The following is a 72,089-nucleotide window of genomic DNA, read 5'->3' as shown; positions in this document are numbered from 1 at the left end:
CTGTCCCCTGAAAGCATAGACTGCCTATCTTTCATAAAGATGAACAAGTTGTGGATATCCAATGACTTTGCTACCTCAGTCCCATACTGCGCAGACTAAGCGATGGTGTAGGGCCATGGTTCTGGGAGCAAAAGGCCTCCACCTGTCTGTCATCTTCCTATCTCTGGTGAAGGTAGAAATGTTGATTCAGGCCTAATTACAAGGCCAGTCCCAAGCATTCATATTGCGACATTGGACTATTAATAGTCTGTGCCAATTGTTGCCACTTTACTTGTTGCCTGACCTTAATTTTTGCAAATGTGAAGACTCTAAGTAGGGTCTCAAAATTGTCTTTCATGCCAGGGTTGTGAGAGCAAGAGGTCTACGCTTGTAACTTATGCATCTCTTGATTTTTTAAAATAAAAATGCCAGGCCACATCCTGTGTGTAAATCAATGCAGTCAGGCAGTGCTTAACTTAATATGCATTGAAGAACGCAGTCACACAGCTGCAAAGTTGTGGACAACTAGCCAGGCCCAGTTTGATCAATGGTTATCTTCACTCAACCTGGAGCCAGGGAAGGCAATGTGCGATAACCGTGCAAACCTGGTGGCGGCACTACTCCTGGGCGACATCACACATGCATTGCATAGATCAACCTGGTTGTACCAAAATTTCTATGGCACTATTGCATTCTGGATGTGCTGCTGCAGAAGGCAGGTTCACTGCGTGCTCAGTTTTTAAAAATAAAATGCCGGCCCACATACTGTGTGTTGCATGGATCATAATTCCCTGCTGTGCAAACACACTATGGGGAAATGGGTGGAGGAGCAATTTATGCCACTGTCTTGCTGTCTGCCTGAATAGGTTTTAAATGTTAAGACTACAAGATTGGTCTCCAACTTGTGTCTCGTCTGTACTGGCAGGGGTGTGGGAGCACCAGCCCTATACCTGTCTCCCCTCCACCTCTATATTTCTTATGTCAATAGTCTAGGAAGCTAATGGCCATGCCAAAACAGTGGGCCTGCACTGAAAAACAAATTTTTGCTGTTTTGAAAGCTTTTTGACCCCCCCCCCAAGGTGTTTTCTCTGCCTTACATTTGGCCTCTCATTGAATCCACTGGGGTTAAAAAATGTACGGAGTTCGGTTTGGCAAACGTAGCGTTTGTCCGGTAAGGCTCGGCAAACCGAACTTTGAAAGGTTTCTTATGTCTCATAGCATCTGGACATTGCCACAGGCCCTGGTATAAGGGTGCAGCATTTTTTGGGTGATTTATGAGACATTATGGAGCCTTTTAGCACCTGGACAACGCCACAAGCCTTGGCATAAGGGGGTATCACATTGAAGGACTTATGGGAGAATCTGGAACCTGTAGGAAGAGACCACATTTATCCACTGATAGAAGTTAATATTCTTTCCTGATGAACCCCATAAATTTCAGGGGAAAACGTGTCGAGGCATTGAGGCATTTTTCCCTCTGGGATTAGTTGGGAGAATAAAAAACCATAACAAGAAATACCATGTGCCACCCTGGTTTTAAAGGGCCCAAAGGTAATTAGACAATTATTCATTAATTCTGTTGTATCCCCTCTCTTTTTCAAAACTAGCCAAGTTACAGCTGACAGTTGAGGATTGCAGCCTGCAGCTGCTGCTTTAACTGTGCTTTTTATGAAAATTGGGGGACCTTAAGCCATTTTTTTTCTTAAATTATTCATTAATTCTGCTAAAAAAAAAACAACCTGTACAAGCTATTTAGCTTTCTAGATCTCTCACTATCAACCTGCAGTTAGGTCTATTTATTTGTACACAGACACAAATTTAATGTTTTTACCTGTTTACTGAAACATGTTTAAGTTATAGTTGTCTAATAGACATAGACATAAAGTCCTGACTTTTAGCTTTCATTTGTGGGTAACCAAATTAAAATTTCATGAAGGGTTTAGGAGTTTCAGCCAGGGCCGCCATCAGGGCATTACTCCTGGAACTCTTGTAGCGGGCCCGGTGAGCAGCAGGCAGGAGGGGGGCCTGGGCCCCCCTCCTGCCTGCTGCTCATTTCACTACTACTACTCACTGCACGGCCGGGCCAGCCCTGCGAAATGTAGTGTGACATATCTGGCCTGGACATGCTGACACTACATTTCGCAGGGCTGGCCGTGCAGTGAGCTGAGCAGTAGGCAGGAGGGGGGCCCGGACACGCTGACTGCCTGGGCCCCTCCCCTTTCATTCCTCCCCTTTGTCTGTTAGCGTGCGTGTCAATAAAGTTTATTAGATGTGAATCCCCGCCCATGGTGATGATGATGACGCTATGACACAGGTCACAAGGCTGGATGGTTCTAGGCTGTAACCTCCCACCATGGATCACGTGATCGGCAAACCAGGAAGTCCTGCGTTCCAGTAGCTGTTCAACCAGGGTGGCGTGCGTTCCACTCAGACTCCATGTATCCGGTAAGGACATTATAATTTAAGGTACTTTCACACTTGCGTTCAGCGCAGTCCGTCACTATGGCGAATAGCGCAGTCCATTAACGCACTGCACTATTCTCCATAGTCTTGTATGGACGACATACTGTAACGCAAGTGTCAGCGTTGCATCTGCTGGACGACGCAGCGTCATTTTGACGCTGCTTCGGGTGGAAGGAACACAGCATGTAACTTTTTTTGAGCGGCGGAAAACTTTATTTTTCACTGCGCGTGTTCATTTTTTTTTTTTTTTTTTAAATCACAGAAACTTTATTTTGTTTCTCGGTGGCCGAACGTTCAGCTGAGCGCCCGGCCGCCGGCATGTGAGAGGTCTCAGCTGAGCGCCAAGCCGCTAGAATGTAAGAGCGCTCAGCTGAGCGCCCGGCCGCCGGCATGTGAGAGCGATCAGCTGGGCGTCCGGCCGCCGGGTGATCAGCTGATCGTTCACAATAGTCTGCTGCCGATAAAACTGTAAAGAAGATAAAAAAAAAATAAAAAAAAAAAAAGCTTTCTGTTGTTTTGTACGATCCGTTGCATCCGTTGTGCCATTATATGAAATGCATCCGTTGCATCCGTCACACAACGCAATGCAACGGATGCCGTTCAACGCAAGTGTGAAACTAGCCTTATGCAGACCGGACTGTTGGAAAACATGTTAAGACCGATTTGGCTGTGTGTATCATGTGAGTGGTGAAATGTACTGAGTAGGTTATCTGTATTGAACATATTGGACCATTCCGGGTTTTTTCCGGTGCCACTTTAGAATTTGCATGTTGATCAGAGGAAGGAGAGCAGGTGGGGAGGGAGACTTGGGCCCTATTTATAACCCCAGTATATCATATACACCTATTGATACCAGGCTGAATAGGGAGGAGCTCTGTGTTTGAGCCACTGGTGTTAGTATAGGTGCTGTATCTTTCTCCCCTGATGAGCAGGTGAAGCGAAATGCGTCGGGAGGCACCTGGTTTGAAGACAAGGGTCAGTTCCAACAGGGCCAGTTGTGGACTGCCCTTGTAAGGGCGGGAGCTTGTGGGGAGTAGAAGGGTCAGCTTAGTCCCTAACAGGGTCAGTGACTGGACCTCCACCCCCGCTTTGCCGGTATTTGGATCGAAGAATACAGGAGAAGTTCGATCCACCATCTGAGATGAGAAGATCGGGGTGAGATCTTTCCACTTTTGAGTGGTTTTCTTTAATATCTTTCACTGATATGTATTGTATTGTATTAATGGGTATTGCTACCATCTAGAAAGTATATTTTCAGGGCACTAATCATGTTCCAGGGTGGTTGTGGTTGGCACCTGGTGTGCCTATACACTGTAATATGGTGTGTGGTTACTCTAGAGACAGACACTGATTCATCCATTGATGTTTAAAGTGCCTATGGGTATTTAACCCCTTAACGACCGCGGGCCGTAAAATTACGTCCTTGCGGTCATAATGTTACTGCTCGCGGTCTGCCGGCAGCATTATGCTGCGATCAGCACACATCTCAGCTGATTTTCACAGCTGAGATGTGTGCCTGCTAGGCATGAGCAGAATCGTTATCTGCTCGTGCCGTTTAACCCCTTATATGGCGCTGTCAATATGTGACAGCGGTATTATAAGCGCGATCACGGTAAACATTTACTTACCGCCCGATACCGGAAGTCACGTGACGCGATCACGTGACTCCCGATAGTTGTCATGGTAGCACAGGGTCATGTGATGACTCCTGTACTACACCTGACTTGCTTTCACTTTCGCTGTGCCAGCGGCACAGCAAAAGAGAAAGAGAACGTATCTGCTGTTTACAGCCTTGCAGCTGGGATCAGCAGATACTGCAGAGCGATCGGATTGCTGATCGCAATAGCCCCCTAAGGGGACTAGTAAAATAAAAAAAAAAAACTTAAAAAAAAGTTTTAAAACATTAAAAAAAACCAAAAAAACCTAAAAGTTCAAATAACCCCCCATTCGCCCCATTGAAAATTAAAGGGTTAAAAAAATAAAAAATATACACACATTTGGTATCGCCGCATTCAGAAACGCCCGATCTATCAAAATATAAAATCAATTAATCTGATCAGTATACGTCGTAGCGGCAAAAAAATTCCAAACGCCAAAACGATGTTTTTTTGTCGCCACAACTTTTGCGCAAAATGCAATAAGAGGCGGTCAAAACGTAACATCTGCGCAAAAATGGTACCGTTAAAAACGTCAGCTCGAGACGCAAAAAATAAGCCATCATTGAGCCATAGATCCCGAAAAATGAGAACGCTACGGGTCACGGAATATGGCGTAAAACGTGCGCCACTTTTTTCGGACAAACTTCCAATTTTTTTTTTAACCCCTTATATAAAAGTAAACCTATACATGTTTGGTGTCTACGAACTCGCACTGACCTGAGGCATCAAACCCACACATCAGTTGTACCATATAGTGAACACAGTGAATAAAATATCTCAAAAACCATAGTGCTATCGCACTTTTTTTGCAATTTTTCTGCATTTGGAATTTTTTTTGCTGTTTTCTAGTACACTATATGGTAAAACTGATGATTTCTTTTAAAAGTACAGCTCGTTCCACAAAAAATGAGCCCTCACATGACCATATTGACTGAAAAATAAAAAAGTTACGTCTCTCAGAAAAAGAATGGGGAAAAAAAAAACGGAAATCGAAAAATCTGCCGGTCGTGAAGGGGTTAAAAACGAATAGTAACAACACACTATATACATTAATATAAACTTAGGAATGACTGATCCAATTGAACGAGCATAGTGCCTATATTTGTACATCTTATTTAGATCTCATCGTTCTCTTGCTCTTTGTTGTTTTAGAGCGGATAGACAATCCCCTCTTTCTTTGAAATTGGTAGTGCCGTCATAATTGAATTATTTGGATGGCTGAACCAATTTCAGGATTTTAAATGGGTGTTGGATCACTGTGTGTATTTCTATTTTAGAAGGACCCCAATTAAAGGTTACGTTTTAAATAAATCACATGTTCCTTTTTCGGAGTTAATATACATGTTGGAATTTGTTCTACTAAACCTACTGGTTGTGAATAAGTGCTTTTCTCCCCCAGAAATCATTTTTCCCAACGGATGATTACAGGACATCTGGACTCAGCCTAAAGGCTACTTTACACGCTGCGATATCGGTACCGATATCGCTAGCGTGGGCACCCGCCCCCATCTGTTGCGCGACACGGGCAAATCGCTGCCCGTGCCGCACAACATCGCCCAGACCCGTCACACATACTTACCTGCCCGGCGACGTCGCTGTGACCGGCGAACCGCCTCCTTTCTAAGGGGGCGGTCCGTGCGGCGTCACAGCGACGTCACTGACGGACGCCCAATAGAACCGGAGGGGCGGAGATGAGCGGGACGTAACATCTCGCCCACCTCCTTCCTTCCACATAGTGGCCGGGAGGCAGGTAAGGAGAGCTTCCTCTTTCCTGCGGTGTCACATGGAGCGATGTGTGCTGCCACAGGAACGAGGAACAACCTCGTTACTGCTGCAGTAACGATATTTGAGAATGGACCCCCATGTCACCGATGAGCGATTTTGCACGTTTTTGCAACGATGCAAAATCGCTCATCGGTGTCACACGCAACGGCATCGCTAATGCGGCCGGATGTGCGTCACCAATTCCGTGACCCCAACGAGTTCGCATTAGCGATGTCGTAGCGTGTAAACTCCCTTAATTCTGCCTTATGTGGCATTTCTTGTTCACAACCCTCCTCAGTTCTCATAAAGAACAACCATCTGTTTAAATCTCAGCTTAAAACGCCATGCATGGCCGGGCACCGATCTCCTGACCTGCTCCTCATATATGCTCTGAGGCTGCTGAGGTCAGGTCAGGAGACCCATGGCCAGTCCATGCACTGTCCAAGTGTAGACCGGTTTTCACCGACTGCTGAATGAGCCTTAAAGTGAATCTGTCAGCAGGTCCTTTCTCCCCCATCCGAGATCAGCACAATGTAGAGACAGAGACCACGATTCCAGCGATGTGTCACCCACTGTGCTGCTTGCTGTCATTGTGATAAAATCTGCTGCAGATCTAGCAGTTATACAGAGCTCATGAATATGCTCGACTACCTGTAGCATGCCAAGTAGTCCTGTAATGATAATCTCCTGCTGATTAACCAGTGATGTTATCAAAACTAAACCAAGCAGCCCAATAAGTAACAATTGCCGGAACCAGGACCTACTCCCCCACGCCCAGCTGTGCCCGGATTAGGTGTTAAAAACCTGGTGACAGATTCCCTTCAAAGGGGTTTACAGGTCTAAATCCACAAGTCTGCATTATCACAATTTGGTTTCAATTAGTTTAAAAACCTGTATGTGACACATTACCTTTAAGAAAAAAAAATAGATATACTAAAAATAAATATATACTAAAAAATAGTTTTAAAAAGAAAAAAAAAAAGTTAGAATAGAGTGGGGCCCTGCCAAAAGAGTCTACCTTGTCATGGTGGCAGGCTTACAAAAATCTGATAGCCAAAACAAAATCTGATGTCTGTGTGTGTGATACGGTGTTCATTGTGAAGGGTTAATGTGTGATTGGTGAGGCTGTAGTGCAGAAGTGAAGTTTTTCCAAGAGTGGCAATGAGACTATGAAAGATTCGTGAGGTGGAGGCGGAGCTGGGGTGGAGGTGGAGCTGGGGTGGAGGTGGAGCTGGGGTGGAGGTGGAGCTGGGGTAGAGGCGGAGCTGCGGTGGAGGCAGAGCTGGGGCGGAGCCTCAAGGGGGCCCCGAAATTTTGCCAGTATGGGGCCCTGAAATTCCTAGTGGCAGCCCTGGTTTCAGCTCCTTTACATGTGCCACCCTGGTTTTAAAGCGCCCAAAACTAATTAGACAATTGACTCAAAGGCTGTTTCATGGGCAGGTGTGGGCAATTCCTTTCTCATTTAATTCTCAATTAAGCACATAAAAGGCCTGGAATTTATTTTTGGTGTGGTGCTTGCATTCTGAAGTGTTTGCTGAAAAGTAAACATGCGGTCAAAGGAGCTCTACATGGTTGAAACAAGCCATCTTCATCTGCGAAAACAGAAAAATAAATCTGGGAAATTGCTACAATATTAGGAGTGGCTAGATCTATAGTTTGGTACAGAAAGAAAGAACTGGTGAACTCAACAATGTGAAAATACCTGGACACCCATGTTAGACAATGGTGGATGATCACACAATAATTACCATGGTGAAGAGAAACCCCTTCACCACATCCAACCAAGAGAACAACAATCTCCAAGATGTAGGTATATCAATATCCAAATCTACCATAAAGAGAAGACTGCATGAAAGAAAATACAGAGGGTTCACTGCATGGTGCAAGGCACTCATAAGCTTCAAAAATAAAGACTTCTATAGGAAATCGGGGATCATCGCCGCGTTTGTCACCATTCAATCCAAACGGTTATTATTCCAAGTCATTTATTTAAGGAGCATGAACAAAGTCTACGCGTTTCAGGGGTCTCTGCCCCCTTCCTCAGGACAATATAATAGATTATTATATTGTCCTGAGGAAGGGGGCAGAGACCCCTGAAACGCGTAGACTTTGTTCATGCTTCTTAAATAAATGACTTGGGATAATAACTGTTTGTATTGAATGGTCGCAAGCGCGGCGATGATCCCCAATTTCCTATAGAAGTCTCTGTTTCCATTTTACAGGTCCTCAACTGTCTCCACCCGCGTCTATGCTTCATTAGGTGTTGTGACTTTTCACAACATCTATAGGTGAGTGCACCCTATATTCCTTTCACTGTTTTTATCAGTTAAGACCCTATGCACCTGTATTTCCTCCACAGTCTTTGAAGCTTCAAAAATAAGAAGGCTAGATTGGACTTTGCTAAAAAAAAAAAATCTTAAAAAACCAGCACAGTTTTAGAAGAGCATTCTTTGGACAGATGAAACCAAGATCAACCGCAAATAGAAGGTTGAAAGCAGACATATAGTAAACACCATCCTGATGCAACCTCGGCCACCAAAAATCGATGAAAAAGGAGGTCCGATGTTGCTTTACTACCTGGATGACCCGTAGGTACGGTATTTTGTTGTTTCCCAATTATTTTGCGGTGCAAATTAAGTGGCACAAATAACCTCCTTGAAGGGCAAGATGCCGGGTCATCCCCCTGAGCCTCCAACACCTCCCCCTCTAGGTCTGTTCACAAGGCCAAGACGACCACCCCCTTCTTCAAAATGGTACAGGGTTCACATTATCGCTACCACCAGGGAAGCTACGGGATAATTCAACTGCTTTTATGTTTTTACTCCCTGGATGGTAAGCGACAGTAAAATTAAAGCTGATAAAAAACAAAAACCATCAAGCTTGCCTAGGATTGAAACATATGGCAGACTTGACATATGACAGGTTTTTATGGTCTGTGATTACAATAATGGGATGGACTGCCTTCTCCAGCCAATGATGCCATTACTCAAAAGCTAACTTAATCACCAAAAGATATCTATTGCCAACATCATATTTTCTCTCGGCCAAAGACAATTTCTTAGAAAAGACAGCACATGGACGGCATTCACCAGGAGTCGGACCTTGTGACAACACAGCTCCAACCCCTACCTCCGATGGATCAGCATCTATGATAAAAGGCTGTGAAAAATCAGGCTGAATGGGTATAGGTGCTGTAGAAAAACATATCTTTAAAAAGCCAAATGTCTGCTGGGCACAGTCTGACCATTTAGAGAAATCCGACTCCTTTTTTAACATGTAAGTGAAAGACTTTACAATTAGCGAATAATTCTGAATAAATTTCTTGTAGAAACTCATAAACCTTTGCCTTGTAATGACTTCAGGTTATCTGGATGATCCCAGTCAAATATTACACAGATCTTCTCTGGATCCATCCGAAAACTCGAAACTAACAATAGGTACCTACCACAAAAATTGGACCTCTTGGACAGCAAAAACACACTTCTCCAGTCTGGCATACAGTTTCTCTTTAGAGCTGTAATAACTGTTATTAACTGATGTGTCTCTATATCGGGTGAGCAAATGAACATATCATCCAAATAAACCACCACAAACCTGCCCACCAAATGGAAAAACATATCATTCACAAAATGCTGAAAAACGGCTGTGTCATTAGGGAGGCCAAAACGTATGACTAGACTCTCAAAGTGCCCCTCAGGTGTATTGAAAGCCATTTTTCTTTCAAGTCCTCTGCTTCTAACCAAATTGTAAGCCACCCTTAAGTACAACATAACCATTTAGCTCTGATTGAACAGATCCAAAATCAGAAGAAGACAATATGGGCCTCAGACAATAATCTGATTCAATTCTTGAAAATCCAAACAAAGGACCCAATCCTTTTTCTTAAAAAAGAAGAACCCTGCTGCCACAGGAAAAGTGGAGGGTCTGATATGTCCTTTCTCCAGACTCTCAGCAATGTAATATTTCATTGCTTGTCTCTCTGGGCTAGAAAGATTTTGCACTCTGAACTTGGGTGGTTTTGTTCCAGGAAGCAGATTAATGGGACAGTCATATACATGATGGGGAGGCAAATCCTGACATCTCCTTTCTGAAAATAGTAGAGTAGAGATGAGCACACCTTTCAAAGTTCAGTTCGTCGATCTTTACCAAGTCTCCCAGTGTTTGCTGAACAGTTCGGCAAACAGTTTGACGAACATACCAAGCTCATTGAATTCAATGGGAGGCCAAACTTAAGTGTTGTAAAATGGTTTAGATGGGATGTAAAACAAAGAAAGAAAAAAAAAGAAAGTAAATAGGGTGTTACACGCAGCTGGTGAAAGCACCCGTCCCTATCGTTTGTGCGTCACTGGTAAATCGCTGCCTGTGGCGCACAATATCGTTAGGAGCCGTCACATGGACTTACCTGCTTAGCGACGTCACTGTTGCCGGCGAACCACCTCCTTTCTAAGGGGGTGGTTCGTGCGCCGTCACAGCGGCATCACTAAGCGGCCGCCTAATAGAAGCGGAGGGGCGGAGATGAGCGTCCGGAACATCCCGCCCACCTCCTTCCTTCCGCATTGCCGGCGGCTGCAGGTAAGCTGCAGTTCGTCGTTCCCGAGGTGTCACACGTATCGATGTGTGCTGCCTCGGGAACGACAAACAACCTGCATCCTCAAGAATCAACGATTTTATGAAAATGAAAGACGTGTCAACGATGGACGATTTTGTGAATATTTTCCATCGTTAACGGTCATTCGTGCGTGTCACACGCAATGACATCGCTAACGATGCCGGATGTGCGTCACAGAATCCGTGACCCCCGCGATATATCATTAGATACGTCGTTGCGTGTAACGGGGCCTTATGTAAAGCAGGACATATTTACCGAGTCTCCCGCAGCTGTACTTCCGGGGTTACTGATTATCTCTCATCCATATTCACTGCTTTCCTTGCCCACCAGCATCTCTAGATGCAGTCAGACCCTGCCCCAAGACAGCATCTGTGATTGGTAGTAATCACAGACCTGGTATGCGGGTTTATCGTGGTATAAAAGAAATAAATAATTAAAATTGGCATAGGGTCCCCTCATCTATTGCTACTGTGCCGCCCCCATGTCAGTAGCAGCCGGGCTGCTCGGATCCGGATCCGTGGTATGGCTCAAGGGGTCTCCGGACCCGGGGGTCTTGCGGACACTTTGAATAAAAAGGGGAATTTGGTTGCCTGTGGGATTTTCTATATTGTCCGTGATGCCACCCACGGTGTGTGATAAGATAGGGTACCACTGCTGCTGTTATTGAGCACCCGGGGGCGTTGGGATGGCAGCTAGTTGTTTTTAACCCTCCATGGCTAGGAGTGGATGCCCTGGGGCCCAGTGTCACTGTGCTGAGGATGGTGGCTGCAGGAGCCGGACTGGGGGATGTTAGTGTACTCACAGGCAAAGAAATCACACAAGTCCAGTGGTAAACAAAGGTGCCAGTGGCTGGCTGCCACGGCCAGGTGTATTCTGGTCCCTCACCCAGGGTAATGGTCTGTGTCACTTTCCTCTGCACTGTTTTTCGTTCTCTTTGGACTTCCCGGTGTGGAACATGGGAGTCCACTCCCAGAACTACGGGTAGGAGCCTTGGGATCTAACGGGCCCTGGCAGATACCCTATCACCCGCGGTGGGCTGCCGGTCTGCAATTTTGGGAATTTGGGTGGTACAGGACCTGTAATCCTGTCCTCAACTGGTAAATTAACAAAGCCAGTGGTTCCGGTCCTTGCTTCAGGGTCCAGATACCCCCTCTGTGCACGGTTTCCGGGTTGGTTCTCTGGTGTCGGTACCGGTGGGCTCCTACCCTGTCCCGGTCCACCTCGGATCTCCGGCAGCCATCTTCCCGTCTCCTCACAGACACGGACCACCATCTGCCACCTAGCCAGCACGCCGGGGCTCCAATCCCAATGCCTTTCCTCTCTGGCTTGCACTTGAACTTCACTTTCTCCTCTCCTCTCTCTGCTCAGCTTAACTACTCCTTTCCAATCCAACTCAAAACTCAACTGAAACTGAAAACAACTACTCTTTTTCCCGCCCCAGGTTCTCTAGACCCCTAGGTGGGCGTTTTCCTTTCACCTTGTCCCGCCCACTGGTGTGCCTTTCCTACCCTGGGGAGGTGACTAGATTTTGTTGGCTCGGTGTAACCCTGTGAGGGAAGGTGGTATGTGGGGATCTATTTTGTGTGTGACCACCTGATGGCGCCAGGGCGTCACACTACCAACACAAATAAAGATTTTCAGCTCTGCTACATCTGAACTGACAGCGAGCGGCCATAGAACATGACCGCCCCCTGTAACTTCAGGCAGAGACTGAGCTGCTTCGATCAGCGATGATTTCACCAAATCTGCATTTCTTGGCAAAAGAAAATTGTTTTCTGCCAGAAGATGCAGGTCTATGTACTTAGTGAGACTTCATTGAATTCACCTGAGATCAGGTTACCTTCGACCACAGATGAGGGGCCGTAGAAACCGTCAGTTATGGCTGCAACTAACCTGCGGGACATCACTGCTGTTGGCTGAGGCTCAGTCTCTGCGTGAAGTTACGACATGTGGTGATGTTCTATGGCTGTGCAGGTTGTCTTCAGGTCTAGCAGACCTGGAATTGTCATGGGACCTTGTGTGGATTACGTCAGACCTGGGTTTTTTGTGGGTTAATAAAGTGGTGAAAGAGGGTGTGTTTTTTATTCCAAATAAAGTATTTTTTGGTGTCTGTGTTTACTTACAGATTAGTAATGGGGTCTCATAGATGCCTCCCATTACTAATCAAGGGCTTAGTGGTAGTTAAAAGCTACCATTTACCCCTTATTATCTCAATTGCCACCACACCAAGGCAATCGTGAAAAGTTGTATAAAATGCCGAGATTTTTGCATCTAATGGATGCAACAATTCGGGGCGGCTGCAGGCAGCTACTTTTTAGGCTGAGGGGCCCAATAAGCATGGGTCTCCCCAGCCTGAGAATACCAGCTACCAGCTGTTACAACTTATCTTGGCTGGATATGAAAATTGGGGGGCCGCAATGACCTAGAAGAAGGCCTTTTTAGCCAAAAACATAGTCATGGATGAACAGCTACATAGATTACAGCTTCGTATATGTTATTTTAAGAGATTGCTGTTGGTAGATGCAGTTTCTCCTATCTTAGTACACAGCCAAGATAAGCGCACGGCTGAAGGCTGCAGCCTGTAGTCGTGGGCTTTATGATGGGGGGACCCTACACCATTTTATTTTATTTATTTATTTTATACCACGATAAAGACGTGCAGACAGGGTTTTTGATTCCAACTAATCACAGACGCTGTCTGGGGCGAGGTATGACTGCAGCCAATCAGAGACGCTGGTGGGTAAGGAAAGCAGTGAATATTGATGAAGAATAATCCTCAGCCCCGGAAGTACAGCCATGGAAGCAGTTACAGTCTCAGAGAGACTGTAAGTATATCATGCTTTAACCCTTTTGGGTCTTTCGTCTTTTTCTTTTTTTTTTAAAGTGATTTCCCTGGCCAATCACAGCATGCTAATACTTAATATAGCTGTAATGGGGCCAGGAGTTGGTTTACTGCAAATGAACATTTACTGAACATTGCCAATTTTTGAGCTCAAACGATCTGGCCAAGGCATGTACAGATTCTGAAATTAGCAAACGCAAACCGAAAAGGTTTGCTCATCTCTATTCCAGAGCAAGCGGCAATGAGTCAATGGCATAGATGGAGATGGGATTAGTTAGCAGGTAAAACAATGAGTCCTTACAAACTGAGCATCCACTATGCTGACTCCTGCTCTACTGTCCAAAATCACAGAAATTGTCTCACCCCTGCTCTCTAACGATACCTCTGGTGTCAAGACAACTCATCCTTTTTTTACCACAAGAAAAACCCTCTTTTTTTTGCGTTCCTCAGCGGAAACATGCTAAGTAGTGGCTTCTTTTAGCTGCATGAACGCCTCCAAACCCATGAGTGGTGGTTCACCCTTAGATCGCCTCCCTGGCAATGGGGTGCTGCCTAAAGAAAGGGTCTCCAGGGAAAGCAGTCTAAGTATTCTATCCCAGAGGCATCTATCCACATATATGGCTAAGAACATGGCAGCATCCAGGAACTCAAGGGTCTCATAGATCACCAAAAATCCTTCAACCTTTCTGACAGTCCCTAACAAAATTGGCTTCTAAGAGTTGTGTCATTCCATCTGGTGCTGGTGATCCATCTGCGAAATTCTAAACAATAAATTTCCACTGACCGATCCCCATGCTGGAGACAACATAGCCTGGACTCAGCCAAGTAGACTTGACCCAGGTGATCATAAATGACACCTAAGGCCTCAAAAAAGGCAACCAGAGCAATTTGGCAAAGAGAAAGCCCAGGATTGCGGATCCCCCTGCAACAGAGAGATCACAATTCCCACCTGCTGCTCCCATCCCTGGAGGAGTAAGGGGGGCTTTACACATTGCGACATAGCTTCTGAAATATCGTCGGGCTCACAACGTTAGTGACGCACATCCGGCGCCGGTAACGTCATCGCAACCTGTAAATCCTAGATGCGCCGATAAACAATCGCAAAAGCGTCGAAAATCGGTGATCTGTGTAGCGTCGGTCATTTTCATAATGTCGGGTCGACCGCAGGTATGATGTTGTTTGTCACTCCTGCGGCAGCACACATCGCTGTGTGTAAACCCGCAGGAGCGACAAACATCTCCTTACCTGCATCCCGATGGCAATGCGTAAGGGAGAAGGTGGGCGGGATGTTATGTCCCGCTCATCTCCTCCCCTCCGCTTCTATTGGCCGGCCGATTAGTGACGTCGCGATGACGTTGCTGTGACGCCGAACGCACCTTCCCCTTGAAGGAGGGATAGTTCGGCAGTCACAGCGACGTCGCCGAGCAGGTATGTGCGTGTGAAGCTGCCGTAGCGATAATGTTCAGTACAGCAGCAATCACCACATATCGCATGTGCGACGGGGGCGGGAACTATTGCGCTCGGCATCGCTAGCCGATGCTAGCGATGTCGCAACATGTAAAGTACCCGTAAGGCCAGAGCCTAAAGTACAATTTACAGCCCTCTTTGAACACCAAACATTTGTCTCTTTACCCCCTGAAAACCTGACTGTGAGAGCAATCTTGGACACTGTGAAGCGTGATCACCAAACAATCAAGCATTTCATGGCAAACAGCCAACAGGGTCGAAAGAAGCGTGTTAAGCAAAAAAGGCGCAAAATAATTGCCCATGAATTGAGGAAAATCAAGCGTGAAGGGGCCAAGATGCCATTTGCCACCAGTTTGGGCATATTTCAGAGCTGCAAAGTTACTGGAGTATACAAAAGCAGAAGGTGTGCAATACTCAAGGACATGGCCAAGGTAAGGAAGGCTGAAAAACGACCACCTTTGAACAAGAAACATAAGCTAAAACATCAAGACTGGGCCAAGAAATATCTTAAGACTGATTTTTCAAAGGTTTTATGGACCGATGAAATGAGAGTGACTCTTGATGGGTCAGATGGATGGGCCAGAGGCTGGATCAGTAAAGGGCAGATGTGTCGACATGGACTCTGCCTATGCCTAGCATGGGTTGACTTTCCTAAAATTAAGCCAGACATGAAGACAGGTTGTTTATAGATGGGGGATAATCCCCCCCATCTACAAGACTCTTGGGAGTTTAGTATTGAAGTTTTTGTTGACTCATGTAATTGTTTTGGCCACTGAAGGCCAGATACCCATTGTATTACGATGTGTTTGCTGGATGCGATTTAACTTAGTTGTCTCTCCCTCGTCTCTGCCGTTGACCATTATCACTGGGATATTCTGTATACAGCTTGAAATTCATCCAATAAGAGAAGCAACCTTGTACAACCAATCCGATAAGGGCACAGCATATCCTAAGGGAAGGCTATGGCTATAAAAGGGGATTTCTTGGAGTCACCAGGGTTGATGAATGTTGCATGATCCAGTCTCAGCTCTTAGGCATTAGAACCAGGATGCCTTGTGGACTCGGTCTAGGGACTTTGGCTCTGACTAGAGGATCACTTGGCTACATGGCTTCAATCTAGGGACTCCGATTCAGATTGGAGACCATACCCACAGTCTAGGGACTCCGGCTGCCAGGATTCTATCATATCATCATACCATACTATGATATGATAGAATCTGGAAGCCCTGGAAGCCCTGGAAGCTCTGAGGTACAGACATTCTAAATCCCTGGTGAGCCAGTGGAAGGGTGAGACTCTGCTGCCTGTTACATTTGTGTGTGTTTTGCTGGTTATGTATTATGGGCTGTTAATTGTTTGGGGATCCAATAAAGTCTTAATATTGTGATTCCCTCATCCTGTGTTGTCTGAGTAGTGTTCCGCCCACGGTTAAGGAGGTCGGGCGTTCAGTTGGGATGAGCCCTGGGCCATGCTGTCTTTCTAAAGGCGGCTGGGCCAGCGGACGAGAGCACCCACTGACCCCCGTGTCTCCACAATTGGTGGCAGCAGTGGGATACTACTCAGTCTGGTTCCAGGGGAGCTGCAGAGGACAGGTGTTCACAGACACCGTCCAGGGCTCAACAACCAGGGAGGCACATAAGCATACCCAGCAGGCCATAGGGGAGGCATTCAGGTTTCGGACACTGCCATGTCCACCCCACTAGCTTAGCCATGGGACAATCACTGGAGATGAGTTACAGCCGCAGCAGTAAATTGATGCTACAGGTTCTGTGCCAGATGCAAAAGACTGACTACAGGAACTCTGACAGTCGGTCAGACCTGATTCGGAAATTAGTCCGTTGGGATGCCCAGGATGATGCAGAGGGCGATGAGGACCCAGCCGATATTGACCCAGAGGATTTAAACTATGTGCCACATCATGGATCTAGTGACAATCGGGAATAAACTTGGTCCCAAGTATCCCGAGCCAAAGAGTTGTTGGCCGCATTGGGGCCTAAATCCTCAAGAGAAAAGAGGGCTTGTGTTCTGGAATTTGTTTATGGGGTTCCAGCTGTCATACTGCTAACAGTGACGCGCTCTCTAGCGCCCCTCTTATAGTCAGGCCAATTATGGAATTGCCCGACAATAAGCAAGGAGGCCTCTATTCTACTGTGCCGATGCTTGAAGGGCTCCCGGTGAGAGTAGGGTATATATTCCCCCGACCTCCACGGACGGAATATATAAAATCCTCCCCAAATCTCACTGGCCGCCCCACAATGATCCTTGGCACAAACTTGCTGCCACCAACCGATTTACGGTAACTATTAACCGAGCACCCAGACGTGGGATTCAATAAGTTGATGTAGGGCTCATGGATGGTCTCCCCACTTCTGTTATTTCGGGGACTAACCAGGAGGAAATTGAAGTGGGGTTCATGGATGGCCCCACCAAGCCTGTTGTTTCGGGTACCACCCAGAGGGAAGTGGAAGTGAGGCTTGTGGATTAACTGCTCACACCATTTATTTTGGAGTATGACCTAGGACCAGGACTATTCAGACAGTTTGTAACAGCCATCACCCACTTCCAAGCCAAGCAGGACCCTGACATGGATCTTTCTAACATCTTTTCCAAGGATAATTCACATTCCCAGCTTCCATCATCCACTTCTGAGCGAACAACTATGTGTAAGCCTAACCAGACTGTGGCTATTCACTGGGGGCAGATTGATATTAAGAAATTTATGCAAGCCCAACTCATGGACCCAACCTTAGTGCTTGTCCGCAATATGGATTCTCAACCTGGGGGAGGTAATCAGGGGGAGGTGTATATATGCGAGCCTCTGTTGCTGACCTCACCATTAAAAAGGACAATGCTGTCAAGAGGAGAAGGGTGATCAGAAGCCCATCCTGTCTGGCTAATATTAAGAAGGGGGAGGAATGTGACGACATAGACTCTCAGTGCCTAGCATGGGTTAACTTTCTTAAAATTCAGCCAGACATGAAGACAGTTTGTTTATTGATATAGAAGGGTTAATAGTTTCTATATTTCTTCATTAAAGATATTTTATTGTTATTAGTAAGTATATCTGGTGGTAGTTCATAGTCATTATGGAGCCTTCGGAATAAGAGACATGCTCAAGGATTATTTTGTCTCTAAATGTTCTTCTTATCTTCTTCTTATCTCATATGCATGACTCTACATTTTTGCTTTGCTAAAACTTAAAGGTCATATGAGCAACTTGTAAAGTCCAGCTTAGAAGCCTTATTTGCAATATCACATTGATCTGTAAATGGTATAAATAAAGTGTACTTTGGTTAAATAAACAGAAAAATTGATCATGCCCACATGGATGCTGGTCTTTTTCTCCGAGCGCTCGATCTTGATTAGGTCTGAAGAGGCCTAATTGAGAAGACCTCACTGGTGATCCCATAAGCTGACTTGTGACAAAACAGAACAGCTACAACAGTTTTTGGTGCCCAACGTGGAGCCGTGGCCAACCAGCCTATTCGGAAGAAGTTTTGGGGACTCTTGAGACAGTGAAATTTCAGCTGCAGCAAGGTGAGAAGCTTTATTCTTACACTTCATTTCACTCTCTCTGATTTTCCGAATATTCTGGGTAAGGCTGTACACACGGTTCAAGAACTCTGGCATCACCAGTGAGTATTGTTTTTTTTCATGCATGTCTGAATGAGAGTTGAAATATAGAGTAATAAGATAATCTGTTGTCCGTCCATTAACTGATTGCATAGATTGCATAGCACGGAATTTGGGACAGTCTCTGTATAATTGTATTTGCTGTGTTGCTGTGTTTTGTGTTTTGCTTTGGCCATCTTTGCATCTTTGATGGGCAATACACTGGTCTAGGGATATGTGTTCATAAGTGGTTTCATATTAATGCCTAGATAAAGTAGGCAGGCAATAGGTTGTTGTATATTGATGAGAAGCCTCTGAATAACAAAGTGACAAGTAATTGAGATAAGAGACTTGGTGAAATAATATGTATGTATAAGTCTAATGGTTATAGGTCATACTGTGGACTGTGAAAAGATGTTCCGGTTGTGAAATGTCACAGGGCATAGCCATATAGAGTATTTGAGTGGATACCTGACATATGTATGTTTTCCCATCAGTGTCAAGAGCGGTTTAGATAATTTTATTTGCATGTGAGGTTAACTGATCCTTGGAAGGTGTATTGTTACATATGCTTCTGGAATCAATGAATGTAGAGTAGGACAAGTGGTCCTGGGATCTGTCCTTATAGTGAGATATTGTGTGTTTCTTCCCCTCAAAATGGGGATGAAGGTTTTATAGTAAAATAGAATATTAGTGCTGTGAAGGTATATAAGTAGTCTCAATTTTCTGCAGGGATTGTGTATTATACCAGTGGGTATTAGGATTGTGTTTTGGGAAGCTGAATCCGGACGAGATAACACTCTTGCTAAACAAACTGTGCGCTGGCTGACATTCTTTTGGGAGGGGTCAAGTGAACAGCTGCGCGATTTTCTGCCCTCTGTGAGAAGTCAGCTCTGTTAATTGTATTGGTTTAACTCTTACGTTCGTTGCTGGAATACTCTGTAAAGGACCAGCATGAAGTACCCAACTGCACATCAGGTTTGAAGAAGTGGGTTAGAGGAATTGTGGCCTTCCCACTTACATGGAGGTGGTCTAGCAGGTGAGAGGACTATCACACCTGGTCCTTCCTGCTTTAGTCATCTGGTCTATTGGGTGAGAGAGGTTTTTAACCCTTCCCAATACGCCCTACAAGTGTAGCAGGTGAGAGTGAATGCTGATTGAGCCTTCTTGCTACCACTTGAGAGCCCATTCTGACTTGCCAGGAGACGTGTGGCCTGTTAACAAGGTTCAGGGACACTGAGAGGGCATTTGCAGAAAGGTGGGCTGTGTGGGAATAAGTTGAAGCCATGGGCAACTTGTTCAGTGTGCAGCGTGGGGCTCCAGCAGGATCCAAAACAGCCAAACAGATAGTGCAAGAAAGAGAAGGCAAAGAAGCAGTGAAAAATGTCAGACTAATACTCAGAAAGGCAGACATGCCAGAGTGTGGGTATTTGTATGTTGAGAAATGGCACAGATTCAGGGAAGAGGTGCAGCATTGTGGATGTAAAGAAATAACAGTGGGATGTATTATTATATTATTGTTATGTAAAGTGTATTATAAATGTTTTAATGCACCAAGAGCAAAAACTGTGACTGCTACCGCCCCCCCTTCACATGATCAGAAACCCAGACCAGATGAATGGACTTGTAAACATTGTAGTCAGAAAAACCCAGACTGGAGAAGTGCTTGTGCTACGTGTAATGTTACTCGCCCTAAGCAGATTGCACTAACTCCTGTTCGAACCAGATCACATGTGCTGACAGAGGACGCTGACACTGAGACAGAGGTAGTGAAGGAATTGAGTTTTGGGGAGGAAGCTGGACATTACTCTGACGGTGAGGAAAGAAAACAGTTATCTGACCCTGAAGACCAACCTTTCCCTCTTTCCCTGACTGACGTAATACAGCAGGAAGGGGAGAGTATAGAGACGTACTTTTGGAGGTTACAGCTGAAGTGGGCAGACGTGGGGTACAAAGTCAGAACCTCCCTTAATGACAAAATACTGATGAGTATATTCATTAACGGTATGAATAAGGTTTTACGAAAAGCAGTACAGACAGCCAGACCTGAGTGGAGAAATATCGACCCAACAGACCTTCTCCAAGTAGCTAAGGGGGTTGAACTGACAAAATGCAAGCGACCAGTTATGTATGCTAGAGCACAAGGAAAACAGTGGAAGCAGAGAGGGAGGGCACCAGGTGACCGAGTGACCGTACAGTGCTGGAATTGTGGACAGAATGGACATTACGCCAGACAGTGCAAAAACCCCAAATAGGAGAGGGAGCAGACTGACTCTCCCCCTTCCTTCCCTCCTCCTTTGCCTCCGGCCTAGGAAACTGGTGACCACGAAGGGACTGGAGGGATTGGTGTTTGAAATTCCCTTGATAAAACAGTATCCCTTAAGCCCAGCCAAATCAATGGCCCTGACCAGAGAATATGTGCAAACAGGGGCTCTAGTACAAAGGTCCTCCCCCCTGTAACACTCCCTTGTATCCAATCAAGAAAAAAAAGGGCCCAAAGGTTCCCCTGACACGTACAGAATGGTGCATGATTTGAGAGCTGTCAATGCTGTCACTGAGAGTGTAACACCAATTGTTCCAAACCCACATACCTTACTGTCACAAATCCCAGGGACCTCCAAATGTTTTACAGTAATTGATTTGGCAAATGCCTTTTTCTCTGTGCCTCTACCCCCTGACTGTCAGTATCTTTTTGCCTTCACACATGAGGGGAAACAGTACATGTGGACAGTCCTCCCGCAAGGAGGAATGAATTCACCTACCATTTATTCTACAGCTATGGCAGGAATTCTGGAGCGGTGGCAACCGCCTCATCCACAGGTTACGCTATTGCAGTACGTGGATGACCTTTTGCTCTGCTGTCCAGACCAGACGTCCTGCAGAGAAGCCACAATTTCTTTGCTGTGTTTTCTGGCAGAGAATGGTTGCAAAGTTTCACGTGAAAAATTACAGTACTGTAAGCAAAAGGTAACATTTTTGGGTCACTGTATCTCTGAAGGTACGAGACACCTGACTGAGGAGAGAAAACAAGCAGTCCAAAATCTCTCCTTACCCAGGTCCCACCGGCAACTGCGCACCTTTTTGGGCTTAGTGTCATACTGCAGGCCTTGGATAAGGTCTGCCTCGCAAATGATGCAACCCCTCTATGATTGTCTGTCATCTGACCCCTTTGACCTCACTCAGGAAGCTATTGATTCCTTTCATTCCCTTAAACTACTCATTGTATCTGCCCCGGCCCTGGGTATTCCAAATTGCGATCAACCATTTTTCTTGTTTTGCACAGAACAGGGAGGGCATGCGACAGCCGTCCTCACACAGCAACATGGTGACAAACAAAGACCAATAGCTTACTACTCAGCGCGATTGGACCCAGTTGTCAGAGGGTCTCCCACGTGTGTCCATGCTGTAGCGGCTGCTGCAGTACTGCTAGGGAAGGCTTGCGAGATCACATTGACATTTCCCTTAGCAATTTACTCCCCGCATGACATTCATGCTATACTTGTGCAAGTCCAACCGAAACACCTGTCTATAGCCAGACAGCTCAGACTTGAATGTGCCCTTCTGATTCCTGAGTATGTCACCCTCAAGAGGTGCAATGTTCTGAATCCAGCCACCCTTTTGCCAGTAGATTCAGAAAAGGGGGAATTGGTGACAATGGTAGCAAGTGAGGATGAATACTTTGACATGACGCACGAGCATGACTGCATAGAGCTGATGAGTCAGGAGACAGCAGGTTTTCCACATGTCTATGATACACCTATTACTAATGCAGATTTTGAGTTTTTTTTTGTAGATGGCTCCAGATACCACCTGGATGGGAGATTCTACACTGGATATGCTGTAGTATCCTCACATGAGGTAATCCGAGCTGAACCACTCCCGCCGCACATGTCCGCGCAGGAGGCGGAGCTTACAGCGCTCATTGAGGCGTGTAGAGCGGGATCAGGTAGGAAAATTAATGTTTATTCAGACTCAAATTATGGATTTGGGATCTGTCATGATTTTGGCCCTATCTGGAGAAGTAGAGCTTTTCTTACGTCAGCTGGTAAGCCTATTAAAAAAAAATGCAGAATTGGTAAACCGGTTAATGGAGGCACTAATGTTACCAGTCCAGGTTGGCATCATTAAGGTGAAAGCACACACAAAAGGTGACTCACTGGAGGTAGCGGGCAATAGAAGGGCGGATGCAGCTGCGAAAGCAGCGGCAAAGAGGCCTAGGGATCAGAGGATAGTGGCAGGGAGCCAGCAAGTCCCAGCCACAGTGAGTCTGGATGTCCTGAAATCCCTCCAGCATCAGGCTGCCCAAACAGAGAGTTCATGGATGGCCCCACCAAGCCTGTTGTTTCGGGTACCACCCAGAGGGAAGTGGAAGTGAGGCTTGTGGATTAACTGCTCACACCATTTATTTTGGAGTATGACCTAGGACCAGGACTATTCAGACAGTTTGTAACAGCCATCACCCACTTCCAAGCCAAGCAGGACCCTGACATGGATCTTTCTAACATCTTTTCCAAGGATAATTCACATTCCCAGCTTCCATCATCCACTTCTGAGCGAACAACTATGTGTAAGCCTAACCAGACTGTGGCTATTCACTGGGGGCAGATTGATATTAAGAAATTTATGCAAGCCCAACTCATGGACCCAACCTTAGTGCTTGTCCGCAATATGGATTCTCAACCTGGGGGAGGTAATCAGGGGGAGGTGTATATATGCGAGCCTCTGTTGCTGACCTCACCATTAAAAAGGACAATGCTGTCAAGAGGAGAAGGGTGATCAGAAGCCCATCCTGTCTGGCTAATATTAAGAAGGGGGAGGAATGTGACGACATAGACTCTCAGTGCCTAGCATGGGTTAACTTTCTTAAAATTCAGCCAGACATGAAGACAGTTTGTTTATTGATATAGAAGGGTTAATAGTTTCTATATTTCTTCATTAAAGATATTTTATTGTTATTAGTAAGTATATCTGGTGGTAGTTCATAGTCATTATGGAGCCTTCGGAATAAGAGACATGCTCAAGGATTATTTTGTCTCTAAATGTTCTTCTTATCTTCTTCTTATCTCATATGCATGACTCTACATTTTTGCTTTGCTAAAACTTAAAGGTCATATGAGCAACTTGTAAAGTCCAGCTTAGAAGCCTTATTTGCAATATCACATTGATCTGTAAATGGTATAAATAAAGTGTACTTTGGTTAAATAAACAGAAAAATTGATCATGCCCACATGGATGCTGGTCTTTTTCTCCGAGCGCTCGATCTTGATTAGGTCTGAAGAGGCCTAATTGAGAAGACCTCACTGGTGATCCCATAAGCTGACTTGTGACAAAACAGAACAGCTACAACATTTATAGATGGGGGATAATCCCTCATTGTTCTACAAGACTCTTGGGAGTTTAGTATTGAAGTTTTTGTTGACTCATGTAATTGTTTTGGCCACTGAAGGCCAGATACCCATTGTATTACGATGAGTTTGCTGGATGCGATTTAACTTAGCTGTCTCTCCCTCGTCTCTGCCGTTGACCATTATCACTGGGATATTCTGTATACAGCTTGAAATTCATCCAATAAGAGAAGCAACCTTGTACAACCAATCCGATAAGGGCACAGCATATCCTAAGGGAAGGCTATGGCTATAAAAGGGGATTTCTTGGAGTCACCAGGGTTGATGAATGTTGCATGATCCAGTCTCAGCTCTTAGGCATTAGAACCAGGATGCCTTGTGGACTCGGTCTAGGGACTTTGGCTCTGACTAGAGGATCACTTGGCTACATGGCTTCAATCTAGGGACTCCGATTCGGATTGGAGACCATACCCACAGTCTAGGGATTTCGACTCCGGCTGCCAGGATTCTATCATATCATCATACCATACTATGATATGATAGAATCTGGAAGCCCTGGAAGCCCTGGAAGCTCTGAAGTACAGACATTCTAAATCCCTGGTGAGCCAGTGGAAGGGTGAGACTCTGCTGCCTGTTACATTTGTGTGTGTTTTGCTGGTTATGTATTATGGGCTTTTAATTGTTTGGGGATCCAATAAAGTCTTAATATTGTGATTCCCTCATCCTGTGTTGTCTGAGTAGTGTTCCGCCCACGGTTAAGGAGGTCGGGCGTTCAGTTGGGATGAGCCCTGGGCCATGCTGTCTTTCTAAAGGCGGCTGGGCCAGCGGACGAGAGCACCCACTGACCCCCGTGTCTCCACAATTGGTGGCAGCAGTGGGATACTACTCAGTCTGGTTCCAGGGGAGCGGCAGAGGACAGGTGTTCACATACACCGTCCAGGGCTCAACAACCAGGGAGGCACATAAGCATACCCAGCAGGCCATAAGGGAGGCATTCAGGTTTCGGATACTGCCATGTCCAACCCCACTAGCTTAGCCATGGGACAATCACTGGAGATGAGTTACGGCCGCAGCAGTAAATTGATGCTACAGGTTCTGTGCCAGATGCAAAAGACTGACTACAGGAACACTGACAGTCGGTCAGACCTGATCCGGAAATTAGTCCGTTGGGATGCCCAGGATGATGCAGAGGGCGATGAGGACCCAGCCGATATTGACCCAGAGGATTTAAACTATGTGCCACATCATGGATCTAGTGACAATTGGGAATAAACTTGGTCCCAAGTAGCCCGAGCCAAAGAGTTGTTGGCCGCATTGGGGCCTAAATCCTCAAGAGAAGAGAGGGCTTGTGTTCTGGAATTTGTTTATGGGGTTCCAGCTGCCGTACTGCTAACAGTGACGCGCTCTCTAGCGCCCCTCTTATAGTCAGGCCAATTATGGAATTGCCCGACAATAAGCAAGGAGGCCTCTATTCTACTGTGCCGATGCTTGAAGGGCTCCCGGTGAGAGTAGGGTATATATTCCCCCGACCTCCACAGACGGAATATATAAAAACCTCCCCAAATCTCACTGGCCGCCCCACAATGATCCTTGGCACAAACTTGCTGCCACCAACCGATTTACGGTAACTATTAACCGAGCACCCAGACGTGGGATTCAATAAGTTGATGTAGGGCTCATGGATGGTCTCCCCACTTCTGTTATTTCGGGGACTAACCAGGAGGAAATTGAAGTGGGGTTCATGGATGGCCCCACCAAGCTTGTTGTTTTGGGTACCACCCAGAGGGAAGTGGAAGTGAGGCTTGTGGATTAACTGCTCACACCAGTTATTTTGGAGTATGACCTAGGACCAGGACTATTCAGCCAGTTTGTAGCAGCCATCACCCACTTCCAAGCCAAGCAGGACCCTGACATGGATCTTTCTAACATCTTTTCCAAGGATAATTCACATTCCCAGCCTCCATCATCCACTTCTGAGCGAACAACTATGTGTAAGCCTAACCAGACTGTGGCTATTCACTGGGGGCAGATTGGTATTAAGAAATTTATGCAAGCCCAACTCATGGACCCCACCTTAGTGCTTGTCCACAATATGGATCCTCAACCTGGGGGAGGTAATCAGGGGGAGGTGTATATATGCGAGCCTCTGTTGCTGACCTCACCATTAAAAAGGACAATGCTGTCAAGAGGAGAAGGGTGATCAGAAGCCCATCCTGTCTGGCTAATATTAAGAAGGGGGAGGAATGTGACGACATAGACTCTCAGTGCCTAGCATGGGTTAACTTTCTTAAAATTCAGCCAGACATGAAGACAGTTTGTTTATAGATGGGGGATAATCCCTCATTGTTCTACAAGACTCTTGGGAGTTTAGTATTGAAGTTTTTGTTGACTCATGTAATTGTTTTGGCCACTGAAGGCCAGATACCCATTGTATTACGATGTGTTTGCTGGATGCAATTTAACTTAGCTGTCTCTCCCTCGTCTCTGCCATTGACAATTATTACTGGGATATTCTGTATACAGCTTGAAATTCATCCAATAAGAGAAGCAACCTTGTACAACCAATCCGATAAGGGCACAGTATATCCCAAGGGAAGGCTATGGCTATTAAAGGGGACTTCTTGGAGTCACCAGGGTTGATGGATGTTGCGTGATCCAGTCTAAGCTCTTAGGAGCTGGCTAGGGGATCAGAACTAGGATGCCTTATGGACTCGGTCTAGGGACTTTGGCTCTGACTATAGGATCACTTGGCTATATGGGGCTATAGGGACTCCGATCCGATTGGAGACCATAACCACAGTCTAGGGATTTTGACTTCGGCTGCCAGGATTATATCATATCATCATACCAGAGAATACTTAAAGAAGAAACCCAGGTTGGGACAATTTGATCACCTGGCTACAGACTTTGCAGACCTCAGCCAGTTTCCTAAATCTGGCGTTATTTCATTCTCGGTGGGTGCCCGCCGAAAACGGGATGCTGCTGGATTGGAGTAAGTAGCCTTGGAATCTCTGAGGCACGGACATTCTAAATCCGTGGTGAGCCAGCGGAATGGTGAGACTCTGTTGCCTGTTACATTTCTGTGTTTTGCTGGTCATATGTTATGTGCTGTTAATTGTTTGGGGATCCAATAAAGTCTTAATATTGTGATTCCCTCATCCTGTGTTGTCTGAGGAGTGTTCCACCCACGGTTAAGGAGGTTGGGCGTTCAGTTGGGATGAGCCCTGGGCCATGCTGTCTTTCTAAAGGCGACCGGGCCAGCGGACGAGAGCACCCACTGACCTCCGTGTCTTCACAGCAGAGAGCTCCACTCCGACTCAGACGCCAGCAAGATGGAGGTGGGGTACTGGTATGGGCTGGTATCATCAAAGATGAACTTGTGGGACATTTTCGGGTTGAGGATGGAGTGAAGCTGAACTCCCAGACCTACTGCCAGTTTCTGGAAGACAAATTCTTCAAGCAGTGGTACAGGAAGAAGTCAGTATCGTTCAAGAAAAACATGATTTTCATGCAGGACAATGCTCCATCACATGCATCCAACTACTCCACATCGTGGCTAGCCAGTAATGGTCTAAAATATGAAAAAATAATGACATGGCCCCCTTGTTTGCCTGATCTGAACCCTATAGAGAACCTGTGGTCCCTCATAAAATGTAAGATCTACAGGGAGGGAAAACAGTACACCTCTCGGAACAGTGTCTGGGAGGCTGTGGTGGCTGCTGCACGCAATTTTGATCGTAAACAGATCAAGCAACTGGCAGAATCTATCGATGGTAGGCTGTTGAGTGTCATCATAAAGAAAGGTGGCTATATTTGTCACTATTTTTTGGGGTTTTGTTTTTGCATGTCAGAAATGTTTATTTCTAAATTTTGTGCACCTATATTGGTTTACCTGGTGAAAATAAACAAAATAAGCAAGTGAGATGTGAATATATTTGGTTTTTATTAAATTGACAAATAATTCTGCACAGTAATAGTTACCTGCACAAACAGATATCCTCCTAAGATAGCCAAATCTAAAAAAAAAACACTCCAACTTCCAAAAATATTAAACTTGTTTGAGAACATAGTTGTTGATCAATAATAAAAAAATCCTCTAAAATACAACTTGTTTAATAATTCTGCACATAGTGTACTGTTATATGGTCTACTGTCAGTGAGGATGAGCTTTTAAGCCAATATTATAAATGTAGGGTTAAAACCAATCCAAAAGTATGTGATTTTAAAAGGAATCTGTAAGCAGCATCAGCCCTCCTGAGCTATATGTATCATAGAATAATAAAATCACAGAATGGTAGAGTTGGAAGGGACCTCAAGGGCCATCGGGTCCAACCCCCTGTGAGTGCAGGCTTTCCTAAATCATCCCAGCTCTATGTTTATCCAATTTCCACTTGAAGATTTCCATTGATGGAGAGCTCATCACCTCCCGTGGTAGCCTGTTCCACTACCTGACTGCCCTCCCTGTCAGAAAGTTTTTCCTAATGTGTAATCTAAATCTGCTTCCTTTAAGTTTCATCCCATTGCTTCTTGTACTTCCTTGTGCTAATAAAAATAGGTTGGTTCCCTCTGCACTGTGACAACCTTTCAGATATTTGTAGACCGCTATTAAGTCTCCTATCAGCCTTCTCTTTGTTAAACTAAACATCCCTAGTTCTTTTAGCCGTTCTTCTCATGACATAATTTGCAGACCTTCTACCATCTTGGTTGCTCTTCTCTAGACTTGATCCAATATATCGATGTCTTTATTAAATTGGAGCTCCCAGAACTGTACACATTGTACCAAGTGGGGTCTGATCAGGGCAGAGTATAGGGAAATAGTTACCTCTCTTGATCTAGATTCAATGCTTGTCTTGATACATCCCAGAATTTTGTTGGCCTTTTTAGCTGCAACACCGCATTGTTGGCTCATGTTGAATCTGGCATCCACTATTATATATATGCCTAAAGCCTGCTTTACATGCGTCGATATCTCGTGCGATTGCATTTGCGATCGCACCCGCCCCCATCGTTTGTGCAGCACGGGCAATTTCTTGCCCGTGTGGCACAAAGTTGTAAACCCCCGTCACACGTACTTACCTCCCAAATGATCTTGCTGTGGGCAGCGAACATCCACTTCCTGAAGGGGGAGGGACGTTTGACGTCACAGCGACATCACACAACGGCCGGCCAATAGAAGCGGAGGGGTGGAAATGAGCGGGACGTAAACATCCCGCCCCCACCTCCTTCCTTCCGCATTGCCAGCGGGACACAGGTAAGCTGCAGTTCATCGTTCCCGAGGTGTCACACGGAGCGATGTGTGCTGCCTCGGGAACAATGAACAACCGGACGTTCGATTTATAGAAAATGAGCGACGTGTCAATGAGCAACGATAAGGTGAGTATTTTGCTCATTCACACTCGCTCGTAACTATCACACGCTACGATATGTCAAACGAGGCCAGATGTGTGTCACTTACGAAGTGCCCCCAACGACATTTCATTTGATATATCGTAGCGTGTAAAGCCCGCTTTAGTCCTTTTCCTCTGTGCTATCACCTAGTTCTATTCCTCCCATACTATATATGCTTTTTACATTTCTTTTACCCAGCTGTAGGACTTTGCATTTGTACCTGTTAAAAACCATTCTGTTCTCCTTGGCCCATTGTTCTAGTGTGTCTAGATCCTTTTGAATATGCTATTTTTCCTCTCTAGTGTTGGCTACTCCTCCTATATTAGTATCATCTGCAAATTTTATGAGTTTCCCAAGAATTCCGTTATCCAGATCATTTGTAAAGATATTAAACAGCACTGGCCCCAAGGCCCCACTGGCCTTGTGGCACCATGCTTTTGACTTCTTCCAGGTTGATGTGTATCCATTTAGTTTTACTCATTGTGCCCGATCATTAATCCATTTGTGAATCCATCTAACTGATATTTTGTCGATTCCTTAATTGATCATTTTTTCAATGAGGATGTCATGTGATACTTTATCGACTGCCTTACTGAAGTCAAGGTATACTATATCCACAGCATTCCCCTGATCCAACCATTCAGTGGCTTTGTTATAGAAGGAAATCAAGTTGGTCTGACAAGATTTATTGGTCATAAAGCCTTGCTGGTTTTGGTTAATTAATGCCTTCCCATCCAGGTACCTAAATAAATGTTCTTTGACAATTTGCTCGAATATTTTTCCTCCAATGGAGGTCAGTCTTACTGGCCTGTAATTCCCTGGATCTTCCTTTTCCCCCTTTTTGTAGATAAGAACCACATTTGCCCTTTTCCAATCTAGGGGGACCTCTCCTGTTTCCCATGACTTATTGAAGATTATGGCAAGCGGTACTATTATTTCCTTAGCTATCTCTTTCAGGACTCTTCAGTGTAAATCATCAGGACCTGGGGACTTGGTTTCCTTTAACTTGGTGAAGTGGTCTAATATCAATTCTTTGCTTATTGTCAACTTAGACTCCTCCTGACCATCACTTCTATCATGATTATTGTTGATGCTTGCATTAGTTTTTTGGGAGAAGACCGATACAAAATACTATTTTAGTATCTCCACCTGCTGTTCCACCTTGTTAACTGTTTCACCTTTTTGATTCTGCAGGACTTCTATGGTCTCCTTCACTTTTCTTTTGCTTTTAACAACCCCCAAAATCTTTTTACCTTACTCTTTGCCTCTTTTGCAAGCCTCAATTCGTGTTTGGCTTTAGCTCATTTGACACTTGTCTTGCAGACTCTGCAAACTGCCATGTATTCTTTCTTAGGTATTATCCCCATCTTCCACTTGATGTATGTGTGATGCCCTGGCCTATCAGGTCATCACAGGGTGTTGCACAATTTTCTTTTCTGTGCAGTACCCATCTCCTCCTTGGTTCCAGGTGCCACCCAATGGTATTGCAAACACCAGCATGCAAATCCCAGTTACACACACCGGTGGGTAGGTCCAGTGAAGAAAGGGCCACCCACCTTAGAGTCAGGCAGACTGAGGGGGAGGTGACTGGGCAGTCATTGTGACACCCCTGACCTGGTCAGGCACCACAGAGTATTGCACCCATGCGGGGACAATGCTTCCAGGTAATTTCCAAAGGCCAGGATGAGGTGCACACACAAACACATAGTGACCAGGTCTCCCACACCACAAGAAGGGACCCTTGGGTAGCCAGTAGGGGGTTAACTTTCAATTCCCAGCTAGAGGTGTGTTCAGAGGCTGGTTGCTAGGAAGCAGGGCAGAGAGGAAGTGAGGGTGGTCTGGAGCTGGAGGTGGAAGGGAGCAGAGGGGCTCTCGTGTCAGACGGGTCCTGAGGAGTGCAGTAGCTGAAAGCGGGGGAGAAAGGGCACTGTGGGTCGGCCTGAAAGACATCCAGAGAGAGGGGTGGCTGAGTACGGAGATCCTGGTATCCGAGCACGCAAGGGGAAACAGATCCCCAGTACAGGCAGCAAATCATCCAGAGCTGCTTAACCTACAGGTGGGGGGTACTTTATGCCCTCACCACTACTACACAGAGCTCGAGCCAAGCAGCAATCACCAGGCCCATAAGGGGACAGGGCCAGAAGCCATCCCACCAAGGCCACGCTGCCGGCAGACGGGCCAGAGAGAGGGGAGCAGGGTAGTAACAGCTTCCCTGGAGGAGTCCTACCACGCTTCAAGCAAGGGATCCTCCCAAACAAAAAGAGTGCAAGGAGGGCGAGCGGACAGCTACCCTCAGAACGGCCTCCTGGAATTCCTGGTTCCACCTGGTTATCACAGTGTCGCCCGGGCATCTCACCGTGACCTCTAAACAGTGAGTAAACACGTTAAAAGACTTCTTGGACTGTGTTTGAGTCATTCTGCGACCTGTGGTCCCACCCACATACACAGGGACCTGGGGCTTGCCTTACTCTCAGGAGGCTATTACAACCTACTGCACCCACCATCAGCCCCAGGCATCCCTTAACCTGCAGTGGCGGTCCGCACTGACCGCAATTCTGAGAGTGGCGTCACGACGAATCCCAAAACGAAGGTTCCCTACCTGTGACCAGACCGTCTCATCCCGTGGAGTCCCTAAGGGTAATACACTGCTGCACCGCACCTGTAGGGCTTCACAGATCTGGCGTCACGAACAGGATTTGGACTAGACCTGTTCAGACAGGTGACCGTGTGCCTCAGAGGTCCGACCGCAAAAATTGAACCGCCGCCATATTGCCATCTTCAAAAGCGCGCGCTGCAGCCCGCGCGAGGGAGAAGAGCACCGCCCACGAAGAGGTGTGGCCGCCCCAGAATCCCCACAATTCAGAGAGCGTACTGACCCCGGAAGTGGAAAGGGAGCGCGCAGATTTTTGAAGAAAAATGGACGCTGCAGGAGGTAATGCCCCTGGTCAGGGCGACGCAGCCCAAGCGATGCCAGCCCCCGTCGCGCTGGACGCAGCAGCGCCCGGTGCCGGTGCCGCGGTCGCAGCCGCGCCGGCCGAAGTCTCCCCCATAATGCCAGTTTCCTTACTGTATGTCCCAGGAGCGCAATGGCTGCCCCAATACGCCGGTAAAATAGACACGCTGACCGGGTTTAAGAAGAAGATCAACACCCTGCTAGACATGCACGCGATGACTGGTAAGCAGAGGGCCGCTGTGGTGCTGGGACAATTGACTGAAGCAGCAGAGTTGGAGGCTGAGTCCTGGACCAATGATGACCGGGGCTCTGTTGAGACCATCTTTGCCAAACTAGCAGCTGCTTTTGAACACCGCACAGAGGGAGAGCTGAGGACGGACTTCTATAACTGCCGTCAGAAGCCCCAAGATAGCATAAGAGACTATGCCCTCAGGCTGCAGGCTGCACTACGGGCTCTCAAGCTGGTGGACCCTGTCAGTGATCAGGAAGGAAACCGGATGATGAAGGAACAATTCTTGCGGGGCCTGCGCTCTCCTGAGGATGGGAAGCAGATGAAGCTGTGGTCCCTGGAACACCCTGACGTGGACTTTGCCATTCTGAAAGACAGGGCAGTGAAAGCATTCCAACCTCCTGTGGACACAGACCCCGTCGCACCCGCATGGCCTGCCAGTTCCACGGCTGCAGGAGCGGAATCCTCCTCGCAGTCCCTGGTAACTGCAAAAGGACTCAACGCGTCAGCAGAGACTATAAATACACTATCCTCCCAGGTGCAACAGCTCACTAAGGATGTCGCACAAATCCTGAAAGCAATGCAGTTGCCCTCAGAAACCAAAGTCCCTCATCGGATCCTGCTAGCTGACAGCCCAGAGGACGTCCCTTGGATGCGGAGGAGAAGAGGTCCTACAACCCGAGGCAGGAGCAGTGATCGCTATGACTCATCTGGACAACCCATCTGTCGTCGTTGCCAGGAGGCAGGTCACTATGCAAGGGCTTGCCCTTTAAACGAGCCAAACCTGGGGCCGAGGGCCAGTCCTCAGGATTAAGAAGATCAGGCCCAGGTCGCTGCCGTGAGCAGTACGTGGGTGGGCGTCCTGTCCTGTCCATCGTCCTGGATGGGATCCCTACCCCGGCATTATTGGACACCGGCTCTCAGGTAACCACGATCCCGTATGTCCTGTATCGTAGGTTTTGGTCGGACGACGATCTCCGACCACCGGACCCCTCCCTCACCATCTATGCTGCCAACGGACAACCTATAGACCAGATTGGGGTCAAGGAGGTAACCATAAAGGTGGGAAGGCAGGAAATGAAGGGGCAAGGACTGATTGTTGTGGACACTGATATTAGAGAAAGGAACCCGCAAATGATTTTAGGTACTAATGTCATAGAAAATTGCCTAGGGGAAGTGTTGTTGTTGCTTCACCAGATTGTTGAAGGTGCTGAGGGCAGGTCGCAAAGAGCCTTGCAAAAAGAGATCCGAATCATTCTGAGGAAGCAACAGGTAAAACAGACTGGCGGTGAGATTGGTAGTGTACGGGTGATGGATGCTAACCCCATTGTGATACCCCCACGGAGTGAAATGATGATGTGGTGTAGAGCAGCGGTAGGTCTCAGAGGACAAGATTACCAGGCTGTACTAGAGCCCACTCATTCAGACCACTGGCCCACGATTCTGACAGCCAGGGGGGTAGTTGATGTACACAAGGGACGAGTGCCTGTACGAGTGTTGAACTGTGGGGAGGAGGAAGCCAGACTACCAAGGTACGCTACCATAGCCAAACTGTTTACATGCTCAGATGATGCCATAACACCTGTAGGTCCCCTGACACAAGCTGACTCAACAGAGGATGAGACCTCCCAAAAGCAGTTAGAGGACTGGTGCCAGAAACTACACGTGGGGACTGACTCTACACCCGTCTACCAGAAACATGGGGTTTACAGGGTCGTGCAGGAATACGAGCAGGTCTTTAGTAAGAACCCACTAGACTTTGGTAGGATCAAAGGGGTGCAACATCACATACCCACAGGCAGTCATCCTCCCATTAAGGAAAGACATAGGCCTATTCCACCAGCCCATTACCAGCGCACAAAGGACATGCTGAAGGACATGAAGGAGGCAGGAGTCATAAGGGACAGTTGCAGCCCCTGGGCAGCTCCCCTGGTCCTGGTGAGGAAGAAGGATGGCACGATGAGGATGTGTGTGGATTACAGACGGATAAATCAGATAACACACAAGGATGCCTACCCTTTGCCAAGGATAGAGGAATCCCTCGCTGCCTTGAAAACCTCTAACTACTTTTCTACCCTAGATCTTACTAGTGGCTACTGGCAAGTATCTGTAGCAGAAGAAGATCGGGAGAAGACGGCCTTCACCACCCCAATGGGCCTCTGTGAGTTCAACAGCATGCCATTTGGACTCTGCAATGCCCCCGGGACCTTCCAGAGGCTTATGGAATGCTGCCTAGGGCACCTCAACTTTGAAACCGTCCTGCTCTACCTGGATGATGTCATCGTGTACTCCAAGACCTACGAGGACCACCTGAAACACCTGGCTGAAGTCTTTGAAGCGCTATCCCGATATGGAATGAAGCTGAAACCATCCAAGTGCCATTTACTGAAGCCAAAGGTCCAGTACCTAGGTCACGTGGTCAGTGCAGAAGGAGTAGCACCGGACCCAGAGAAGGTCACAGTCATCCAGGAGTGGCCCACACCTACTACCGTCCGGGAGGTACGCCAGTTCCTTGGCTTGGTAGGCTACTACAGAAGGTTCATCAAGGGCTACACGAAAATGGCAGCGCCTTTGCAAGAGCTCCTGGTAGGCCACCCAAAGAAGAAAGGAAAGATCTCCGGCCCGCCATTTCACTGGGGAGAAGCAGAAGAACACTCCTTCAGACAGATGAAAGGGGCCTTGACGGGTGAAGAGATCCTAGCCTACCCTGACTACAGTCTACCATTTGTACTGTATACAGATGCCAGTAATGTGGGACTGGGAGCAGTGCTTTCACAGGTGCAGGAAGGCAAAGAGCGTGTGATTGCTTACGCCAGCAGGAAGCTCAGGCCTACTGAAAGAAACCCAGAAAATTATAGCTCATTTAAGCTAGAGTTCCTGGCCATGGTATGGGCTATCACAGAGCGGTTCAAGCACTACCTGGCAGCCACCAAATTCACTGTCTTCACGGACAACAACCCCCTGACCCACTTGGATACTGCTAAATTGGGTGCCATGGAGCAGCGTTGGGTAGCCCGGCTGGCGAATTATGACTTTACTGTCAAGTATCGAGCTGGCCGCAAGAACGGCAACGCAGATGCTCTGTCCAGGATGCCTCACCTAGCAGACGAGGGTGAAGATGTAGATGATCTTGAAGAGATTGAGCTGCCAGCGTTCCATCGCCATGGAGCAAAACAGTGCCGGCAGTTGCGTGCCAACCGCCAAGAGGTGACCCTGAACCCACTACCTCACTACAACTGGAAGGAGACCCAGGAAAATGATCCAGCGGTAGGCTTGGTAAAGAAACTGATCAACCAGCCTGGCGCCAGCCTTGACAAAGGAGCCCCATCTGAGGCACAGTACCTATGGAAGGAGAGGGGTCGATTATTCATCTATCAAGACAAACTCTACAGGAGCATCATTGACCCGAGGACGCATGAGAAGGTGTGGCAAGTGATTGTACCACAGAAGGATACGAGGATGGTGCTAGAAGCCTATCACAATGGTGCAGGCCACTTTGGTTGGAAGAAACTGGAGGCCCTACTTAAAGTAAGATTCTACTGGGTGGGCATGAGATCTGCCCTAGAGAAGTGGTGTCGAAACTGCGGGCCCTGCAATCTTAGAAGAAAAGACCAGCACAGCCAGAGAGCACCACTCCAGCCAATCCAAACTAAACGGCCCCTGGAGATCGTGGCCCTGGACCATGTAAAGTTGGCACCCAGCAGACAAGGCTACAACTACGCTCTCACTATGGTTGACCACTACTCCAGATTCCTGGTGGTAGTACCAGTCAAGGACTTGACCGGTCAGACTGTAGCCAAAGCTTTCCAGACACATTTCTGTCGACCACATGGCTACCCAGATCAAGTGCTCACTGACCAAGGACCAGCCTTTGAAGCTGAAGTGTTTAAGGAGTTTTGCAACCTTTACGGCTGCAGGAAGATCCGTACCACGCCTTACCATCCTCAGACCAATGGCATGTGTGAGAAGATGAACCACATCATTCTCGACCTTCTGAAGACTCTCCCATTAGAAGAACGAAGTCAGTGGCCAGAAAAACTGCCCGATCTAGTGGACATGTATAACAACATCCCTGTGAGTTCCACGAACTGCACACCGGCATACCTGATGAGGGCCAGACCAGGGAGATTGCCAGTAGATCTGGAAATGGGAGTTGAGACCCCTGAAGACCATCTACAAGGTGCTGATTGGGATTCCAACCGCCAAGCCCAATACAAGAAAGTACAAGAGTGTGTGGAGCGAAGCCTGACTCAGCAGCGTGAGAAACAAGAAAAAGCCTACAATCGAAAAGCACCTGCTGTTCCTTTGATGCCAGGAGATATAGTTCTCAAGAGAAAGAGAAGACATCATAAACTTGACAATCACTGGGAAGAAGAACCCTATACTGTGTTACCATCGACGCTTAGCAATGAATAGACATGCCGTATCAGCAAGGATGGAGGAAAAACAACAGCTGTCGTTTCTAGAGATCGCTTAAAGAAATGTCCTGAACAACTAAGAACCCCTGAAGAAATTCCCAACCCTTTGCCAGTTCAAGAACCAAAAGAAAAGATGATCCATACTGTACTTGGAGATTTCCCAGCAAGTTGGCCTCAATACAATGGAGCAGTAGTTATTCCAGTCATTACATTCCCTCAATCTAGAGAAGTAAGAGAACCAGAAGAACCTGTTCAGAACCTGGAAGAGCCAAATGTAGCTGAAGCAGAAGACCATGCACTGGTATCAATACCTAGTACACCCATTATTCACATTGAGACACATACATCGGGTGGGAGGACACAACCTCAGACAGATGACAGTATAGTACTGCGTAGATCAACCCGCAGCAACTTTGGTCAGCTCCCATTACGCTATAGAGAAAGTACAGTTTAGTTCAAAGTGACGGTATGAAATGTAATGTTTAACCTGTTTACAGTTAGGTAACGTTTAAGTGAAATGTGCCCACAAAGACTATTGTGAGACCTCTTTAAAATGTTTTCTTTGCACTAGTTCACGTGCACTTTAAAAAAATGGACCACCGGTTATGAACTGGCTTTAACCACAAACTTTTGCATTGTAAAAAGTTACCTCCTTGGTATCAACCACAGAGTCTGCCTGTTGAGGGGCATGGCTCTGCACCAACAAGGGGGCACGCCTGTTTATGGGGCCTGCCCTCCAACACTCGGAAGCGGGTACGCCTGTTTATGGGGCCTACCTTACACCACTCTCCTCAGGAGAGGAAGATTGGAGGAAAGGTCTGGGGAATGTGATGGCCCAGACCTGGTCACCAAAAGGACCGGCGACCTACCTCCTGGAGGTTTTTGGGTGGGTTTCGGACATGTGGGTGGTTGGTGGTGAAATGGTATCTGGTATGTTTAAATGTAAATGATTGCCCCTGTGTGGGAAAAGTTTGTATTTACCTTTTTCTCTTGTCTTTGCAGCCCGAGGACGTGCTGATGATAACTAAGGGGGAATGTGGCACCCCTGACCTGGTCAGGCACCACAGAGTATTGCACCCATGCGGGGACAATGCTTCCAGGTAATTTCCAAAGGCCAGGATGAGGTGCACACACAAACACATAGTGACCAGGTCTCCCACACCACAAGAAGGGACCCTTGGGTAGCCAGTAGGGGGTTAACTTTCAATTCCCAGCTAGGGGTGTGTTCAGAGGCTGGTTGCTAGGAAGCAGGGCAGAGAGGAAGTGAGGGTGGTCTGGAGCTGGAGGTGGAAGGGAGCAGAGGGGCTCTCGTGTCAGACGGGTCCTGAGGAGTGCAGTAGCTGAAAGCGGGGGAGAAAGGGCACCGTGGGTCGGCCTGAAAGACATCCAGAGAGAGGGGTGGCTGAGTACGGAGATCCTGGTATCCGAGCACGCAAGGGGAAACAGATCCCCAGTACAGGCAGCAAATCATCCAGAGCTGCTTAACCTACAGGTGGGGGGTACTTTATGCCCTCACCACTACTACACAGAGCTCGAGCCAAGCAGCAATCACCAGGCCCATAAGGGGACAGGGCCAGAAGCCATCCCACCAAGGCCACGCTGCCGGCAGACGGGCCAGAGAGAGGGGAGCAGGGTAGTAACAGCTTCCCTGGAGGAGTCCTACCACGCTTCAAGCAAGGGATCCTCCCAAACAAAAAGAGTGCAAGGAGGGCGAGCGGACAGCTACCCTCAGAACGGCCTCCTGGAATTCCTGGTTCCACCTGGTTATCACAGTGTCGCCCGGGCATCTCACCGTGACCTCTAAACAGTGAGTAAACACGTTAAAAGACTTCTTGGACTGTGTTTGAGTCATTCTGCGACCTGTGGTCCCACCCACATACACAGGGACCTGGGGCTTGCCTTACTCTCAGGAGGCTATTACAACCTACTGCACCCACCATCAGCCCCAGGCATCCCTTAACCTGCAGTGGCGGTCCGCACTGACCGCAATTCTGAGAGTGGCGTCACAACGAATCCCAAAACGAAGGTTCCCTACCTGTGACCAGACCGTCTCATCCCGTGGAGTCCCTAAGGGTAATACACTGCTGCACCGCACCTGTAGGGCTTCACATCATCACCAGGGAGCAAGGAGAGTGGTAGCTCTCAAGTAGCTCTCAGGGGGAGAGTAGGCTGGGGAGTTGGAGCTCCCAGGACAGCGACGCAGCAGGCCTCAGAATGTGAGGGGCTGAGGGGTAATAGCTCCCGGAAGGGCAGACTAGACTGGAACACACCAAGCAATACCATTGGGAATGGTCACCTGGACGGGCTCTCCTCTCAGCGGCAGCGGTACTGCAGGACGTTGGGTTTAATTACAGTCTGTGTGTTTACTGACCTTCCAAAACAGCACAGCCTCATCCAGCACCACGACTACCAACTGTGAGTTCCCTGCTCCCTGCCTCCCAAACCTACAATGCACGGCTTCCCCTACCATCACCGAGTCCCGGGACATCCCCCCTACGCATGGAGGGGTTAAACACCTAGCTGCCCACACCATCGCCACCGGGTACTCCCAGCTGAAGCGGTGGTACTTCACCCTTACCACACACCATGGATGGCGTCACGAACTTTAACCAAACAGCCCCATGTAAATATTCCACCTTTTACTGGAGTGGCCGCACGACCCCGATTCCCGGGTCCGGAGACCCCTCGAGTCACCACGGATCCGGATCCGAGCAGCCCGGCTGACGTGGGGGCGGTACATATGTTTCCTTTTTGTTTTTAAGCAGGTGATGTAATTTTTTGTTCATCCATCTTGGTTTCTTTAAGACTTTTCCATTTTTCTTCCTGTTAGGTATTGTTAGTTCTTGTACATTAAGGATTTCCTTACGGAAGATTTCCAATCCTTTGTGTGCAGGTTTATGCCTAAGAATTAGGTGCCATGGAATTCTCCCAATATTTGCCTTTAAAGCCTGCTTTACACGTGTCGATATGTCGTGCGATCGCATTTGCGATTGCACCCGCCCCCATCGTTTGTGTGGCACGGGCAATTTGTTGCCCGTGTCGCACAAAGTTGTGAACCCCCATCACACGCACTTACCTTCCAAACGACCTTGCTGTGGGAGACGAACATCCTCTTCCTGAAGGGGGAGGGACTTTTGTCGTCACAGTGACGTCACACAGCGGCTGGCCAAGAGAAGCGGAGGGGCGGAGATGAGCGGGACGTGAACATCCCGCCCACCCTCTTCCTTCCGCATTGCCGGCGGCTGCAGGTAAGCTGCAGTTCATCATTCCCGGGGTGTCACACGGTGCGATGTGTGCTACCTCGGGAACGATGAACAACCAGAGCACAGAAGGACGTTCGATTTTTAGAAAATGAGCGACGTGTCAACAAGCAATGATAAGGTGAGTATTATTGCTCGTTCACAGTCGCACGTATCTGTCACACGCTACGATATGTCAAACGATGCCAGATGTGCGTCACAAATGAAGTGACCCCGACAGCATATCGTTAGATATATTGTAGCGTGTAAAGCGGCCTTAAGACCTTGAAGTCTGCTCTGCTAAAGTAACACCTTGAAGTCTGTGTCTTCTCAGGTGTTCCCCCTCTTGCAACCCCAAATTCAAGGAAAGGATAGTCGCTGAGTCTCAGTGTCCTGCTACCCTTAGTCCCTTAATAACCATTTCCTCGTTGTTTGTTAGGACTAGGTCCAAGATGGCTTTTCCCCTTGTATTTTCTTCTACCAGCTGGGAGATGAAGTTGTCTGCAAGGCAGGATAAAAATTGGAGGAAGCCTTTACTGTTACCTGTGAGGGTTTCCCAATGGGCATTCAGGTCATAGAAGTTGAATAAAACTATACCTTGATATCTGCAATTGTACCGCCCCGCGGGCTCGGCTGCGACCGCCGAGCCACTCGGATCCATGCTCTTACTGCGGGTGGTGGCTCGAGCCTCTCACGGACCCGGGGGTCACGTCGCTCTGCAAGGGAGTTGGCGCTACATGCGGGGATTTGGGTGAGGAGTTCCACGGCTGGGGCCGCGGTGGTTTGGGTTGGGATGTTAGTTCGTGACGCCACCCACGGGTTGTCGTGATTGTAGACACCACCGCTGCGGTGAAGGTATAGGGGCTCCCGGGAGCAGTGTAATGGTGCAGCTAGGTGTTGACCCCTCCGTGGGTAGGGGGTGTTGGTCCCGGGGCCCGGGAGGTGAGGGCCGGGTGCAGGGAGAAGTGTTGCGGTGCAGTGCCTTGCCTTATGGCACTGGTGTACTCAGTCTGACACAAAACACTGGAGTCTCTGGTAAACCAAACAGAGTGATGAACGGGGCCTGCAGCTGGCTGCAGCTTTTCCAAGAATAGGTTGGTGGTTTCCGCCTTTCTCCTGCACCTCCGTGTGTAAATGTTTGACTCCTATGCCTAGACACTGGTAGTCCGCTCCCCGACTTGTATATGCCGTAGGAGCTCGTTTTCCTGCAGATGCTGGCCCTTTGGAGCTCTATGCCTTGGCGGTGGCTTTACCCTGTATGGTTGGGCTGTTGTCTTCTAACGGGACTTGTGTGGGATAGGTCCTTAAGTCCAGTCCGCAATTAGTTGATTCTACTCGGCCCTGTCGGTTCAGGGCTTTGTACTGAGTCTGAATACCCTGCCTGGTGCTCCGGTATCCAGTTGGCTCCCCGGTTCGGTTCCGGCGGGCCACTACCCTGTCCCGGTCCCTTACGGTTCCACCGGTCGTCTTCCCGGTCTCCTGCAGGCGGCCACCACCGTCTGCCTCCTAGCCAATGGTGACTGGGCCACGACCCAGCCACCTGGTAGTCTCTTGGCAGCCTGGACACAGGACTGCCCGTGTACTTGTCTGCTCTACACCTCCTCCAGACTACTCTCTCCTAGAACTTGAACTAGACTACATGTTTTCCTGCCTCCAGGCCTGTGAACTCCTCGGTGGGCGGAGCTAACCACCTGGCTCCGCCCCCCGGTGTGGACATCAAACCTGGAGGGTGGTGACAAGGCTTTTAGTTTGACTGGTGTTACCTTACCGGGAGGGGGGTGTGGTGTTTTGTGTGGCTTCCTGGGACGACCTGACTAGTCCAGGGAGTCACACAATCTAATGTCTTAGTCCAGAGAATCCTTGTTTTTTTCTTAATATGTCAATGAGCTGTTAATATCTATGGGCCAGACACAGATCTTACTGAGAATTGGCCTCCAGAGCATACTTTAAATAAATAAGGGTTTTACTAGTTTGAGACCTGTAAAGACTGACAGTCTTCTTTCCTGATCTCACTTCAGACCTGTGTATGTGATTTACAAAGTACCCAGGGAAGAGCAGAAATAAGAGTGATTACATACACTTCTTTACCTGTCATCTCACAAAACCAGTGCATAGGGAGGGGCAGTACAGCAGATCTAACAGTACCATGAGGAGAGCTGCCGTAAGTGTTTATAATAAGACAAAGCTCAGTAAGGAGAGAAAGATGTCTGTCATTACAGGTCTCACACAGGAAAGTCTGCTTTACTGATTTTACTGCAGAGATGTGCCTGACTGCAAATAACTCTTCTTCAGCTCCCATCTCACAGGCAGCCAGCGTTATAGGTTAACTGCAGCAGCAGAGGTGTTGGTAATGAGGCAAAGTTCTGCTTTAAAGCTCCTCTATTCACATTGTCAGCCTGTGTTATGTAAGCTGAAAAAGTGTTAGTTGTAGTCAGGCACAGCTCTAGAGCTAAACTGACAGCTCTATGGAGGACATCTACAGCTATGTTTGCAATGAATCAAAGCTCAATTTTGTTGTACACTGTCAGTTATAGTCAGACATAGCTGTGCAGTGAAATCAAGAGAGCAGACTGTCAGTTATTACCTGTCTCACACTAACACTCCCTTTTTGTTTAAAAATAAGCTCTGGAGGCAGGCTCTCAGAGAGATCTATGCCTGACCCAGAGATCTTAAAGGTTAATTTACATACATTTCATCAGGTTGTAGATATCAAGGTATCATTTTATTCAACGTCCTATGACCTACATACCCATTTAGATGGCTAAGGTGGATTGATGTTACTGACAGGTCTCTTTAATATCACTTTTCATAAATAAATACATTTTTTTCAGGACCATTTTTGAAACAGTTAATATAAAATAGAAAAAAGATGGATAGTACTTAAATGTAATTTCTGCAATGTACTGCGGCTATCTGTCTTTGGAGTGGCATAATTAGAGGCAATTATATCATATTACTGCTTCAGTCTGAATGCCTATGTGTTACATGGTATGTCAAGTAACTTGGCTCAAGGGTTAGACAGTACTTAACCAACTTTTAAATGTCACTGCTTATTCTTGTGAATGATTTGGAGTTCTATACATTCGATGAGTAATATCAGAGAAATGAGAATATCTATGCTGACGCTTTCCAAATGTAAGATTTCACGTTATCCCTTCACTCAGAATATAAACAATGAGCAGTCACAATGGGATTTCGCAAAGCAGTAATTGCGCACTTCCTATTAGCGTGGGTATGTGTAATTTTATATTTGCTGCCTACACTTGTAGATATATAACAAAATGCCGGCGTTGAATCAAAGCAAAATAACATAGGCTAAGAAAAGACAGAATCACATGTTATGAATGCAGCTTTTAGCCAAGACATTTCTGAAAAGGTTATTTTCCTGGTACTGCTTGGAGACAATAGAATGCTTTAAATAAGCAGGTTCTATAATGTACTATAATAGCTTTTTAACAAAGATGACTTGTGCCAGTGGCTTTTAGCTTCGTTCTGTACATTTTTCATTCTTAAGTATTTAGACTGTCGTTATAGAATCTTTACTTCTTATTCTTACAATGTACTTCTAGAAGTATAATTTAAAAGAAATCACAGGACCAATCAGGCACAGTGTGCACCTGCACCGGGCCCACCACGGGTCAGAACGGAAAATCTTCAGGTCGAATGGTTGACAAAGTCTTTGTTCACATTATACAGTCTAGATACACATACAATCGTACATTGTTTTTAATGAAAAATTTCTTAATTTCTTTTTAAATTAATTTTACCAGTGTCACTTAAAAAATGTCAGACTATCCAACATTTTCACCTACCAGGTAGTCATGCTTAAACGGTCACTGTCATTTCAGCAAACTTTGCATAAATCAATAATACAAGTGAGAATATGAAACTTTGTAATACACTTTGTCAGAAAAAAGTTGCTTCTTTCGTTACTTACGAACCATTATTATTCCCTGCTATAATCAGGTAACTGAGGCTTCAGATTACAGCTGCCAGTTCAAGTGTATAGAGAAAGGAATTGGAGATGCAAGGAAGAGCTGAGTGACTTAAAGTGAATCTGCCAGCAGGTTTTCGCTATGTAATCTCAAGACAGCATGCTATTGGGGTGAAAACATAGATTTCAGTGATGTGTCACTTATCAGGCTGTGAGCTATTGTTTTCTTGCAATGATTGTTTTAGCATTGTCAGGACTTCTCTTTTGCCTGCTTTCAAGACCATACCCCTACTGTAAGGCTATGTGCCCACGAGACAACGTACCCGTGGATTTTCCAGATAAATCCGCAGGTTTACTTAAGTACAGACACTCCCCATGTTATCCTATGGGATTTGGGGAGTGCTGTATCAATGCTGCGGTATCTGCGGCTGCGGAAAATGCTGAGAATTTCCCGCAGCCGCACGTAACTGCATGTCAATTATTCATGCGGAAATGTCTGCGGATGTCCCGCCTTTCCACTATGGAGATAGAGCGCGGGACTTCCGCAGGTATTTCCGCACTTGTCCCACAGGTTTACCCGAACAAAAATACTCGAATCCCACAGCAATGGATAGCTGCGGATTCCGGGGAGCAGCTGCGGGAAACCTGCGGACAAACCTATGGCAAAGTCCGTGGGTACGTTTTCCGATGTGCACATAGCCTGATAAGCAGCTCACTGTCAATAGTTGTTGTACACAGCCTGGTGTGGGCGGGGTTAGTTTTGTGAGCTATGCTACATGCTACATTTAAGAACTCTGATTGTGTCAGCACTGCTGTACCAGTAAAGTAAAGGACACATTGTGGAATTCAGGGTCTCTTTTCCTACATTATGCTGCTCTCAGATGAGGTAGCAAAAACCTGCTGGCAGATTAGCTTTAATGAGACACACAGAAGGGGTGCTGCTTCTTTCCAGAGCTTTATTTCATTCCAGTGCTAGCGTCATAGCTACACTACTCAGTACAGCAATGTAATGTCCTTCATGTTACTGCTTCCTCTATACATATGCCACAAAAAGGCTGGGAAGCAAGAATTCTTCATGTCTCCACGTACTAAGTATAAGTTATATCTTAGTAACTAATCACACCAATAGAGACAATTGATAACTAGATGGAGTTTCAAGAGGGAAAATAATGATGCAGCATATAATTTACAGAAATAGTGTTATTCCTCCTTTACATATGTATAACTTCTTATTCTGAAAAGTTACCTGAAAATACAGTTACAATTATATAGAGGTTATATGTTGAAAACAACTGATTTTATAACTGAAGCCGGACCTACAACCATCACTGATTGTAGTAGGTGTGTTGGCCGTCCATATGAATGTCTTGATATTACAATGGCAGATCAAGACGTACTCTGGCTATTTTAACTCATTTAGGCCCCTTCACACATCAGTGTTTCCAGTACATGTGGCGTCCATTTTCACACATACTGGAGACAAATTCACATGCATACTCATTAAAATCTCTGTTGATCTTCACACCTCTGTGTTTTCACAGGGACCGTGTGTACATGTGATCCACACGGGTGTCTGAGTGAACCACATGAAGAAATGTCCATTTTTTATCGTCAGCACAGATGAAAAGGGCCAATAGAAATCTAGGGGTCCATGACAATCATGTACAGCACATGCATCATATCCGTGTGGCATCCGTGTGGCACATACCGGACTTAAATGCAGTCAAGAAATTAAAGATTTGTATGTGTTAAAGTTGTGCAAAGATGATAGATAGATAGATAGATTGATAGATAGATAGATTGCACAGCTATTTAGGAAAATAAATAATTAATTAAATAAAAAAAAAATATGACATAAGGGCCTCCCCATTTTTGATAACCATCAATGGTAAAGCAGACAGCAATGAAATGATATTATCAAGCTGGGAAGGTCCATAATTATTGGGCCCTTCCCAGCCTAAAAATACTAGCCTGCAGCTGCCTCAAGTGGGGCATCACATTAGATGCACCAATCTATTTAGCTATATATCTGCCAACTTTCATCTCTCTTTCATCTATCGATCTTTAAACACCTTTTACAAATCCAAACTAATAATTTCAGATTCATGTGTTTTTTTATGGAACGTATCACAGGGATGGATGACACACACGTAAACACAAATAGCAAATCAAATGGACAAAGCAAACTGTGCAATAAACCACTGATAGCTGAATGTTTTACAGTAGAACCTATGCTGTGCTTTATTGTTCTCCAAATACTACTGTTCTGCAGCTCACTAAAACTGTCACTGAAGGAGAAATGCCCACTGTACCAGAAAAAATAATGTAAAGAGACTGTATAGCTCTGAGCTGCTCAAGAGACAACTTGAGAATAATGCTTTAAATGGTGAGGCATTGTCTTATAAGTTAGCTACCAACAAAAAGAAGCTCCAGTTACTGAAAATAATGTTCAATGGTTGACATGTCAACCAAAAATTTAAAAATTACCAGAAATTGAGGGGATTATAGTCACACGAAGGCCCTTAGGTCTGAGTGTGCCCAAAATGTTTCTTCCTCATATGCTGATAAAAACTATAGATAAAGTGTGATAAAGGAAGTCTGTCAGCCTATAATCACAGTATAAACTAAGCTCATAGTTTTGTAGGCGATACAGACACTATACTAAGTGCTTCTTCAGAGATCTTATCGCTGCCTTTGCTATGCAGAAATTGAAGTTTAATCAAACACTCTAATATGCTTGATGTGGCTATGAGGCTCAATGCACAGTTCAGACCACTGTTTCCTTATGTTTCCGCCTCTCTCACTGCTGATTGACAGTGTTGGATTGATTGAGATTTCTTTACAGGTAGTGCACACACCAAGGAAGTCAGTTCTGTCATTCCCCAGTGATCGAGATAGGAGTGTACCGCCCCGGAGTTGGTCGGGCTGCTCAGATCCGGGATCGTGGTGGCTCGAGGGGCCCGGACCCGGCTTGGCGGAAACTTTGATCCGTGAAAGAGGGTATTTACAGGGGATTAGTTTGTGATGCCACCTGCGGGTTGCGGTAATGGGAGTACCACCGTTGCTGTAAGGAGTACCGGGGCAGATGGTGTAGGGCAGCAAGATGTCAGTCCCTCCGCAGGTAGGGAAGGCCCCGGACTCCGGGTGTTGGTGCTTTGGGAGGACAGGGTGCAGGGGACCAGGATACTCCCTGTGGGTAGTCCTGGTGCTGGATGAGGATTATAAAGGTGATAAACATGCTGATGCTGAAAGTATACCATGTTCCCTGTGTTCTACAGTTACTGTGGGGAGCCCGTCCAGGTATCTGCTCTCACAAGTGTCACTTTAGCCTACCTCCGTGCACAATTTAATTGTCTGTTTGTGGTCCCATGGCTTGAAGCTGTTAGGGCCCCGCTCACTTTGTGCAGTGTAACTGTGCTCTTGAGGGCTGGCACTTGGAACTTCAGTGGGCTGCTTTTTGGCTGGAAAACCCTGTCCCCCGCATTGTGCTGATGCCCCCAATCTCTGAGCTCTGTGGGAAGGCCCCTGAAGGTCTCCTTCCTCTGCAGGTTAATTGCCAGGACGTTGAATTGGTTCTGGACCTAGAGTCCTGTACCCCGTCGTGCTCGGTACCAGTCAGTTTCTTTTGGGCTTGCTGGTGCCGACAGTCCTCCTAGACTATGTCCGTCACACCCCTTTCCAATGTCACTGTCACCGGTCCCCAACTCCTCTGGTACAGGACCACCATCTGCGACCCAACCTCAATCTAGCTCCCCGGGAGCTCACTCTCCCCAGCTCCTCTCTCTTTGAGGGCTCTCACTACTCTCTCGCTTCCTCCCTTCCACTAGTCTGCCTGACCCATAGGTGGGTGGCTCTTTTCCAGCTAGACCAACCACTGGTGTCTCTGACAGGTCATAATGTGAGGTGTTGATTGGGATTTGTGGTGCTGTTGGAGGTGACACCGGTTTCTGGGAACCTGGAACCATGGGGAGTAAGCCCTGCACCCTGGGTAAGGATACAGTACTCTGTAGCACCCTGATGTATTCAGGGGTGCCACAGGAGCATGCAAAAACAGTGGGTGGAATGGTGCACTGAGTCTGTTGGTCACACCAATGTTACACTAAGCACACTAATTATCATAAAATGGAAAGAGAAAACCAGCTCATCTATAAAAGTGCTCCAGATCAACACTTGACAATAAGTCCAATCCCAAAAAAGCCGATCCAGCGCTATAAAAGTGCTAATTTTATTCGAAAATAATTAAAAGTTATATACAAGAGGAGTACCCACAGAAGCCATATTTGCGGTTTATGCATTTCGAGGTTATGACTAAGAGATGAATAACTTGAAAAACATAAACCGCAAATATGGCTTCTGTGTGTACTCCTTTTGTACATAATTTTTAAAGTTCCAATAAAATGAGTCTTTAATTAGTGCTGCATTGCCCTTTTAGATTGGACACTAATTATTATACTTGATTAAACTTTAGTTTCTGCAGAATGGAGGAAGCAATTAGAAGACTAAAGAACACTTTACACGCAATGACATCGCTAACCAGATGTCGTTGGGGTCACTGAATTCATGACGCACATCCGTTCTTGTTAGCGACGTCGTTGCGTGTAACACGTACGAGCGACCGCTAACGATCAAAAATACTCACCTTATCGTTGATCGTTGACACGCTGTCCATTTTCCAAATATCTTTGCTGCTGCAGGTACGATGTTGTTCGTCGTTCCTGCGGCAGCACACATCGCTATGTGTGACACCGCAGGAACGAGGAACCTCACCTTACCTGTGGCCTTCCACAATGAGGAAGGAAGGAGGTGGGCGGGATGTTCGTCCCGCTCATCTCCGCTCCTTCGCTTCTATTGGATGGCCGCTTAGTGACGTCGCTGTGATGCCGAACGAACCGCCCCCTTAGAAAGGAGGCGGTACGCTGGTCACAGCGACGTTGCTAGGCAGGTAAGTAGTGTGACGGGTCCGAGCGATGTTGTGCGCCACGGGCAGCGATTTGCCCGTGACGCACAACCGACGGGGGCAGCGTATAAAGTGGCCTTGAGGGCTCACTCAAATGAGTGATGATTCTCTTTTCTCAGAGAATCGGATTGATAGGTAATGACACTAAGCTCAAATTCTGATCAGAGTTTGAGTGGTCATTTACTGTGATCCAATCCTGTCCTATGACAGAATCAGAGAAGAGCTGAAGAGAAGAATGAGAACTTGATTTCACTATTTTCACCATTCTCTGTGTCAGCATAAATTGGACTGCATTTGGATGACATCCAAGTGCAGTCTGATGTTTTGTATGCACTCATAGACTTGTACAGATGCGTGCCATCCAATATACGCTCACAATTGCAGCATACCGCGATCTGCCTCACAGAATATCACTGAAGTTAATGCAATCTGATAAAACATCTGACAGCAGTCATCCCTCGCATATGCTCGTGTGAGCGCAGCCTAAAAGTGCAAATTTTATAGTGGTTATTCTCCCTACAAGGTTATATGCTTAGAATGTACTGACAGCTTGAGTTGATGGACTGCCTTTAGAGTATTGAATTGAGACTCAGGTATGGAAACTATCAATAACGATGGAACATTATTTATACAATAGGGTATATACGGATGATTTCCACTGAGAATAGTTGGCATATTACTCAGTTGTCAATATACAGTATTTATATATTTTCAAGAGGAATAGCTGAGGATGTACACAAAAAATGTGTTAAATTTGGTATGCCAAGGTGGATTTTTTTCATCAATGGGTTATTAGAAAGGGACCATTAGGCAGAAAGAAGACGACTGCATTACTCATTCTCTCTTATGATGGTGAAAATGTCCCATGCATATGCTATTCTAATACTAATAAATAAATAAAGAAATTCTGCTGAGTGAATGCCACGAAGAGAATTAGTGGGTTAGGATTGTGTCAAACTTACATCAGAAGCCCTAAATTTGACATATGTACTATATATTCCACTTTTTAAAGTACCACTCTAAGGTTTTTTTTTTTAGTTGCACCACTATAGTGGTGCTTTAAATGTAAGTACCCAGATCCCTGTCAGATACTCACCTTCCAGTGTCTTGCAGACAGCTCCAGAATTTCATGGCTCACGCCCGAGGTCACAACTCAATACTGTCACGCTCTTCGGTCCCCGTGGCCCGCTCCCCGGTTCCCGTGCCCCGCTCTCTGGTCCCCGATGGTGCCCCCTGCTCACCGCTCCGGTTCCTGCTTCTTCTCCCTCGCATGAGCCCTCCATGTATCCTGCTCCCCGCTCCCGGCGCCCCTCTGCGACGCAGGACACACTGCCGGGCACTCCTGCTTCTTCTGCACCGCTTCCTGCTCTGGCTTCTGGCACACGGGCCTCGCGCATGTGCATTAGGGCGCGCACGCGGTCATTGACCCTCTCTTAAAGGGCCAGCGTCTAGAAACAGGATATTGCATAGACAGGTACAGGGTATAAGAGGATTCTCTTTCCTGGTGGGCGGGGACTGTTCTACTTGTTTAGTAAGCTAGTTCAGGTCCCCGTATTGCTTTGTCCAGTATTAACTCCTGTCTGTCTCGCAGAGCCTGTCCTGCCACGCCAGCCGGTCCTGACCACGTCTGCTCCAGTACTCCTGTCGGTGACTGTCGGCTGATGTTCCACCACCTCTTCAGTTCCGCCAGTCTTCGGTCCCTGGCTCTGTTTGGTGACCTGCCATCTCGCTCAGCTGGTTCCGGATTCCACATTACCTTACAACCCGGCCTCGGACCCTGAGCCTCGTCACCCGGACTACCATCTAGAACTCTGTGTTCCCAGGGACATCTACTTTCAAGCTCTCTATACGGACTGTCTTGCTACCAGTAGTGCTTCGGCTGCCGTGCATCAAGGCCCTCTGGCGGGGTGACCGGCCTGGCTGCCTCACCAGGGGAATCCGGTGTACGGTCCAGTGTTTCCACCACCCGGACGCAACAAATACAAGTCTATGGGAGCGTCATTCTGGCCTCGTTCTGGCTCTCATAGATTTGCATTGTGAACTTCCAGACAGTCAGAAGTTACGGGCACAAGATGGTGCCGCGGAAATAGAGCAGCGTCGGTAAAAGGTGAAGCCGTTGGAAGGCTGCAAGGGACTGAAGGCCACTTTACACACAGAGATAAATCTGCGGCAGATCTGTGGCTGCAGTGAAATTGTGGACAATCAGTGCCAGGTTTGTGGCTGTGTACAAATGGAACAATATGTCCATGATTTCACTGCAACCACAGATCTGCCAAAGATTTATCTCTGTGTGTAAAGTGGCCTTTAGATTTAAAGCGCCACTCCAGCTCTGAAAAAAAAACACTGGAGTGGTGCTATCACTAATACAAAAAAGGAAAAGAAACATATTCAAGAAGCTAAATGGACGCATTTTCAAATGTTCCAACATATTCAAGAAGGAAAATGGACACTTTTTTCACATTTACAATTTCTTGCTCAGTTTGTTCCCTCTCTTTCTCTATGTTCCCCATTGCTAAGGGAAAATAATTATGGGCTGTCATTTTGTATGCACTGATATCAAAATGTTCAACTACTTCCCTCACACGTACATGTTCATTGTAATTATACAGAAGCTTTGCTTTGTGTCTGCTCTGTAATCAGTGGAAATAATGTTCTTTGGGTTATGTAACCTTAGCTGAATTCTAGAAGCCTGACCTAAATTACGAACTCCAACAATAAACTAAAGCAGACAAAAATAAAACAATGACAGCATATAAAGCCTAGATATTATTAATTCTAGTGACGTAACGGTCATAGAAGGGGGTCGTGGTGAACTTAGTCCATTTCTTTTTACCTTTTTAATCTGGAATTTTGAGTCTGAAATTGTTAAATGTATGGAAATAATGTGGTTTTCCACATGCTAAGGCTTTTTGCCAAGCACCCAATTCCAGGTACATGTGGTGCAAACACATAGCATTGTGTCACGTAGTCTCATTATCTCTCTCTCCCTCTCTATCTCTCTACTCACATAGCTCCAACAATGAAGAAAACAATATATATATTATCCGTATCGGAATATGGAAACAAGCTACATTTTTATTACTTTAATGTTTTTATAATTTTTTTATTTGTGATACTTATTAAACTGGTGGAATTCAGTATTTTGTTCTATCAAAGGAGTTGTCAACTTTCATAAAACTTTTCAATATATACACAGTTGATTGGAAAAGGAAAACTGTGCTTTTCTTAATCTCCCTTGCACTAGCGCTGAATCTCCACGGCCATGTTCTCTGTTGTTTAGCTACAAGGGTGATATACTGTCAAACGTAGGTTACAATTGGCTATATTTGCCTATGGAAAGCATATTCATGGGGAGGAATGAAATATGTATATAGCACAGCATTCATCTCAGTCAAAGCTAGGTTTTGTTACTTCTGACAGCAACACAGTCAGTTTGAGTCAGTTTTCTACAGAGACCTTACTCCTTTGCCTCATAACAGTTAATCTTTTACTTAATAGATTTTCAGTTCCATCAATGCCAACTCTATTTGTTTAGCGCCTTGTTCTTCTAAAGGTACCGTCACACATAGCGAGATCGCTGCTCAGTCACGGTTTCCGTGATGCAATAGCGATCCCGTTAGCGATCTCGTTATGTGTGAAATCTACCAGCGATCAGGCCCCTGCTGTGAGATCTCTAGTCATTGCCAAATGGTCCAGGCCATTTTCTTCAAAGGCGATGTCTTGCTGGGCAGGACACATCGCTGTGTTTGACACTGTGTGACAGGGTCACAGTGACTGCTGAGATCGTTATACAGGTCGCTACTGCGACCTGTATCGTTCCTGCATCGTTGGTAAGGTCTGTGTGACATCTCACCAGCGACCTCCCAGCGACTTACCTGCGATCACTATCAGGTTGCATCGTTTTTGGGATCGCTGGTAAGTCGTTGTGTGTGACTGGGCCTTTACTCTAAACGCCATGAATGGTAAAGAAAGTTTTATCTCAAATCCACTTCTTCCAGCTGATCTTTTAGATGGGATGAACACTAAAACTGTGCATTTGGATGACATAAGGCCAGAGGAGATGGAGGAAATGATTCAGATGCCTTCCAGTGTTGCTGGCTCTGTTAGCCATGATGGGAAGAACACTGAACAGTTTTTGCTTTAGCAATAGACAGCATAGTGGATGTGTCATAAAATCTGCTTCTTCTACAATCAGCTCAGGAGCAGCTGATACTGTGCCTGCTTTTGGTGTAAGCAGTTCAATAGTGCTTGAAAGCTTTGGTCAAGGCAAGTTCTATGTGTGGGCAAATTAGGTGTGGTTGTCTTCTTTTCCACATTTCAGACAGATGACTCTTTGACAGACTGAAGGCTATGCAGGGGGAAAACAAGCCATGGACTTTCATAATCAAATAGACTAAGAACTATAACTTTCCATCAGCACATGAAATGAGGTGACTTGCTCATTTGGGAAAACCAATCTATCCATAAATCTGAGCAAAGCTCAAATTGTTCTCCTACCTCTTCTATTAATGCTTATTTTTCTGATATCTGGGCTACATACTCAGGCACAAATTGTTGATGTCATCATAATAACCATCATCGAAATTTGCAACTTTTACTTTATGTACACCAACTACTACTTTTCTGTTGCCCCGCCAGATATCTATCCCTCATCATGTGTCGTGGAAATAGGTGTACTCTCCATGTCATCCTTTTATATGCAAATTAAACTTTCACCTGGGAAGTGTCTGGTCATTTCAACCATGCTCACATCAGGAAACATGCCCTCCAGGCTTTGTAGAAACAGAAAAGTGTGTCTGAGTTCATCTTGATTTGCAATGTTGCAACCCACTAGGAGCATCTGTATGAGCAGCGTAAAGTACTACAATGATAACATACATCCTGCATTAAGCAATCTGTAGCTTTGGCATCCACCATTGGCAACTGATGAGGAATGTGTGTCACCTACTGAAGTCTTAAAAGAGCCGACTAAATTTTAAAATAGGGAGAACTTTGGTATTTACAATGTCCTCCACCTCAAATTTATCTTGTAAAAAACACTCACAAGTAAGCAACAAGAAATGGGGATGATCAGCAACTTGTAAATGTTCATTGTCACCCTGGGTCTATTGGGTACCTTTAATGTTACATGCAGGAGGACATGGAGGGCGAGGAGAAGGAGAAGTGGCAGGTGGATGTGGAAAGGGACATTGAGTTTTCCCAGGCATGGACAGGGGATGACGCTGAAAATCAAAGTGAAATTGATGATGACAATGTTGCCATGATGACCTACTTTAACAGCTGGGTGTGGAAAATTAGACAGAAGAGCCCTCGGTCCTGCTGCCGAGCACGGTAAGCTATACGCTTGACTGCTAATGGATGGCAACCGTATCTTTGTCCATTTTGTTCTATATTATAGTACTGCTATAAACCTTTTTGGGGGGTAAACGATCATGAAATTGCAAACACAAAACAGATCATTTTATTGCTTATTCACTTTCAAAACAGCAATATTTTCTTGCTCTCAAAATATGAATAAGTTTTGCACGGCTTGTTAAAGCTACAAGTTTTTCATTTAAAAAAACACAACAAACCTTGTGCTACCCTGATTTTGGTACCTAAACAAGCATAATTTTAGGACCACTTCTTATTAAAAAACTATGGATATGTCCATGTGCAACATCTGTGTTTAAACACCCGCAAGGCAGCCATCTACTCCCATAAGGGATAATTGTGGAACATATTCACAATTTAGAAAGTCTTTTAGTGTACTTTGTTATTAAATGGGTATCCATCTGTTTACCTATGGCTGTATAAATTGAGGTCCCTTTGACATTTTAATTCTGTGATTGTGTTATAGAGCTCAAAAGGGGTTCAAAACAGAGTTATGAGACTTTAGAATGTAACACATCTTTTTTTTAGGAAATTAGGAAATTAAAAGGATTTTCTGGTCTTCTGCCAAATTTCTGCACTCTATGTGACTGCTGTTTTCTGTGCCTCACATTGTGCATACCACAAACTGTTAGGATTTTTCAGTACTGCCGGCAAGAATGGGCAGTCATGTGACAGCAAGCATGGGTTCTGCAAACGTCTGGCCCCATTCCAACAAGACATGCTCAGCCTCACTAAATTTGCTTGTTTTAAGCGAGACCGGGCACATGTAGTCAACACATACTTACGCTTACATGACGGTCCACTTTCTCCGGTCATATTGAAATATCCTCACAGTATATGGTGCATAAAATGACTGCAGACTTTTAGCAGAAGACAAGCTAACCCTCTTAAAAGGATTTGAAATAATTGCAATTTGATGTGAATCACATTAACAAAATGTTGAAACTGGTTTAAAAACAGACTAGCTGAATCCTTCTAAGCTCCATGTAGAAAAACTAGAAGTCTTCTTTCTCAGTATGAATCATGAATTACCACTGCAAATGTCCCTGTTGGGGGGTGAAGAGAGCCAGCTGGGTCAGGAGGAGTTGAAGAAAAGAATGATTCATACAGGGGCAAGAGACATCCTGTGTTTACATAAACCAGAGAAAAAAGAAGAATTTATTGGGTAGAAGGGTAAAATGAGCAATTGTAAGTACACAGAAATAGTATATTGCAATAATCACATTATATAAAAAGACAAATACTTTCATTAAGATATTCTTTAACTATCTCAAGAGATACACAAACTACGTGCTCATACAATCTAGTGCAAAATGCATGGTGAGCATGTTTGCTTTGTCTATAGTACATCACACCAAACAGTTAAAAGGTAAAAAATTACTAAAAATCCTTTTCTCCAGCTTATATAAAAAGTATCTTTAAATGTCAGTAGAAGAAGTTCAGAGTAAAAGTTAAATAAAAACTACAGTAGAGAATTTGTGCGTATAAGCCTTTTACCAGTTATATTCTCAGGGTGAGCACAGCAGGGTCGTTATTTTTCTCCTGATATGACGGTAGCTGAGTTGGCTTAATCAATAGCCGCAGGCATCTTTGGAGGCATCCTTAATTCACTCACCTGCACAATAAATTAAAGATTAAAAATGTTTGTATTAAGGAAGGTATAAAGTGGCTCATTTTAATACCTTTCCCTAATTTGAGGAACAGGTTCCTTTATTCAGAGTATATGCAACTCTGAAGTTTCTAATGCTACACATCTAAGAATCTCAACCCCATGTGTCTGGATATATTACATAAACTATCATACAAAGAATTTCCAAAATAGTACGCATAAGATTATTGTAATTTTCCACATATTACATAACGGAAAAATGCGCATGAGGTTTTATTTTTTTGCTCACTTTTTCGCAATGTTCTTCATTATATTTTATGCTGTGTTTTGTGGCAAAAAACACAGCTGCCAGATGTTTGCAGGTAGTCAACTGGGGTATAAAAAGGCACAGAGCAAATGTATTCAAGTTTAATCAAACTTGCTTTGAAACTCACAAAAAAATTGCCATTTCCCAGAATCCAATTTTTCTGTGATTCTAAGGCGGTCTTGGCACGTTGCGACATCGCAGGCCGATGCTGCGATGTCGCACGCGATAGTGCCCGCCCCGTCGCAGGTACGATATCGTGTGATAGCTGGCGTAGCGAAAACTATCGCTACACCAGCTTCACACGCACTCACCTGCCCTGCGACCGTCGCTCTGGCCGGCGACCCGCCTCCTTCCTAAGGGGGCGGGTCGTGCGGCGTCACAGCGACGTCACACGGCAGGCGGCCAATAGGAGCGGAGGGGCGGAGATGAGCAGGATGTAAACATCCTGCCCAGCTCCTTCCTTCCGCATATCCTACGGAAGCCGCAGTGACGCCGGTAGGAGATGTTCCTCGCTCCTGCGACTTCACACACAGCGATGTGTGCTGCCGCAGGAACGAGGAACAACATCGGACCGTCGCGTCAGCGTAATTATGAATTACGCCGACGCTGCAACGATGATACGATTACGACGATTTTGCGTTCGTTAATCGTATCATCAAGGCTTTACACACTACGATATCGCATGCGATGCCGGATGTGCGTCACTTTTAATTTGACCCCACCGACATCGCACCTGCGATGTCGTAGTGTGCAAAGCCGCCCTAATAGTTTGAATCTGGCAAAATTTGGCTGGACTTGTTTAAGTAAAAAGAAAAAAATAATTGTAAAACTCACCTTTCTCCAGTTGTCATCTGCCTGCTATGCAACTTCATCCGACTCTGGTCACACTGAAAAACTCATTGGTGTTTCACACAATGTCATGATATTGAAAGGCCTAATCTGTGATTAATGTGCCAAACAGCCCTGAAGAGAGACTGGAGCTGGTGGGACAGGTTATTGCCATGGAGGGATGAATATTACACTGATGAGCAAAAGGATAACAATGATTTGAACTTTTGACTTTCAGACTCCATATCTAACCATTCACTACAGCTTTGAGAGTGAGACTACCTTCATTTTATGGACAATCATCTTGGCTATCTCATACATAAATTTGACTTGCATGTCTCGATCAATACCTAATTCCAGGTCTTTTCTATTAGCTCAATGTTGGTGCATTCTGATTGACTCACTTTGGTATGTATACAGCTTTTTCTTCAACTATAACCACAAGTGTTCTATTGGGCTGAGGTCTGAGGTCTACATCATTGTGACTGCACCATTTATTTGCCAATCTTGATATATGCTTTGGGCAGTAGTTGTCCTGCTGGAACACTATATCATCCTTTTCATACTCCTAGTACTCAAGTGAATAAAGGAACTTGTCTTGTAGGATACTCACATATAGCTCAGTATTGAGACCTTGATTGACCCTGGTCAAGAAACAAACACCTTTGGCTGTTAAACAACACTATATCATTAGGCTTCCAATATCGAATTTGACAGTCCCTTCAATTTCTTGAACCCTAACCCTTTTTGCCTTATTTCTTCCAGATCCATTTGCACCCATCAGAGCCTAGTCTATTGACTTTCATCTCATCACTCAAAGTCACAGGTTTCTAATCTTGTACTGTATTTTTTGCAAACTCAAGCCGATGCATCTTACTTAATACTTACAATACTCAAGTCGAGGCCACCATTCAGGCCACCATTCCAGACAGGCATAATGTGCAAGGCATGGTACTTACATAGATGTCTGTGATCTCACTATTACAAAGCCAATGAGCCACCTACTCTGCTGTGTTATTTGTACCAGAACTGATAGATCTAGTTATGAGCTGACTTGTTGACATTTTGACTTTACATCCACCTTTTGGCTTTTGAATTGATGGAATTACTTAATTTCATATTCTTCCAACTGTTTTGGCACTCACATGATACAGTTTGCCAATTTTCTTGACTGAGATTTATTTAATCGTATGAATGTATACCTTATCATCATATAAAAATACACACCAGACAATAGACAGTGATTGAAAAATATCAAAAGGATAAAAATCAAAGTTGAATATCAAGATTTTCTATATATGCAATAGCGTTATCATTTACAGTATAGAAATCATTCTTGTCACCATGGTACGATCTCAGAGGGCACTCCTCAACAATGTGCTGGATAGTTTGACGATCTGCTCCACAGTCACAGATCGGAGAGTCATATTTTCCCCACTTATACATAAAATCTGCACAGACGCCAAAGTTTGTTCTGATACGACTTAGAGTAACCCATGTTTTCCTTGGTAGATTGAAGCCTGGTGGAGGGTTTTGTAAATTAGGGAACATTTGGGGATCACCATCTACTATACTGACCCAAAGTTCTCACCATGTCTCCTCTAAATTGAAGTCTTGTTCATGCAAGGTGATTGCAGTTCGGATGGGTGGGTGTTTTGATTTCAATCGTTGTATTATAACATCTCTGATATTTTGGTGTATTGGAAGTTTTTCATTATTCACTACCTTAGTGTATTCTTTAAGTAGGAGCTTTTGTCTTCTTAGATTTGCAGGTGCAATATGACTCAGCACAGGTAACCAGTGAACAGGTGTAGGTCTAATAGCACCAGATATTATACGCAAAGAGTTGTTCAGCTGAGTGTCAATTAAGTTTACATGACAGCTATTTAACCATACTGGAGCACAGTATTCTGCAGCAGAGTACACCAGGGCAAGGGTAGATGTTCTCAAAACAGATGTTGCCGAGCCCCAGGAGGATCCACAAAGTTTCTGAATAATATTATTACGTGCTTTCAGTTTCTGCGCCAATTTATCCAAATGTGATTTAAAAGTTAGACTTCTATCAAGGATTACACCTAAGTACTTAGGATTGAAATTGTGTTTAACAGATTGGCCTTCAAATTGTACTTTAAGTTCAGTCTTAGCACTTGCATTGTTTAAATGAAAGAAACAAACTTCCCTTTTTGATGGGTTAGGTTTTAATCTCCATTGTCGAAAGTACTTTCCCATTACACTAAGATCTTTTGTAAGAACATCCTCTGCTTCCTCCATTGTTTTGCTTACCATAGCAAGTGCCGAGTTATCGGCATATCCAAATTTCCGTGACACTGTTTTAGGAATATCAGCTAGGTACAGGGCAAACAGGAGAGGTGCCAGCACTGATCCCTGGGCCAGTCCATTGTTTAAAGATTTCTTACAACTGGTTGAATCGCCCATAATAAGATGAAAAGTTCGATTTGCAATCATATTGTTCAAGAGGTACATCCTTTTTTTACACGGAATAACCTTCAAAAATTTATATAAAAGTCCTTCCCTCCACACAGTATCATATGCAGCAGAGAGATCGATAAACGCCACTGAAACTTTCTTGTTCTTCTGGAATTCAGCTTCAATGAGAGTTGTCAAAGCTAAGACTTGGTCACTACAGTTTCGAGCAGGTCTGAAGCTGGCTTGCTCTATAGGTATTGAGTTTAAAATCTTTAAACTGATCTTGTTATACATTAAGCATTCTAAGAGCTTATATAAGCAACTCAACAAGGCAATGGGTCTATAGCTTGTTGGATTATCTTCAGGCTTCCCAGGTTTTAACAATGCAATTATTTTGGCATGTTTTAATTTACTAGGGACTTGAGCATTCTCCATAATATCTGAGAAGAATTTTGCCATCAATTTTTTCACATAAGGTCCACAGTGTTTGAGAAATTCAGGATGGATCCCATCAGAGCCAGGAGCTTATTTAATTTTAGTTTCAGCAAGGGCAATTTCAATGTCACAGGTTGTAAAAGCACGTGAGTATTCTTCAGTTGGCGCCACTGATGATTTTAGTAGCTTAAACTTTTTTTTAACTTCTATAGTGTGAGCTCGGTCTCTTGGACTTCTTGAGATGTTCACAATGTGTGCTGCAATTTGATTTGGAGTTATAGCATTCGTTTTTTGCTTTACTTTACGATTTCCTTCTAGTTTTCTTAGAAGAGACCATGCTTTTCTACTGGAACTTTTAAAGTCCAAATTCTCAACTGTTTCCATCCATTTAATACAACGTGCTGCATTTGGTTTTTTCAACAATTCCTCACCGATTTCACCATCTTCACTCTCAAGAAATTGTCTGTACAGTTGTTCACATTCATCAGACCATCCTGGGATATATTCTTTGCGAAAGCCAAGTGGTATTGATTTCTTTGCAGCTGTAATAACTGCTTTACAAAACCGTTCATAGTTTTTACTGATTGGAGGTATCCAGCCGATACACTTATCAAGGTGATGTCACGTTGTACTCTAAGATGTACAATAGCAGTACAGCGCAGTAATGTGGGACTGAGAGGATTCCTGAAACTATCTGAGAAGGTAGTTAGATGGTAAACCACTAGGGGGCGTAAAAGTGGAGGAAACGTATGAGCAGGGAATTCCCTAGCAGAGGTAATACTAGTCAAGCCCACCAGATGGCAGTAGAATCGTCAGAAAGCCGTGTCACAACATGAGGTCTTGTAAATACACAAGGGCAAAGTCTAAACGTAGTCAGAAGGAAGCAAATAGTCAGTAGCCGGGAAATCAGAGCCTAGAAGCAAGGGGGAATGGGAAGACAAGACAGAATTAAGGTAAACAGATAAGGAACGAACAGGGAGACAGCGGGAGAGACACTGATGGAAACAGACAACAGAGGAGGTTAACAGGTCAGGTGAACACGGAGGTCAGGAGGGGGCAGGGCAGACAACAGGTCACTCAAGAGCAGAACACAGCAGAGCCAGAAATATCACTGGCGAAGTCCAAGAGAAACAGTGCCCTAATAAAGCAGCCTGACCTCCAGAACGAGGCAGAAAGGATTAACCCCTAACGTGACTTGCATCAGAAGTGAAACTAAAAAAAAGGCTCAGCTCCAGCTGAGCCAGGAGTCAATCATGACAGATGATCTGCAAACTTCTTCTAGTTGGCTTTGGCAAGGTTCCATCGAGGACGTGGATACGACGTTACAAGAGGAGTAGATACTCCAATAGTGATGATGACAGGGCGATGCTGGCTACGAGGGAAATGTTTGACAACACATCGAGATGTAGATAAAGGTTGCTTTTTCTATTACGTGATACAAAACATAAGTCAGGATTGTATCCTCTCTGCCAGGCTGCTGACTGGAAGGTTGGAAAGTCCTTTGCATCAAAAATGAGGAATATATTATGCGCTTCAGACCAGTTTACCAGATGCTCGCCATTGTCATCGTTGCTAGCATATTGCCAAAGCTTGTGGTGGCTTTTAAAATCTCCTATGTATACAGTAGGGTGTGGGTGAACATGAATGACTTCTGTGGGCCATTGTACTGCAGGAGGCTTGTAAATATTGACAATTGTGATATCACCAACTTTGCTAACAACTTCATGGATGTCATTTTCAACAGATGTAGATACAAGCATTGCGTTTTCAATGTTACCTTTCACATATGTGGCTACACCATAATGAGAGTCATATGTAGCACCAATTAGATCAAAGCTATAAATGGAGCCACGAACTAGGAGTTGATCTTCATTTTCAACATGCGTTTCCTGAAGAACAAGTACATTTTGTTATCAGTGAGAAACTTGTGGAGGAAAACACATTTTAGGTGGCTGATACCTTCAGATATTCACCATGGGTCCAAGATCTTTCCTTTGAGGAGTGCATTTGTGACAATATCATTATATTTCTTAAGCATTATCAAAGTTGTTCCTTTGTTCCTCTGTTGGTTATCAGGTATGATGTAAGATATACTGACCAGGAAATCTAGATATAATTTGATTGTTTGGTCATCAAGATTGTTAGTCCTTTAGCGCTACCCAGGGTGCACCACGTGGAGGCGGACTAACATTACACCCCACCTCTTGACCGAGAGACTGCTGTTGATGAGCTGGATGATGCTGTTTTACTTTTCTTGGGAAATCTTCTTCATGGTTCTCCTCGACACAAACCAGTGACCTTTAACTTGGGGATGAACCTAGTAACACACTGAGCTATTTCAGAATGTGAGAACAGGATGTAATTTGTAGTATACAGGAAGATAAAGATTTTTCCACCACCAGGAGCAAATCAGTAACAATTGAATGACATGACAAGAATCTGCACAACTAATCATATGCTAAATAGTTGTAAGTCAAATGTACAGTATGTATGAAGGTAGTCTCATGCTCAAAACTGTAGCGGATTATGAGATATGAAGCCGGAAAGTCAAAAATTCAAAGCATTGTTACCCTTTTGCTCGTCAGTGTATAACTATTTTTTTTGCCATATCTTGATTATCCTCTGAGGCCTAGAAACACTTTAAAGCATAATAAATGTCTTTATATGGTAAATTCAATTTACATTTGGTAATTTTGTATTGGATTTCCTGGGCGCATTTAAGGGAGTCTGCAGAATTCAAATTTTTGTAGATTCACTCATTTCAAGATACAAATTTTGTTGCACTCATTATGGCTCACTTTTTGCAGTGGACCACAAGATCAGCAGCATCATCAAAACTCTAATACACAAGGAAATTCTTGTTGTTATACCTGACAGGATCAGATAAAACTCTGACAATGGCAGTTAAATCCCTTAGATGCTTTGATCACACCCAACTCCACCATCCACACTGTTTTAGGCTATGTGCGCACAGTGCGTTTTTCGCGGCGTTTTTGCGCGTTTTTCAGGTGCGTTTTTGGCCTTAAAACTGCAGGACTTTGCTTCCCCAGCAAAGTCTATGAGTTTTCATTTTTGCTGTCCGCACACATCTGTTTTTTTTACCTGCGTTTTTGAGTTGAAAAAAAAAAATGGACATGTCAGTTCTTTCCTGCGTTTTTCTGCGTTTTCCGCCCATGCAATGCATTTGAAAAACGCAGCAAAACGCAGCCGAAAACGCACCAAATCGAAGCAAAAACGCATGCGTTTTTTGATGCATTTTTTCGACGCAGGTGCGTTTTTGTGCGTTTTTAGCGGCCAAAAACGCACAAAAACGCAGCGTCCAAAAGACTCAGTGTGCGAACCTAGCCTAAGGCCTTCTTCACATGCACGTGAAAAAAAGGAACTGTTTTTTCACAGATGTATTAAAGGGGTGGTTTGCTCCCCGTGTGCCATGTTTGTGGCACATGCGTGTTCTCCATGTGTTATACGTAATAACACACGGAGAACGGAAAGTCTCACCTTACCTGATTCTTCCGGAGCTGTCTGTGGTGCTGAATGACAGTGTTCGGCACAGGCCACGCCCCGCTGACGCTGCTTCCGGCCCCCAGTGAAGATGATGCGTTGTACAAATTCACTGGTGGTCGGATGCAGGTGACAGCAGCGGCCACATCATGGAATACTGGTTGCAGAGCTGAGTAAAAAACAATTATTTTTTATTACTTCCCTCCACACCACATTTTATAGATATTAGCTTGTAGAATTTAGTTTATAATTTAACCCCTTCGCCCCCAGTGATTTTAATTTTTTCGTTTTAGTTTTCTCTTCCCCTTCTTCCAAGAGCCATAACTTTTTTATTTTGCCATCAATCTAGCCATGTGAGGGCTTATTTTTCAATGGGACGAGTTTTACTTTTGAATGAAGTTATTAGCTTTACCATATATTGTACTGAAAAACAGGAAACAATTCTAAGTGTGGTGACATTGTATAATTTTTTTTTTTATTTTTTTATTTACCATGTTCCTTTTATGGTAAAACTGACCTGGAATTCTGATTGTCCTAGTCAGTATGAGTTTGTAGATCTCAAACATCTATAGTTTTACATTTATCTAAGCAGAGAAAAAATTTCAGAAGTTTGCAAAAAAAATAAAAAATGTGGTATTCTCATTTTTCAGAATTTGTGGCTCAGTGATGGCTTTTCTGCGTCTTGAGCTGGTGTTTTTAATTTCATTCCATTTTTGTGTAGATCACCTGTTATTGCATATTAATGCAACGTTGCAGCAACCAAAAACATATTTTTAACATTTGGATTTTTTTCTCGCTACGCTGTGTACTGATCAGATTAATTGGTTTTCTATTTTGATAGATTAGGCATTTATGAACTCGGCGATACCAAATAAAGTAGTATTTTTTATCATTATTATTGTTTTATTCTCAATGGTGCAAAATGGGGGTGTTTTAAACTTTTCATTTTTTTTAAAAAAAAAAAATGTAAACCTTTTTTTTACTGGTTTTACTAGTCCCCCTAGGGTACTTTATGATTGTACTGTCTGATAATTTCTCCTGATCAGAGCGATGCTGTGTTACTGATAATGCCGACAGCCTCCCGGCATTCAGAGGAAACACGTCATAGCAGCAACAGGGGTCATCGTTTGACCCAGGAGTGACATAGCAACCCATTGGCGCCTGATGATCACATCACGGAGACATCGATGGCAGCGGGGAACAGCATGATCCCTGCCGGAGAGCATTAGATCATTCTGTCAGTTTCACAGCGCAAGCCCATTGTAATGGAGGAAAGGCCACCTCAAACCTATATATGCATCCTAGGTCATGAAGGGGCGGTACCAAAGATTTTTTTCTGGAGTGTGTACTTCATGCCATGTATGACATTAACCAATCATAAACAGGCAATAACATACTAGAAAAAAAAGAACATATCCTAAGAATAACTTAGAGCAGGTTTTCTCTTGTGTGAGTAATGTAATGACAGAAGTCTGCTCTTATCATTGTTTTCCCTGAACAGCTGAGTATGATTATAAAGTACCAGGAGTGGAGCAGAGAGAAGTATGATTGCATACACCTTAGCTTTTATCTCACAGCAGTTAGGGTAGTAGATGAGGTAGTACAATAGTACTGTCAGCACTGTGAGAGTTGAGCTACCTTAAGGGTATGTGCCCACATGTGCGTTCTGCACCACAGCGTACAAGTCACTGCATGTGCGTCTCAGAACCCAGTTGAAAAGCTGCATTCTGACAGTTTACTGACTGCAGAATTCATGCAGAATTTGTGCGCTCTGGATGCTGTCTCTCCCATAGACAGAGTGGAGAAAGCATCCAGAACGCACAAAAGAAGTGACATGTTGCTTTTTAGAACGCAGCGATTTGGCAGCATACTTATCGCTGTGTTCTAAAACGCAACGTGTGCATGGATTATGCACAATCTTCATAGATTGTGCTGGGGAAGCAGGACGCATGCAGTTACGCTGCAGTGCAATACGCAGCATAACTGCATGCAAATACGCAACGTAGGCACATAGCCTTACAGATGTGTTTGTAATAAAACAAAGCTCTACTGTACTGCCCCTCCCCCAAATGGATTGGCTGTTACAAGTGAAGCTGAAGGTGTAATCACACTCAGGTTTGCTATATCCTCCTCCCCCAGTACAGTTCTCACACAGGAGAAAACTTGTTTCAAACTACTATGGGAGAGAATTTTTTTTTTCTTCTGTATGTTGCTTTCTGCTTATGATTGGTCAGGGTAATACAGGGGAAGAAATACATGCCCCCAGTGAAAAATATCTATTAATGCTTTTGTTGACTTAACATAAATGATAATCTAAATTTTACAAGCAAATATCTCTGAAATGGAGAGGAGAAAATGAATCCTAAAATGACAGCCACTTTTGCATGATATTGTTGGTTTAACATTCTCAAACTGGTGAAAGATCCTTTTTTAAGGCCCCAAATGGTTTGTCTTCAAGGGGTTCAATTGTCTAGTTTCTTTTGTACTTGTTATTTTATAGCAATTTATATATGTAATTATGCCACACATGAACATGATGAAAAGATGGGCGAATATTTCTGACATGGGTTTACAGGTTTTAGGAACTTGAAGTTCTTTATCCACAGTCTTCTTCGCAGCATTGGTCATGTAATGTATGTACTATCTGTTCTAGACAGAAGAGATCTGAACATGAACATCAATTTCCACCCTCATTGTATAAGTCACAGTCTCAGAGACAAACATATTATCTTCTCTCCTCATGAATCTAATATAGAGCCGTTATTTTGAACAATAGTATACTTATCTCATTTAACAGCAGGATAATTGTTGCCACATTTAAAGAAATGTTCTTCTGAATGTTCCCTTTGTTGCTATAGTAGATGCTGATGGCTTCTACTATAGAAAAGATAAAGATTGTCATAAACACTTTGAACACCATGTGATACTTACAATGCAGACTGTTCTTTTAAATAACCAATACGTGTGATTGTGGCATCTACTTTGTATATTGGTTATTATCACAAAAGAAATGCATTCATTAAAATATTATCCACAGATGAAAAAAAAGTGGCCATGAGTTTCTTAAGATACTTTAAATGAATTTGACGCAACTATGATAAAATTGGTAAAACTATACATCCAGCGCGAGCCTCCATTTTGGTATTTTTTAGGAAGTTGCCCTAAAAATGCAATAGTTTAATATCTGGTGTATCACTCACATTTGCAAAGTATTACCATTATGGGAGGCACGGTGGCTCAGTGGTTAGCACTGCAGCCTTGCAGCTCTGGGGTCCTGGGTTCGTATCCCACCAAGGACAACATCTGCAAGGAGTTTGTATGTTCTCCCCATGTTTGTGTGGGTTTCCTCCAGTTTCCTCCCACTCTCCAAAGACATACAAATAGGGAATTTAGATTGTGAGCCCCAATGGGGACAATGTTCCAGATGTATGTGAAGCGCTGCAGAATATGTTAGCGCTATATAAAAATAAAAATGTATTTATTTATTACACATAGCCATAGTAATTGCAACTTCTGTATCATAATATAATATCACAAAAACCATATGAAAGTATCTATATTAAAGGGAACTAATCACCAGGATTTTAATATATAACTAAATGCCAGTGCTGTACTGGCACTATCAGGCTGATTCTATACATACCTGTAGTGGTCAGCTCGGATGTTTAGGTTTTGAAATCCAAGAAAGTAAAGTTTGTAAAATTAGCTGCTTGTTGAGTGACAGCAGCTGAGGAGCAGATAATATATTCATAATTTTCCCCTCTCCCAGTTAGAATTAGCATAAGTATTATACAAATGATTCACTTTGTCTCTTGCAGGACCTGTGTGAGGTCATATCCATGTGACCAGAAGGAGTGGTGCCTCACCCAACAAAGCTGGATACTAGGTCACAAAGGTATGACCTCACACAGGTCCTGCATGAGAGAAAGTGAATCGTTCATATAATACTTGTACTTTTTCTAACAGGGGGATGGGATAACTATGAATATACTAGAAGGTGGCCCGATTCTAACGCATCGGGTATTCTAGAATTTATTGTGTAGTTAATGTATGATTTTTGTTATATATATAGATGTTGTTGTGTGTAGTTGCCAAGTGTTTGTGTAGGGCGCTGTAAATGTTCTGGGTGTTGTCTGGGTGTGGGGGTGTGTGAGAGCGGTGTTGTTTGTGTGTTGCGTTGTGTGTGTTGCGTTGCTTGTGGAGCGCTGTGTGTCTGCAGCGTTGTGTGTGTGTGGTGCTGTGTGTGTGTGTGGTGCTGTGTGTGTTGTGTTGTTTGTGGAACGCTGTGTGTCTGCAGCATTGTGTGTGTGTGTCGCGGGCAGGGAGGACGCCGCCGCTGCTGCGCGCTCGCTAACGCTCTGGTCCAGTGCGGCTGTGGCTGCTGCTGCTCGGTGGCTCGAGCGGTGGGCCGGATCCGGGGACTCGAGTGGCGCTCCTCGCCCATGAGTGAAAGGGGTGGTTGGTTTGGGGGATTTAATCCGTGATGCCACCCACGGGTTGTGGTGAAGATGGGCACCACCGCTGCTGGTGACGGGGATCCCGGGAGCGATGGTAGGGAGCAGCTGGGATGTTGTTTTCCCCCCTCCGTGGGTAGGGGTCGGTGGTCCCGGGGCCCGGTGGTGTGACAGGGAGGCAGGGTTGATGAGGTGCAGGGTTGCAGGGACAGCGCGGTGTGGTGCCGGATGGAACGGGTGTACTCACTCAGCAAGAGATGCACAAAGTCCTCGGTAAACCAAACAGCTGGATGGACGGGTCCCGCAGCCGGCTGCAGTGTCACTCCCCGGACAAGTGATGGCGGCTGTCTTTCCCTGCACCTTGATGTACTTGATTGACTACGATGAATCCCCAATGGTAGTCCGCTCCCCAGTGTATGGGTACCGGAGGAGCCCGTTTGCCCGCAGGCGCTGGCCCTTGGGTCTCTAGCCTTAGGCGGTAGCTGCATACCCTCACAGTGTGAGCGGATGCCTTCTATCGGGTCTTTGGCTGTTAGGAAACCCCTGGGGTTCCGGTCACACTCGGGTTTGACTATTGTCGGCGTCTCTAAGCCTGGTCGGGGTCCAATGGCGCTGCCTGTGTGTGCTGGCTTCACTTCGCTCCCCGGTTGGTACCGGCGGGCCAACACCCAACCCCGGTCCTATGGTTCCGCGTTGCTTCACCACTCCTGCAGACGGCCACCACCGTCTGCCAACCTTGCTGTCAGTGCCTGGGCCACAAACCCAGACACCCAAGTGTTTACTCCTCACACTTCAAACTCCAAAACTACTCTGCCACGTTTCCCGCCTCCAGGCCTGTGAACTCCTCGGTGGGTGGGGCCAACCGCTTAACTCTGCCCCACCTGGTGTGGATATCAGACCCTGGAGGGAGGCAACAAGGGTTTTGTTTGGCTAATGTTACTGACTAATGGGGGTGGGGGTGCTTGAGTGTTATCTGTGACGACCTGGCTAGTCCAGGGCGCCACATGTGTGTGTGTGGTGCTGTGTGTGTTGTGCGGTTTGTGTGGGTGTGTGTTTTGGGGAGATATGTTTTGTGCAGTATGTGTGTGTGTGTGTGTGTGTGTTGGAGTAGTCCTGGAGGGAGAGGAGTATAATAAGAGGAGTTTTCCAAAGGGAGAGGAGAAAAGTAGGAGGAGTAGTCCTGGGGGAAGAGGAGGATAATAGGAGGAAGAGTCCTGAGGGGAGAGGAGTATAATAGGTGTAGTAGTCCTGGGGAGAGAGGAGGATAATAGGAGGAGGAGTCCTGGGGGAGAGGAGTATAATAGGTGGAGTAGTCCTGGGGAGAGAGGAGGATAATAGGAGGAGGAGTACTGGGGGGAGAGGAGTATAATAGGAGGAGTAGTCCTGGGGGGAGAGGAGGATAATAGAAGGAGTAGTCCTGGGGAGAAAGGGGTAAAGGAGGAGGAGTAGTCCTGGGGAGAGAGGAGGATAATAGGAGGAGGAGTCCTGGGGGAGCGGAGTATAATAGGTGGAGTAGTCCTGGAGGTGAGGAGTACGATAGGAGGAGTAGTCCTGGAGGTGAGGAGTATAATAGGAGGAGTAGTCCTGGAGATGAGGAGTCTAATAGGAGGAGTAGTCCTGCGGAGAGAGGACGATAATAGGAGGAGGGGTCCTGGGGGGAGAGGAGTATAATAGGAGGGCTAGTCCTGGAGGGAGAAGAGTATAATAGGAGGAGTAGTCCTGGGGGGGAGAGGAGGATAATGGGAGGAGTAGTCCTAAGGAGAGAGGATGATATTAGGAGGAGTAGTCCTGGGGAGAGAGGATGATAACAGGAGGAGGAGTCCTGGGGGGAGAGGAGTATAATAGGTGGAGTAGACCTGGAGGTGAGGAGTCTAATAGCAGTAGTATGGGGAGATAAGGTATGCACACCAGTGACTATGAATACATGAATTGTATTCCCCTTACATAGTCACTGGTGTGCATACTTTATCTCCCCATAGTGATGTTTTTTTAGGTTTTTGCACCCAGTTCAGACTTAGAATGGTGTTCCAAACGTTATTCCTTATTTATTTAATAGGAGTAGTAGGAGTAGTAGTCCTGGAGGTGTGGAGTATAATAGGAAGAGTAGTCCTGGGGAGATAGGGGGATAATAGGAGGAGGAGTCCTGGGGGAGAGGAGTATAATAGGAGGAGTGGTCCTGGAGGGAGAAGAGTATAATAGGAGGAGTGGTCCTGGGGGGGAGGAGGATAATAGGAGGAGTAGTCCTGGGGGGAGAGGAGGAAAATAGGAGGAGTAGTCCTGGGGGGAGAGGAGGATAATAGGAGGAGTAGTCCTGGGGAGAGAGTAGGATATTAGGAGGAGTAGTCCTGGGGGGAGAGAAGTATAATAGGAGGAGTAATCCTGGAGGTGAGGAGTATAATAGGTGGAGTAATCCTGGAGGTGAGGAGTATAACAGGAGGAGTAGTCCTGGGGAGAGAGGAGGATAATAGGAGGAGTGGTCCTGGGGGGAGAGGAGTATAATAGGAGGAGTAGTCCTCGGGGGAGAGGAGTATAATAGGAGGAGTAGTCCTGGGGGGAGAGGAGTATAATGGGAGGAGTAGTCCTCGGGGGAGAGGAGGATAATAGGAGGAGTAGTCATGTGGGAAGAGGAGTATAATAGGAGGAGTAGTCCTGGGGGAGAGGAGTATAATAGGTGGAGTAATCCTGGAGGTGAGGAGTATAACAGGAGGAGTAGTCCTGGGGAGAGAGGAGGATAATAGGAGGAGTAGTCCTGGGGGAGAGGAGTATAATGGGAGGAGTAGTCCTGTGGGGAGAGGAGTATAATAGGAAGAGTAGTCCTCGGGGGAGAGGAGGATAATAGGAGGAGTAGTCATGTGGGAAGAGGAGTATAATAGGAGGAGTAGTCCTGGGGAGAGAGGAGGATAATAGGAGGCGTAGTCCTGGGGGAGAGGAGTATAATAGTAGGAGTAGTCCTAGGGGGAGAGGAGTATAATAGGAGGAGTAGTCCTCGGGGGAGAGGAGGATAATAGGAGGAGTAGTCCTGGGGAGAGAGGAGGATAATAGGAGGAGTAGTCATGTGGGAAGAGGAGTATAATAGAAGGAGTAGTCCTCGGGGGAGAGGAGGATAATAGGAGGAGTAGTCCTGGGGACAGAGGAGGATAATAGGAGGAGTAGTCCTGGGGGGAGAGGAGGATAATAGGAGGAGTAGTCCTGGGGGGAGAGGAGTATAATAGGAAGAGTAGTCCTGGGGAGAGAGGAGTATAATAGGAGGAGTAGTCCTGGGGGTGGAGGAGGATAATAGGAGGAGTAGTCCTGGGCGGAGAGGAGGATAATAGGTGGAGTAGTCCTGGGGAGAGAGGAGGATAATAGGAATAGGAGTCCTGGGGGGAGAGGAATATAATAGGAGGAGTAGTCCTGGGGAGAGAGGGGTATAATAGGAGGAGGAATCCCGGGGGGAGAGGAGTATAATAGGTGGAGTAGTCCTGGAGGTGAGGAGTATAATAGGAGGAGTAGTCCTGGAGGTGAGGAGTATAATAGGAGAAGTAGTCCTGGAGATGAGGAGTCTAATAGGAGGAGTAGTCCTGCGGAGAGAGGACGATAATGGGAGGAGGAGTCCTGGGGGGAGAGGAGTATAATAGGAGGGGTAGTCCTGGAGGGAGAAGAGTATAATAGGAGGAGTAGTCCTGGGGGGGAGAGGAGGATAATAGGAGGAGTAGTCCTAAGGAGAGAGGATGATAATAGGAGGAGTAGTCCTGGGGAGAGAGGATGATAACAGGAGGAGGAGTCCTGGGGGGAGAGGAGTATAATAGGTGGAGTAGCCCTGGAGGTGAGGAGTCTAATAGAAGTAGTATGGGGAGATAAGGTATGCACACCAGTGACTATGAATACATGAATTGTATTCCCCTTACATAGTCACTGGTGTGCATACTTTATCTCCCCATAGTGATTTTTTTTAGGTTTTTGCACCCAGTTCAGACTTAGAATGGTGTTCCAAACGTTATTCCTTATTTATTTAATAGGAGTAGTAGTCCTGGAGGTGTGGAGTATAATAGGAAGAGTAGTCCTGGGGAGATAGGAGGATAATAGGAGGAGGAGCCCTGGGGGAGAGGAGTATAATAGGAGGAGTGGTCCTGGGGGGGGAGAGGAGGATAATAGGAGGAGTAGTCCTGGGGAGAGAGTAGGATATTAGGAGGAGTAGTCTTGGGGGGAGAGGAGTATAATAGGTGGAGTAATCCTGGAGGTGAGGAGTATAACAGCAGGAGTAGTCCTGGGGAGAGAGGAGGAAAATAGGAGGAGTAGTCATGTGGGAAGAGGAGTATAA

Source organism: Anomaloglossus baeobatrachus, chromosome 3 (assembly GCF_048569485.1).
Source record: "Anomaloglossus baeobatrachus isolate aAnoBae1 chromosome 3, aAnoBae1.hap1, whole genome shotgun sequence".
NCBI lineage: Eukaryota > Metazoa > Chordata > Amphibia > Anura > Aromobatidae > Anomaloglossus > Anomaloglossus baeobatrachus.
Note: the sequence above shows the minus strand (reverse complement) of the source record.